This window comes from Vidua chalybeata, chromosome 1 (genome assembly GCF_026979565.1).
Source record: "Vidua chalybeata isolate OUT-0048 chromosome 1, bVidCha1 merged haplotype, whole genome shotgun sequence".
In the NCBI taxonomy this organism is placed as follows: domain Eukaryota; kingdom Metazoa; phylum Chordata; class Aves; order Passeriformes; family Viduidae; genus Vidua; species Vidua chalybeata.
In genome coordinates, this window is record NC_071530.1 from 123,048,720 (window position 1) to 123,120,808 (window position 72,089).

Sequence of the window (72,089 nt, forward strand, 5' to 3'; positions counted from 1 at the left end):
GTGCCACTACTTGAAACACGGTGATGCTTTTAACGCAGACATTTTCCATGGCCTTAACTGCTCACAGGTCTGTACCAAACCAAAGTAGCCACTGTGAATACCTAGCAAGTACTGTTCATAAACAATTTTATAATGTTTGACCTGAAGAGTGACCTGAAGATTAATGGATATGTTGTATCAGTTTTAATGGGTCTCTTCTCCCTTGGATACCCACATGTGACTCCCATTAGTCTTAATGGGAGTTATATGTGTGCCTAGAGGTTAGACAAGATCTCTAAAGGTGCTGTTATGTTCTCTTGTATTAACGATCTCATAATTGCTGAGGTGCTGCACCTTTGCATTGAAAGCAAACTAATTAAATTGGTCTAGTACAAGTTGGTATACTAGCATACCTGGCACGTATGTTTGTTTTCCTGTGGGCCCCTCAGCACACGGAGGTAGAAGCCAAATCACATGTGGAATTTAAATTTTACGTGTGATTTGACTTCCTTTGTTATTGTTTTTTTTTTTTTTGTAATCCAAAGTGAATTGATGAGTTTGATTGCTAAGAAAGATGATTGTGTGAATACAGAGGAAGAAGCTGAATGTGGTTTTATCATGAAAGCATGTATTGAGAAAAGGGACTGAATTTATTCTTATTTTGATGTTCCAAATCATGCACTTTGAAAAAAGACAGATAGGTCTAGAGGATTAACATGAAGCTTGATGTTGAATTTTAATTATGGCTTTGTTACTCATTTCTTCCAAGAGCCTTTAGACAAAGCACTTCACCTTTCTTTGATTTCTAGGTATGTAAAATATCTGCTTGCTTCTTAGTGTTGCAGACATAAATTAATATCTGTTCTGTGCTTTGAAATTTTAAGATTGGTATGTTTTAACTGTATTCTGCTGGCATAATCATTGAAGTACAGAAGGAGGGAAAAAAATCATAGTAACCACTTAATACAACCAGGCAGAAGCTCTGGTGATGATGCAGATCTCTTGAGAGGAGTGATCCTGTTCCATAGTTTATGATGCATAAAACAAAGTATGAAAAATTTTTGGTATTTTATACATATAATCTATCTTTTGGGCCAGGTTTTTCAGTGAAAGTGATTGTACATAGGCAAATTGATATTGTGTAGATATTTGTCATTTTTATCAAACAAAATAATGATTAGAATTTGATGGTCAGTGTGGAAGTTTATGCATCCTATTCTGTGACTGTCTTGGTACATTTGAAAATCAGCCATGATGCAGTTTTCTTTGAAAATACAAATTTGGGGAAAGAATGAATCTTCATATTTCCATCCTGGAAAAGAATTGTTTATGTGCTAAACTTCACTTTTAAAATTGGCTTATTGTTTTCTTTTTTCAGATTAAGGTATTATATAAACTCAATTTCACAATTCAGTTTTACTATTTGAGAAGTAACAGACCCTGGAGTCTGTTTTGGGGTTTTTTGGTTTTGATTTTTTGTGAAGTTTTTTTTGATAATATAATTATTTTTATTTTTGACTTTATGTGTTTCTTAGTTTCTAGTAGAAAGTAAAAAACATCTACTGAGACTGTGTAGTAATGTCTTTAGCTCTGTAATTTAAAATGCCTGGAAAAATCTTGTGAATGGTTTTGTAAATATATTTCCTTACATTTGACTCCAGTGTATAAAATATATGGATCAAAATTTTCTTCCTCATGTAAATTGCAAACATTAATTTCCTTGGAGTTTTTTAGTAATTTGTGATTAGTTCTCCAGTACTCTTTAAAGAAGAAATAGTTAATCTTACTAGTGTTATATTTTAGGCTATGTAAGATATTTTTAAAGAAAGTTGAAAGTTAAAACAAACGTTAGCTAATTTCAGTTTTATATGCATGCTTATCCATAAAAAAGAATAAACAGGTCTATTTTGTAACCATGAGAAACTGAACATCCAAGGTTTTATGTATGTTGCTATTTACTTAGGATGCTTTGACCTAAATTCTGTTCTGATGACATACTGTAAACTTCCAGAAATAGGAGGTGTGTCCTATGTATTTTTACAATATCAAAAACTTGCGCTCTTATGAAGAAAGCTTCTTTTGAGGAAACATAGACTCCAAGCTTTGCTAGTATCTAAGATCAATTTTCTAGCAGAATAAGCAACAGCACCAAAAAAAAAAAGTTTTGGTTTGTAGGTTTTTTGCTGTTTGGTTGGTTTTTTTTTTGGTTTTTTTTTTTCCAGAATTACTATGCATATACTATTTTTGTCAATATAATGGTTAACTGAAAGTGAGTAATTTACTCTGTCCCTCATATTTTAAGGGTGATCAAATACTGGAGCAGGTTTCTCAGATAGGTTATAGAGTCTCCATCCAGTTAAAACTCAACTGGACACAGCTGTTAACAACCTGCTTTGAGTCAGGAGCTGGACAAGACCTCAGCCATTCCATGATTCTATAAATTGTGTAGTTGACTTCTTGACACTTTTTAATTGTAGACTAGCTTTCAAGTACCAGTTCAGATATTTCAAATGATAATTGAGATAGGGATAAAAACTATAGTCTTGAATTAAAAAGCACATAAACTCGAGCAGTTAACATAACATTACTGGTCTCATGAAATGTGACACTAACACTTGAATATATACAATGTGCTGTGCACAGTTTTTTCAAAATGGAAAGACAGTACACGGTACCAGTATGCAAGCTACCTATTTTTTTAGCCTCCTAAATGCTACCTAAGTAAATACTGCTGTATTAATTGGGTTAATTATACATGATTACTTTTTATGTGTAAACTCTTGATTGCCTTAGGAGCTGCTTTTGTATTAAGCATTCACAGTTCTGACGTGAATGAAATAATAAGACCTTATAAGAGTTTTTGTGTTAAATTTTAAATGAATCATGGAAATATTTCCTTTACTGGAAAGTTAACCTGTTGAAGCTAAGAACAAAAGTAAAGTATTAGGAGTTTTTGAATTATGGACTGATTTTGAAAACTACTATTGAGTAGTTCTGTATATATTTTAGTTCTGTATCTGATATACTGAGGGTTACTGTAGCCAGCTGTTTTACCTCAGTTCTTTAAAAAGGTAGGTGGGCTGATAAACTAAAGTATGAGCTTGTATTTTATGCTTTAACTAAGAGTTGTAAGCTTTAGTGTTCTGAAAATGTAGATGGTTTAGGCATTGGCACCCTTGATTTTTGACTGTAGGGGTTACTGAAACAGTGCAAGTGGAAAACAGATTTCTGATACCATCTCAGTAGCAATCCATCTGAACTTGCCACAAGTGTAAAAGTGATTGGTGATATCAGCTCAATAGAAATTTGTTTGCACTTGCCCACAGGGCTCTTGAAGATTTTAGAACCTTGTCATTAGGTAGTATTCCATACAGTTGTTGTGAATACCAAGTATATTGAAAGTTACTGATTATGGCTATGGAAAAGGTCTGATATATTGCATATGCCCAAATAATTTTTAGGATGCTAATAAATCACTCTAGATTAATGATTCTTGTATGAAATTAAAAAACAAATCCAAAAATATAACTCAAAAATCTATTGTTGCTTTTGGTAACTTGTACTTTTTACTACCTTTACTTTCGTACTTCAGAGATTGGAGAAATGGGCTGGTTACATTTATTAGCGGTCTTTGGAAAGATTGATTTGATATGCTTTCTCAGGCTTATGTTGAACCTAGGTAGGAAAATGAGTAACTTAGTAGAAAAATGGTAGATGTAAGGGTGTGCATGAGAATAAGTTAAAAGGCATCAGAGCTTGTCTTATTATTTTGTATTTTTTATACAATAAAATTTAAATTTCACTGTGCTTTTTATTTTTGTTCATTTTTCCCATGGGAAAGGAACAGAGTTCAACTCTGCATTCTTTTGTGAGTGAATAGTGTGTCCCATTCAGTTCATTCTACAGCTAATGTCACAGAAAAATGCTGAAGAACTTGAGAGCTTTTTAACTCCATTTTCATAAAACACATAGCTGAGATAAAGGGACTAATCTTATTCTGAGTGAAGGTAAGTAATGGATAAACAGGATTATTTCTTGGGTTTTGTGGGGTCCATAGTAAAAATAATTTCATCACTCTTTTCAAATTATTTATTTTCAAATTATTATTTAAACTTTTCAAATAACTTCTCAAATTATTATTTAAAATTAGAGATTATCACCAAACAATTCTTTGGAACATATTAGAAGAAAAATTTAAATTTACTATTCATGTACTTATATATTCAAAATCATCTATGTTCTGCAGATGTCTAAAAGCAGAAGCAGAACTAGATTTTAGAGAAAACCTGCATTATATTCTGATATCAACAGCAACTTAGATCACTTTGGTATCGCATAAGTAAACTGTTTTAGAGCCTCTGCCAATTTAAAAATCAAATTGATGCTAGATTTGTATAGAACAACACATTTGACTGACAGAAAAGCCTGTTATAGATGGATGTGATGTTCTATCCTTGTATAACAAGGGTTTTGACTGACAGTTTAACAATAGTACACTTTCCACCCCATATATTCTAAATGATTATTATTACAATACAAAACATTTTTGCTCTTGCTGTATATAGATAACATGTACACTTTTTGTGTAATAACATTCAAGAAGAGAGGGTTTCTTTTATGTCTTAAAGATGATGACAATTAATGAAGGCTCGATCTGACACTTATAACCAATGTCAAGGCTTGCTATTGTGGTGCATGGTAATGTAAAAACTATCAGGGTACTTAGCTCCTGGTGAAGGATCAGCATAACTCTTGACACATGCTATATGGTGGATGAAATAAATCTCCTTGGAGAGCAATAGAAATATTTCTTGAACTGAAGACTACCCTTTCTGTTTTATAATCCCTCTTTTCAGCTTTGCAATTCTTTGCATCACTGTAAAATGCAGTTTTAATCTATAAAGTAACTGTGTAAAATGGTACCTAATAATGCAACAAATATGCTTTCTGTGCTTTGCAGTCAACATTTCTCTGAAATTATATTTAAGATTCTTCTTCAGAACAATAGCTAGAGATAAGAAAGGTATATTTTCTTATTTTTTCTTATTTGGATCTCATTCATTTTGGGGAGACTATCCTTTAATATTTATCTTTTTCATTTTAAAATATTCATTTTGAATTCTTGGCATCTTTTTGCAGCACTTTACACTGGTGTCTCCTACTTCGTGTCAGTTTTCACAAGAGCAGGGGCAGTACCATGTGTCTGCATTGTATTTGATAATAATAAAAGATTATTGAAGTCTAAACTTCTCTGTAAACTTCAGTTTAGTGTTGCATGCAACTAAGGAAGATGGTATACTCTTTTATGAACCTCCCAACAATGAAAAATAGAGAAAGAATTGAATGGAAAAAAATGGGGTCACATTGATCAAAACACATCTACTTCTTATCTTTTTGATTATCTCGATAAGGAAAACATGATAAATACAAATATTGCTTTTACAATATAGATTTCTTATTTAAATTGGCTTACTGTTAAAGATATTTTTAAAAGGACTTTGTATTTGGTAAAGGAATTAAATAGATTATTTGTTTCACCTCATTATGTGTGATCAGTGGAATCTTGGAATCTCACATTTATTCAACAAGGTCTTATTCTTCTGTAGAAGGACAAATTCAGTGTATGTTTTATCGAGCAATAGAATTATTTATTGGCTTGGGACAGTGATGATGATATTTCCTGCAAAGCACTAAAAAGATCTTTAAAGAATATTTGTCCCATTACTGGTGGTGCCATTTCAAGTCTTTGTCAGTTTTAGATGTAATACCAGTACTTCTCTAGCAGTGACTTATGACTTGAAGAAAAGGATAAAAGTAATTTGGGATATAATATTATCCAGTTAGAAAACAATCCCTCAGAAAAATTGTAGTTTTATCAATATAAACTGCTAATTTTTAAAGTGAAGCCAACCAAAAAAAAATACATGATGTGAAATTATATTGGTCTTCACATAGCTCATTATGATAACACAGACATCTGCTATTTAATTTGAGAGAGCACTAATGATAATCATCTATACAGGGGCCAACTTGTAGAGGTTGTTAAAGGCCATGCTTTGTTGACCACTGGTGATTTTTGAGTTTGCAAACTCAGTCTGAGTTCCAGTTTCTGAGCAGGATGTGTTACATTGGTACAGAATTGTCCTCTACGTCCTCTCAGCTGGCAACATCTGTTTAACACAGCTTTTCTTTCCCTGATGTCATACCCACCTTACATTGTGTCCTGATTTTGCTCATTGTCCTTCATGAGTAAATACAGGTCTAAAACTGTCTTATCTTAGTTTCTTCCCCTTCTGATGATTTTTTTCCCTCTGACCTTTTGTATCATTGTTCCAATAGCAGTTGTCTGTCTAATCTACCTAATTGTCTTTGGTCTTCCTTGCCTCTTTTATGCTTGTCTCTTCTATGAACTCTCAGTATTCAATTAGTGAAGGAACAAAAGGCACAGAAGGAAATGTTCCCTTGCTGTCTCTTCTTGTCTTTGGCATTGTAACAGCCTGGAACAGAGGCAACTATAAAAGGCTAGATTAGCTCCTTCATCTCCAGCTTGGAGAGTACTCAGTAGGAATTTTTTTTAAGATACTTTTGCTTTTGGAAGGAACTTTTTGCTGAGCATATGCAAAACATAATTTATAAAGATTCACAGCTTGTCCAAAGGTGGGAGAATTTTTGCAGGGTTTGTGAACGCACGGTATTGAGATAGGGCATTATGGGATTAACTATTTTAAACTTCTCTGTTAAATTGTGATGAGGTTTACTGTTTTAAGCAAAACACTTCCTCACTTTTGATAAGGACAAAGCATTTTCTTTCTGCTTTATTTTTAAGTAAATGAAACATTTTTCTTGCTGTTCATTTGTGTAATTCTTTCCTTTCTTTAACAAAAAGGAAAAGTGTAATCTCACATGAGCGTAGAAACATGCCAAAAAGCAAGGAATTTATTATTTGGGGAGCTGAAGTATTAGGTTTTAGAATAAGTTAAAGTCTGATGTCTTTAACCATTTACTGTGCAATGAACACCACTTACAAATGTGTCTAAGAGAAACATACACATTCGTCATGTTACCTTATTTTTCTAATTAAAAGGAAAAAAAAATTAATCTCCTTAGCAGAGACATTTCCTCTCAGAATAAAGACCTGATTCTGGAGTCTCATAGATATTTAATTTGCAAGATAGCATAATGAAAATATGTTAATAGCTTTTTCAACAAGTTAATAGCTTTCAAGTTCATACTAATTAGTTTGTTAAAATGTTCTATTCGTAAAATACTTTCTTTTTTCCCCCAGTAAAAGGTAAGAATATAACATAGTCTTATAAGGAGTATCTTGCCAATATTAAGGGTCAAATCAGTTAGAAAAAAAAATCATTAGGAAAAAATAATTGCAAATGACTCTTGAAGGAAGATGCCATAATTGTCATCAAAGATAACTTTCTGACATTTTTACAGTGAAATCTTCGAGAGTGTAGGAGTGGATCTTGCAGAGTTAAGTAAGCATTCTTGGGAACAAAGATGTGAAAGTAGACTTCTCATGGTGTCATGCCTAGTCCCAGGTGTCCTGCATTCCTGACTACTTACACAGGCAGCTGCAGGAAAGGTGAGTGGTACCCCATTGTCTACCCATCCTTGGTGGCCAGAGCACCATCAAATTAAAGCATACATCTTCACATTGACAAGATAACACATACCTCTCCTTTTGCATATTATTTCTCTATTGTTAGAGTAGCGTAATACTTTGTTCAATCAAAAATAATGAATTAATTTTCTTTTACCTTTCTTTTTTTTCTTTAGGGGGCAGGGAATGAGTATTGTATGTCTCCTCTATCCTGACACTGTAAAATCCAGCTTTTTGCTACCTTCCTCTTTCTTTGGTATCTTTTAGTAGTACCCTTAGATCTCCCTAGAGCTTTCTAAATCAGTACTGCTTGTATCCTTATATATTCACTCTGAAATACTTTGAATCCTTCTGCATTTGTTTACATCTTTCACATATTTTTTTGAAACTTCTGCTTGTTTTTTTTAAACTTCTGCTTGTAGTACCCTCAGCTTCCTTTTGCTTCTGTTGACTGGGCAAAAGGCATCATGTGCTCGTACTTATTCCAAAGAATGCATGTGCTGAATGAGCTGCTGGTTGTTGTCAAAGTGAATAACATCTAGTCTCCCTGTTCTACCGTCAGTCAGGGAATTAATAGAGATTATTCTCACTTTTCTATCCCCTGGTCCTTCCCATTTACTGACTACCACAACGGCTGTAATATCTTTGTGAACTCACATTCTCAAATTTAGTAGAACTAAGTCACTGTATTAAAATTTAAGGTATTACAGTCATAATACAGTCTGGAATTGGGGAATTTTACTTGAGGTAATTTACTGTGAGCAAACATAAAAAACCAGCCTGAAGGGATGCCCTCCTTGATTTGTTACTTCTTAACAGAGAGGGTCTCATGAGCCAAGTAGAGATTGGTGGCCATTTAGCCAGAGTGACCATGCAGTCAAGTTTAAAATCTCTGTTGATGGTAGAAAAAATGCCAACAAAACTTCAACCCTGGACATGAGGAGCTGAAGTCCATCTTAAGGGCACAGGAATAGGCAATTCCAAAATGTCAGAAGTCACGCAGACAAAGCAGGAGGCCAGGTTGGCTAAGCAGGGATCTTCCTTTGGAGATAAGGTAGAAAAGGAAGGCATATACCCTGTGGAAGCAAGGTCAGGTGACATGGGAAGAATACAGAGATGTTGATTGCCACTCTAGGGAGAAAATTTGTGTGGCCAAAGTTCAATTGGAGTTGAAGCTGGTCAGAAATGTGGGGGACATTTTTTAAAACAGTTTTTTAAAATACATTAATGGCAAAAGTTAGTACAGAAATTACATGGCACATTAGATGATGAGGGTGGTTACCCCACAAACAGGGATATAGACAAGATGGAGATGTTTATTGCTTTATTTTCCTCTGTCTTCAGCACCAGTGATGGACTAAAAGGGTCCCAGTACCCTAAGCTGGAGGACCACGAGTGTGAGAAGGATAAACTCCAAGTTGACCCTGAAATTGTAAGGGATCTGCTGTTCTAGCTGGATTCCTGTAAATCTATAGGGCATGATGGGATTTATCTGCCAATAGCTAAAGAGCTGGCTGATGTCATCATGAAGCCTCTCTTGATTTTTGAATGGTCTTAGGAATCTGGAGAGGTCCCAGTTGACTGGAAGCTGGTCAACATTGTCCCAGTTTTCTAAAAGAGCATGAAGAATGACTCTGGAAACTACAGGCCTCTTACCCTGGATACTCACTTCAGTGCCTGGTAAGGTTATGCATTTTTTCTGGCTGGTATTGCACAACACCTGAAAGACAGACAGTGCAGTCATTGGTCACAGCCAGCACAGGTTCATGAGAGGAAAGTTCTTCTTTTCCAACCTGATTTCCTTTTATGACAAGGTAACCCACCCAGCTGAACAAGGGAAGCCAATTGATGTAATCTTTTGGATTTAAGTAAAGCTTTTGATACCATCTGTCACAGGATCCTTCTGGATGAAATGTCCAGCCCACAGCTGGATAAACACATTGTGGGATGGGTGAGCAGCTGGCTCATGAGTCAGGCACACAAAGGGTTATAGTGAATGGGATGACATCAGACTGACGTGTCACTGGTGGGGTTCTGCAGGGCTCCATCCCCAGCCCTGTGCTCTTCCAAGTGTGTTTATAAATGTTTCGGGCACAGGACTGGAAGAGATGCTGAGCAAATTCACAGATGATACAAAACTGGGAGGAACTGTTGACTTCCCTGAAGCCAGGGAGGCCCTGCAGAGAGACCTTGACAAATCACAGGACTGGGCAATCACCAACCATATGAAGTTCAACAAGGGAAAGTGCTGGATTCTGCACATGGGATAGAGCAGCCCTGGATGGATGTGCAGGCTGGGGAATGAGATGCTGGAGAGCAGTGCTGTGGAAAGAGAATCTGGTGGTCCTGGTCAATGGCAAGTTGAATCTGAGCCAGCAGTGCCCTGGCAGCCAGGAGGGCCAACTGTGTCTTGGGGGGGCATCAAGGACAACAACACCAACTGGGCAAGGGAGGGGATTGTCCCACTCTGCTCTGCACTGGGGCAGCCTCACTTCGAGTCCAGTGTGCAGTTTCGGGAACCACAATATAAAAAAAGACATTAAGCTATTATAGAGAGTGTCCAAAGAGGGGCAATAAAAATAAAGTGCCTTGAGGGGAAGCCAGATGAGAAGCAGCATTTGAGGTCTTGTCTTTCTTATGTTTTTAATTAGTGGTTCTTCTTTCTTATGGAACAGCTGTTACAATTCCTAGTTATGCAATTAACTGTCCTCATTTGGAAAAAGAAAAAGTTTAAGACTTATATTTGGTTCAGAGTTTCTAGGAATATGAGGTTCTGGTCAACATGTGAATTTTCTTGTTAAAATTGAAGCTTTTTGTTCATTCAGACTTCTTTCAAATTGCCTACTTTATTGTGACTAATGTAACTCTTCAGAAAAACTGCTCTGTCTGAACAGAGTGCCTCATTTTTACATTGCTTATAATTGGTTAGGTCACTTTGCTTTTATATTTTTATCCTGATAGTATTTTTGGTTTGTTCCAGAAAATTATTATATGGTTCCATACCTTTTGGAGCATATTTTTTTCCTGTTGGTCATTATAAGGTTTCAGCAATTTTTTTCAGTCATTTTGTCTTTAAGCTTAACTCTGTGTAGTTATTAGTTTCATGTGGAATCTGGTTTTGTCAAACACAGTACTGTTTTAGCTCACTTGTAGGAAATTTTTGAAATTCAACGTGGTATAGGACCTCCAGTTTTAAAATATTGATATAAAATTATTCATTATATACTTGAAAATATGTTGGTGCTTTGCAAAGGAGATAAAATCCTGTTCACATAGGGAAAAAAGAATGGAGCTCTAGAAAATGATAAATATTGTATTCTCACTGTGAGTTAGAAAAATAATTTGACTCCTTGCAGTCTTGGTGGCAGTCATGAGTTTATGGAAGGAGTTGAATGAGGCAAAGAAGTTTGTACAGCAAACAGGGTTAGAATTGTACAAGGAGCTAAAATTTGTCTTGGTAACCATCCAAAAGCTATACCCTAACGGAAACCACGTTGTTAGTGTGTTACAGAACCTTTAACCTGTAGTTCAGTCTAAACTTTTATTAAAAGTATGAAACCTTGCCCTTTTCCTCAGCTGTTCCTTGGAGCTACATTTTAAATATTTTCATTCTGTTTAGTTGGGTTTTTTTTCAGGACATATTAACTTACATAGTCATGCTTATTATGACAATTAGGAAGAAAGGAGTGATGAAATAATGTTGAAAGATTAGGAATGAATGAGAATATTAAATCATGGTAAATGCCAAAATTTTGAATGACATTTTAAATTATTTTTTTCTTTTGTTTTCAGTTTGTTTGTGAGTCAGAATATTTCAGGTCTGTATAAATGACTTAAATGATCAAAATACAATTTTGCTTCAAACAGCTGAATATTTTGCAAGAATACTATGATGAAATTGCTCAGTCCAATGATTTTTTTTGAAACTAGACTAGATAACTAATGTTAGATCATTTTTCCAGCTTTATGGTTGTTTTTATTCTGTCTTTCTGCTTCTGTGTTCGATATGTATGTTTGCCCATAAATTCCTCCATAAGCTTAGGTTTACTGTTTCTCAAAAATATTTGCTAAATTGGATTAATATTATCACCATGACTGAGATAAATTAGATTGCTAATTTGTCTAAAGAAGTTTATGAAGAGAGTTAAGTAAAACTTACAGCAATGTAGAGGAGGTTTCTGGGGGTAGGGTCTTTCATCTGGTAGAAAGCTAAAGAGTTTGATGCATGTTAGGTGAAGTTAGGCAGATTTAGGTAAGAATTTTATACTCGGGGTACTTAACCAGTGGAACAAATGGTTTAGGAATATGATAGGCTCTTTAGAGTCTGAAGTCCTTTAAATAGGAATTGGAAGTCATTCAGTGCAATAAACTGTTCCTTTAGCGGGATTTTATAGATTTAATTTGGAATCATATAATTATGTTGTCTGCATTATTCAGGAGGTCAGCATAGATGGTCATGATGTTTATCATAGCCTTAGGTTCTCTAAATCTACAATTTGACCTCTTACCTATGTGAGAAAGAGCAAAATAATTATCAGGGCAAGTAAAGAAACAGCACAGTAGACCTGAACATGAATGATACTGTGTCAGAAGACCTGTCATTCATTTCTTAGATAGCTGCTCAGAATGATATCCCATAGGTATGGCACTCAGCTAATGGGATGAAGATACTGAAAATAGGACCTGTGAGGGGATTTTAAAAGCATATCTGCAACTTGCAGTGCAAGCCTATTCACAGTATTCTACTAATGAAGTTATTAGGAGTGAAACTACTGCTTCTATATATTATTTTAATATGGCATGTAAATATATTAGCTGATGATGTAGTGTTAATTTGGTTGTCTCTAATGTGAACACTGTGTTGCATGGCCTTACTGTGCCCTTGGAGTTGCAGTTGACTTTCTTGGAAGGATTTTATTTTTTAGGAATTTCTCCTTTTCCTGCAAGGAAGAAACTTCAATTAAATAAATGTATCATGCATTTTATTTTATTTTGGAGCAACTATAGCATTTTCTAGAGAGCTCTTGCTTTTAACTAGAGTTTGTTAGTTTAGTTTGATAATGGATTTTGTGCATTTATATTGTCTCTGACAGACAAATTCATTTTTACTGACAGTCAAGTCAATAAAAAAAGAGTAACCAGTTAATATGCTAACATGCTAATATGACTCTGCCTCTCATATTTTGACTTGTATGCAGTTGGTAGGTATACTACCAGTATAGTTCATTATATCTGGTTTATCTTTTTAGAGGTAAAAGGTTTGTAAGAATGGAAGGTGAGAATGTGAGGTGACCACTCCAGCATCTTTAGCTCCTTTAGTATGTCTTTATTCAATAAGAAGAAAGAGCTGAGCTGCAGGTGGAAAGATGCTTGCTTCATCCTTCATTTACAGTCTGAGCATGTCTGCTTTTATCAGGGCGTTTGCATGGTGTAGTGAATCCTTTCCCTTGTTTCCTGCAAATAAGCATACAAAAATGACCACCTTACTGAAAGATGGGTAACCTGGTCTGTAAGTTCATAGTGCGTCAACAAGAATGTAGGATGGGAGTGTGGAGTAAGGGAAAAGAAGCTGGTGCTAAGGTGTCATTGAAAAGTGTTTCATTGTTATCCTCCCCCATTCTTCTATGCTGGGAAAGAGAGAAATGCTCCTGTCCTCTTTGAGAGTTTCTTTATTATCCTGCAATGGAAGTCAGTCTCAGTAGAGATGAGAAACAGCGATCTGAACCCTGGAAGAAGAAGCAGCTGTAAGTTGCGAGAAGCAGCAGTGGTGTATAAACAACCACTTCCTCCTCTTTGGGAGACAGCAAGAGTTGATAGCCAGGTCTTGCAGCTTCTCAACAATGTTTACACATGCATAAAGCAAAATGTGAATATGGAATAATAGATGTTTTTAGGAAAGTCTTTAAAAAAAAAACAATTGGAAAAAATTCTTGACTTGCATTTGCATAAGGGTACCAATGCTTACCACTACCTCATTTAATTACATATTGTAATGTGGCTTCCTCAAATCAAATATTCAAAATTAAGAGCTAAAAACACAAGAATCTATAAAACTAACCAAAATACCATAAACGGGCAAATTGTTCTTCATCTGAAGCAATTTTCATTGTGCTTATAAATTACTAGATAGAGTATGCCATACAAGTGCCATATCATTTGTTAGAGTTTTCTTTAGCTCTAGCTGTGTGTTGTGTAAATTTTAGCTGAACTGACAAGTAGTGTATCACTCCTGGGCATGTCTGATGTTTCTACCCTGAGACCATTTTCTAGAATTATAGGAGGTAGCTTTGCCAGCTATCCTGGTGGAGTGATGGATTTACAAATGCAATACCCCGCATAAGCAAACAGCTTGTCCATTTCAGCCCTGAAGGCTAAAAAAACTTAAAATGTAAAAAATGTTGAAAAAAATTACAAATTGAAACCTTCTTTTAGGTCCCTTCATTTAAAGGACAAGTAGCCTAAAAACTTGTATGTAAAAAATTAAATCAAACTTTAAATGCATTTAAAATTTGCCACTTATATAAATAGCATATATATATTCATAATCTATGTATCTATTATTTCTGTGATTTATACATGTAATTCAGTATAAATAAATGAGATACCATAATAGATTGTGTTCCTTTCTGTGAAGCAAAATTAAGAGTGGAAAATAAGATACTATACAAAATGGTATTTTTATTCTTTAGTGTTGAAACAAGACATGGCTACTTTATTTATTTTAATGTTTGGTTTTAACATGGCAACATTTGTTGTTCTTCCTATTATGTTAAAAATAAAATAATTTTCATCCTGTGCATACAAAGCTGCAAAATTTCTGTTGCATGTTGCTGTATGTTATGAGTAGTAATTTTTTTTGTTTGTTTTCTGCATCTTTTGTGCAATCATGGCAATCATGATTGCCACATTGCATGGTGCTTCTTGCGGAATGTATCCTGGAGCACATAATTAACATCATGCAGTAATTTGGAATAAGTGCTGTTACAAATCTAGATAACATCCCAGTTATTTTGCTTTCTTTTAACCTTCACAGGTGGTAAATAGAAAAGGTAAATTAAATAGTTAATTTGGAGTATTCATTTTTATTCCATTTTAGTCTATTCTGTATTTTTATAGCAATTTGGTTTAGTAAACTTTTTTTTTTTTTGGTGTAGATTATAATAGCTTTTCTTCCTGTATTGCTTTTCTTTTAAGACAATCACAAGATTTATTTTAAGAGTTCTAGTGTTTCTCTATTTCAAACAAGGTGCTACACATAACCTGATTGTGTACCTCTTTTGTAAATTTTTTAATATGAACTTGAGATTTTTTTCAGTATTTTTTCACTTGTCACACATCTCATGTTTTTGATACATTTTTTAAAATGGTGGTTTTAAGCTTCCAAAGGGAAGTAAAAAATATTTTCCATCCATTTTGCTTAGATATAAATAATAAATATGTAATTAAATTTAATATTTTAGCTTTGTAGTTAAATATGCAACACTGTTTAGAAAACATAGGTTTTTGATTTTGCTTTACAAAGCAAAAGAAGAGTATGTAACATTAATTTATAATAGCAATAGAAAAAAAAGTGTCTTGAGATGAGAGAGTAAGTTTAGATTAGATATTAGGAAGAAATTCTCTGCTGTGTGGGTGGTGAGGTCAAGACCAGGCTGGATGGGGCTTGCAGGAACCTGGTCAAGTGGAAGGTGTCATTGCCCATGGCAGGGGATTTGGAGCTACATTATCTTGAAGGTCCCTTCCAACTGTCAGAGAGTGAAATGTTTTGATTTATGGCTTAAATATTTTTATGAGGCTTTTGCCTATTATAGCAAAACTGTGTAACAAAGCTGCCCCGTGGAAGTGCAACCCAAATGGGCCTCCTGACTGAAACCCTGAACTGTGAATCAAACTGCCTAAGGCTATTCAAGATAAGAAAAAGGGGACACTATTGTTCAGTTCTGGAAAGTAATGGATAGGGCTGGGAGAGCACTGGAAGAGCCAAGCTCAGCAGCTTCAGCATGGAAACCATAGCTCCAGACTTATCCATTGCCAGGTTTGCAGAGAATCTCCCCCCAGCCCAGGGTGAAAGACGAGAGTTTTTGGGTGTGTGAAGTAGCCTCTGATGAGAGGCAGTGAACACCCATCCTCCCTTACACAAACTGGCTCAGCTGCAGGGCCCCCCAGTGTGGGAAAGGCACATCTACAGGACATTAACATGAATGGCAGGTGAGGGCGTGTCATGGTCTATTCAAGGCCTCCAAAAAGGTACTTCAGACCTTGCATCAGAGCACTGCACATGATGCAAAATGATGCAATTGACTTGAAGTCCTGTAAGAGACGGTGTCAAATTTGCACCTTCTCAGGGGAGGTACTTGGGCATTACCACCTGGCCCAAATGAATATTAATCCATTGGATTCTGTATTTTTTGGTGGGGAACCAACACCACCAAGAAGATCAGGTGGTGGAGATCAACAAAATATTATTGGGACTCATTGAGTGCTGGTATGTTTCTAGTTAATCTGTCCTCCTGTCCTGTCTCCCAGCCCTCCATATTCTTTCTCCTTTTCTCCCTTTCTCCCTACAAATCTTTATGGGTCTATGTATGGATATTTTTATTCTGGAATAAACATGGCCATGGATAAACTTCTAGTGATATAAATTCATAATTACATTATATAAACAATTTCAGGTACCTGCGCCATGTGCAAACTCCCATATGCTGTGTCAAGAAGGAATTCAAGTTGGCTGTGCTAATGAATTCATTCTCCCTGTGTGAATATAAAAAGAAGCAAAGTCAAAAACAATGTAAAAAGCATGTTAACATTGCTATAAAAAGTAAAAACCATCAAATATTTTTTAATTTTATGTGCTTTACAAAGAAACAATGACGTTATTACTCGATTGTACAGTACTTAATTGAATATTTTGAAAACTTTTCATAGTAAAGCTTTCATATTTAGAAAACTGAAACCATTGAAATCTAGATATTTAATCTGTTATTAAATAAAATGTAGTTCAGAACAAATAAAATTCTAACTTTAAGGTGTTCTACATATGGCTTGTTCCTTATGATAAACAACAAAACAGAGCTATCATGGGACTAACAAGGACCTTAAAAATTTAAAGCCCTACCTCTAGTAAAAAGCAAGGTGTGACTGCTGGTTATCTCAGTGCTGTAAACCTTCCTCTCTGTGTTGAGAGATAGAAATATGAGTCTTTCTCACACTTCGCAAACTCATGCTCAGAAACGCATTCATTTGTAAATGTGAAACCTGGTGTATTTCTCCATTATGGAAACAGAATAGCCATCCCTGATCAAAGAACGCTTTTTCTGAGTTTTCCCAATTTAAGTAATACTGCAGATTATGGAGTTATAGAAAAGAACTTTGGGGATAAAGTCTGTAATAATGAATGTCCTCCCTCTTCCTGCTGCTGGTTGCAGTATGTAAATAAGATTTGTAAATACAGTCAAGATTGAGTGATAAGAATAAGCCAGAGGTAGATACGGCTTAAATTATTATTGTAGCTGACAGAAACTGTCATCAATGTAGAGCTTGAGACAATGGGGTTAAGATTTTACAGAACTATTTTTCATCAGTTTCTGAGATCCACAGTAGTTTGCAACAGGATTTAACAGTACAGATTTCACAAATCCAAGTCATACTAAAAATGCAGAACACTGAGGTGAGCTGCAAACCATTTACCAGCTGTTCGTATTCCCCTAATGGTACCCTGTTACATTGTATGCACTAACACAGCTTGAGAACTGCTGGTGTGAGTGAAATTGCATGGTTGGGCCTCAGAATTATATTTTATTCCTTGTTGTTGATCTTGCTATGGACATTTTCATTCCTAAGTAGCATCTGCTCTGCTAGTCTTAAATGATAAGTAAAGAAAGTGGGAGCTTTGGAATCAAACCATTTGGCACTGTAGTTATGTGGGGATTGCTTAATGTGTGGATTGAGGACATGAGACAATTGCAGAGTAATAGACATTACAGATGGAAAGAGACCTGTTAGGTCATCCAGTCTGTCTCCTTACAAATTCAAGACTATTCCCTACAGAACATTTTCCAACATTTTGTTCAGTTTGGTTTTAAGTATCCTAAATGATGGAGATTCCACTACTTCCCCTGGGATGCTTTTTACTGCTTTGCCGGTCTTATTGCCAGTGTTTCATGATACTCAGACATAGTCTTTTCTCTACTTTTTAAAAATTATAATTATTATTGATACTCCTTTTAAAATTAATTTCAAATGTTTTAATAATTATAAAATCAGTCATATAAATATTATGTGTAATTGTTAGTATCCCAGTGGCTGTCTGTGATGTCACTTAATACTCTGTAGTGAAATTTTATTTTTAATTTTCAAATATTTTTCTTTACATGTCAATATTGCTGAGTCTCTAATCACTTCCATTGGCCTTCTCAGTACACTTATTTACTTACACTTACTTAATCAGAGTGTGTGTGTAAACACACCTTCCAAGTGAACTTCTGTGATTTCCTGGTGGCCAAATGAAATGTTAGGAAATATTTTGGGTGCATTGGTATGGACCTAAGCTTAGGTTTTCTATATTATTTCAAGGATTTGCAGTGACAGTGCAACAGAGGGAAGAAGGAGTAGGTCGTGTGTGTACATTGGTGGTATTCCTCTGTATAGCAATGTGGAAGTAACTCCTGAATGCAGAAATTACTTGTTGCTGAATAGCTTCAGATATAATCTTTACAATTATAACATTAGATGTAGATTGTCATTGTTACAGACACTTACAAACTGATTTTGTGGCATTAATTTGGGGGCTGATAGCTCTTTTCCCACACTTTTTTTTGTAATGCCAGTGTAAAGCATGATAACTCTTGATGGAGAGTTGCTGTGTTTTGTTTTCAAACTTTGTACAGACATTAATTCCCACATGTGTTCATTATCTGGGGAGGTGATTAATTCATTAGGCTCCATTAGCAGTTTGATCTGTTGCTTTTAGATACTGCTGACCTATCACTGATATTAAGAACTGTAAGATGCTTTGGTGTGAGGCATCACTGGGGAGTAGTGGTCAGGTGAAATTGAGACTTACCAAGCCTTTTAGTACAAGTCACAAGAATGTATTTTCTTTCTGTTGAAACTAGAAAATCCTGGCATTTAACTTCTAAAAATAAAAAAGACTGGAGGAATGAAGAATCCATCTCCATCATCACGTTTTAGATTCTGTTCTTGCAAAACTGTTTTCCAGTGTCTGCGCTGAAAGGAAGGTGTTCCTTTGTAAGCTACTTATTTATTCACACAGTTTGGTATTAGTTTCTCATGTTTCTTTCTGTTTGAAAATATGTTTTGATTTTGCCTTAGTCAAGTTTGAGTTCCATATGATGAATTCATATTTGAATGCAGTACAGCTGCTCCAGTGATGCTTTCTTATCTACTTTGTCTTCCAAAAACCATCATCCTGATTTTCTTGTTGATCACATTTATTTCTAAATAAAATTCTGGACCAAGCCTTCATGTTGTCCCTTTAGATTTCTGTTGTGGCCATGAGTGACTTGATTTTACTTAGCTGTCTGATCTCAAATCCATGCAAAAACTGCAAGTTATAATGTGTTATTTGAAGCAGACCCACTTTCTGGTGTATTATATGTGCCAGAAATACAAAATAGAATATGTAAAAAGAAATTAAAAGTCTAGGTCATGTGACTCTTGTTTGAAAGATAATAAAACCAAAGCAAACCCAAGAAACCTCGTGAAAAAAAAAAATCCCCAAAAAAACCCCCAAAAAACCCAAAAACCCCAAACCAAAACAAACAAAAAAAAAAAAAAAAAAAAAAAAAAAAACCAGAAAACCCAAACACAACAAAACTAGCCCAACAAACAAACAAACAAAAAACCAACCCACCACCAAGAAACCAAGCACCCTTAAAATTCTAAGGTAAAATTTACAGAGGTGTGAATTGACTTGCCACCAACAGTTTCTATGAACAACTGGGACATGAGTAAAAGGGCCAGAGTGACACATTTTGTGAGAGCTGCCCTCAAATATATGTCCTAAGTTGGGAAAAAAGTTTTCAAAAAAATGAGAAAACTGAGCTTTTCACTCTTGTGACTAGTGACAGGACTCAGGGAAAGAGCATGAAGTTGAGGGAGGCTTAGGTTAGGTATCAGGAAGAGGTTTTTCATCCAGAGGGTGATTGAACACTGGAAGAGGCTCCCTAGAGAAGTGGTCACAGTTTCAAGCCTGACAGAATTCAAGAAGTGTTTGGACAATGCTCTCAGGCACATGGTGTGACCCTTGTATAGGGCCAGAGATTGGACTCAATAATTGATCCTTTGGGTCCCTTACAACCCTGCATATTATATAATTCTAAGTATGATGCATTACATTCTTATACTACAAGCTTTAAAAGAGTCTTTCAAGATGCATTGGTCATTGCTGTCGATACTGCTCTGAGCTATGGTTACAGTTTTTCTTTGCAATTTTGTCCTTTCCTGCTCAGATTCTCTAGTTCTCACATCCACTCTGTGCTCCTTCCAAGTGAACTGCAAGCTGCCAGATTCAAATGTCAGGCATTTGCCGCAAGACCTCTCTGTCTGTCAGTTCTTATTTAATGGGGCAGAATTACTAGCTGTAATCATCCTTTTAGTCCTTAATTATGCTCAAGTGCAATTCTGTCTCAATGTTCCATGTCATGATGGACCTGATTTGTGGTCCTGCATGAACTATGATCCTTCTTTATGGTGGTCTTGTGCTTTATCTAAGGATTGAGCTGGTTCCATCTCTTTCCAATTTAACACAGTCATGTAAGTGTAGAATAGTAATGTCCAGTGCAAAATATTTGTGTCACGTGTGTGGATTCTTTTTCTTCATCTGCAGACACAGGTCTGCTGTAAACAGCAGGACTATTTTCTATAACAATAAGAAAAGAGATTTCTGGGTGTAATTTCATAGTTAGCTCAAAATATTGCTTGCTGTCCTTCCCATCTATACGGTAATACAAAGCACCTTCTTTTCAGGCTAAAGGTCCAGGAAAATGAAAATCAATATTGTTCATGTGGGCACAAGGTGGCTGCTACAGCACAAGGACTTTCTGAAACCACTTCTAGAACATGAGCATTGTGGGTTTTTTTAAGGCAGCTCATCTTTGATTAGTTTAATCTGCCATGTGCATATTTTCAGTGTGCCCTCTCCTACAGAGTTTATCCTTTTTTATTTTGAGAAAAGCACACAACCACCCAACTAGCTATTAATTGCAGCAGGAGCCTCTGAATTCATATTACTGTTCACTTTGCTTAATATTCTGTTGCAGGTTACATTCAGCCATGTCCCCACAGTTCTTCTGTGCCCCATTTAGACATAAGATGAAAACACTAATTACAAATTATGTGTAATTGCAAGGCAAGTAAAACCAAGCATTATATGTGGTTTTGGTACCCCTCAAATATATTGAGATTTGGGAAATTCATATGTGTTTACTTTCCATAGCATAATCTGAAGTCTTGGGCCCATGGAACTAACATCCCTGACTATGCACATCAGCAAATACAAGGCATTTAGATGCTGTGGTTGTTGGGGATCTTAGAGGGATTCCTGTGCTTGATTAAAAAAAAGTAATCCATTTCTATGGAAATCACAGTCTCCATTCTTGGCATCAGGCACCTAAAATCTGTAGGCAGAAGACCTACTCATTGTTACACATGCCAAAATACTGCCCCACATACTGGTGTCCTTCCTCCCCACCTTGGCTAATATATCCAGCACCCTTTGGATATTGTCTTTTTACTTTATCTGAATTAAGGGCCAGAGGGAGAGAAAAGCTTCAAAATCTTTCCTGAAGTATATATATATATAATTTATTTATTTATTTACCTTTTCAGTCTAATGAGAAAGTGTTAAAGCTCTATATGAAAAAGTGTGAAATAACCTGGTGTCCTGATTGCAACTTACAGTCCCTACCCTGGAGACTGAAATGTACTTGAGCTTGGTCGCTAAACTCCATTCTCATAACATATGTTTAGTAGAAAAATTCTCAGGTACGTGGTGGTGCTATTTACATAATTTAGATTTTTGATCTCCTGTTAAAAATTGGTTATTAAGAACAGAAAATGTGTCAAAAAGAGTGATTTTGTATATATTTCCACTGAATTATCACCTTTCACATCTAACTGCCAAAATAATTTTTTTACTAGGGAGAACTTTCTCAACACATCTTTTTTATAACTGTGCTGTTCACATCATTCATTGGTAATTTTAGTAAATCTTGGTATCTTTTACCAAGGGTGGAACTTTATAGAGCTAGTTCTCAGCAGATGAACATGAAAATGAAACTAGATTTTTTTATGTTTACAAAGTCTGCTAGTATTTTCAATAATGATAACTCAGGATACATAAGCACTTGTGGCTTAAAAACTGATTGATATACAATGTTTTGACAGATTTTCTTTATTGTTGCTACAGTTGTTGATGGCTGATGGTTGCTCTAAAGGTTAAAAGAGTTATTTTAGCATGGTTTGGTGAAGAAATCTGTAGGGTTTCAATGAGTTTCAACTTCTGCTGGGTTGCGGTCTTTTGTAGTTTTTTGTTGTTGTTTTGTTTGGTTTTGTGGGTTGGTTTTTTTTTGTTTGGTTTTTTTTTTTTTTTTTTTTTTTTTTTTTTTTTTTTTTTTGTGTGTGTGTGTAGGATTTTTGGCTTGTTTTTTTTTTTGTTTTGGTTTTTGGTTTGTTTGGCTTTTTCCCTCCATAAAATATATTCCTTTTAAGTGTGCATTTATACTGAGAGATGAAAAGCAGAAGAAATAATTTAACCTTTTACTGTTTAATGCATAAATCTCTATAATTTTCTTCAATGAGGTTTACTGGATTTGAGAAGTATTTAGTGAATATTGAACACCTACAATATATGTCCTTTTGACCAATGGTGAACTGTAATTGTTCTTTCTTAGTTAAAGCACTTCCACATTGGAAAGATGATGCTTACACAGTGTTTTAGATGTTAATTGTTTCTTACTGATATATTTTTACAAGCAAAAGCAGAAATTTTGATGATTATAGATACAAAAGGAAATTGAAACTGAAGATATCTTCTTTGAGTTGCTCTGGGCAGCTATCAAGAAAATTACCACACAAAGTGGTATCTTACTGTAGCCTTGGAGCATGCTAGTTTTGCCATGAGCAGCATTTTCAGGGGTTTTCAACATAAACACAGACAGATTAAAGTGCACCCACACTTCCTTAGTATCTGGGAAAGGCAGTATTCTTTCAAGAGAGCTTGACTGAAGTGATAGAAATTGCATAGGACTGAGAAATTGTAGTGCTAATTTGCTTAGCTCTTTAGCAGTACTGAAGTAATCCTCTCCCATCCCCCAGGTCAGCAGGAAAGGAGATCTCTTCTTAGCAATGACAATAAATTATTGGTGTGGGTTACTACCTAGTAACCACAGTAATAGTGGTCATGGATCAGTCTTCTGTTCTAAAGCTGACGCACAATATAAACCCAGTATGTGATTCTTGGTCAGAAGTACTCAAAAAAGTCAAAAGGAAAGGCAAATGCTCCACCTGTGTCATGGTGCTTCACCTTCAGAACTGATTTGCATCCAACATGTCCACACAGTTGCATTGCTTTGTATTTTGTCTTCAGTTATCTCCTATGAAACACAATAGGAATGGCTATTTGGAGGAGTGATGGAAAGGGTTAACTGCTGCCACCAGCATTATTCATCTACCTTGCATCAGCTTCTGAAACTTGGTATGTTGTCAAGATGCCAGCCAAACAACTAGCTGTGAGATGAATGAATTACTTTGAGGAAGGCAGTCTACTCTTACCTACTTTTTTGTTTACTCCTCAATTATGGAAAGGATTAGATATTTACTATGTACATGGAATACAGTTGAAATTTACAAATCAAATATTGTCTGGACTAAGTGAATTTCTTGTGCATTTGCAGATAGCCTGTTGCATGTGTATTTTGTAGAAATGCAAGCAGTGGGATTCAAACCTGGAGGAAGTTAGTATGTTAGCAACTTGCCACTTATATCTTGTTCTAGAATAATATTATTACTCTTCAGTATACTCAACAACATTCAATAGAAATTTTTTTTCTGCCCATGACTGTTCTTGGAGGCTTCTTCTTCTTGTTCCCATTGACTCACTTGAGTGGGAGTGTTTGACTGTCTCTAGCAGTCTGTCTATAATTTCATGGGAATCCTGAACTTGTTCTCTTTGGGCCAAAAATTCACAAAGAATGTCCAGCTTCTCAGCCTCATTATGTAATAACATAGCTTGGCTTTGAAACTTTTACTTACTCCTCTTAGTTGCTAGCACAGTGTTAAAACCTATGTTATATTTTCTGAAACTGCCTCCAGTACAGTGAAATCCTCAAAGAAAAGTTAAAAAAAGCTACAACAAACAAGAACCTCAGCAATCATACAGAATTAATCTTTATAGATAAAAATTCCCGACTCTATGCATGCCCCTGCCTTTTTTCAAATGTGATGATCTACTTTCCAGATGAGCCATTTTGCATGTGCACATGAGCTGTTGCTTAGTTCAAAGTCCTCTGAGCAGGTTATGGCCTGCTTAACCCTTGGCTCTTCCTGATCCTATATGAACTTGCTGCAAGTTGGATTTCAGCTGGATTTTTAAAAATGCTTTCTGGAAAATAATATACGTCTCATATCCAGGGCAGTGTGATAGAGAAGGGGGTTCATGTCAACAGGTTCTGTGAATAATCTGTTAATCTGTATAACATGTCCTGACCTAATATGGGGAATTCAAATGTCTAAATCAAAGGTAAGCAAAATTAGATTCAGACACTTACTGAATATATAAATATTTTCAGAAATGTCACAGAAGAAGAGGTTTGGGAAATAGGACACTGCACTCCCATACTCTGGGGTTTTTTTTTTGTTTTTATTTTTGGGTTTTTTTGTGGTTTTTTTTTTTTTTTTTTTTTCTTCTTTTTTTTGTTGTTTTTTCTTTTTTTCTTTTTTTTTTCTTTTGAATCTTATCTCTTCAATCTGTACATTAGTATTTTGTTGCAACAAAACTGGAATTAAAAAAAAATAATTAGGTAAGTTTGAGGGAATTCTCCTTTCCTAGAAACTTCAAGATTTGCTGTCATAGTAGGTATGCATTCACTGTTTTTGAAGCCATAATGAACAACTTTTATAAAAAAGGGGTACCTGAGAAATGGACAAAGATTATCACTAAATATGGAAACAGATGCTCCCTTGCAAAATGCATGTTGTCCTCCTAGAGATTTATTACCTTGGGTTCATTACACCCTCCTCCACTGAGTTAGCAGAAATGAATGAAATAGGTTCACATAAAGTAGTATCAGTAATATTAACTATCTGCCATTTCTTCCAAGTTTTTTTTCCTTTCGTATCTGAATGCCCTAAAATTAAACAGAATTTATTTGAATTTTGCTGATTATTGAGACAATTATTTTCTTGCAATTTCAAACTTTTTTCCTAGTGTATTTTCTTCAGATTTCTTTTTATTTGGAATCCAGTATAAATATACTAGGAAGAGAAAAAATGACCTCTTATTATCTAGAAGAGATAGTAAAATGAGGGCAAAATGGGCCAAACCTTGCTCCTAGATTTCAATTGAAAGGATCCTTCCTCTGTATCTTTCCCTTTTCCTGGATTGTGGCACAACAGACATATGTGAGATTTACAATTCCAAATAAGTTTTAGATGATTCAGATGTGAAAATATGAAGTGGAGAGAACAGAAAGGAATAGAAAGTAGCTAAAGATTTAGAAAAAGAAGGCAGTGTGTAATGCTGAAAGATTAACTCTCAGACTGTAAATACATCAGTACGGATTGTTCTTCAATAAATTTTGGTTTTAATAATGTGGTATATTATTTTTTTATAAAGGTGGTGGTGGTGGTTCCTAAAATTTTATTTTCTAATAAGATATACTGGCAAAAGTGCCAAGAAAAGAAAAAGCCATTTTTGGTTAAATATTATATGGTTAGCAGAACAAATTACTTAGATTGTCCATGAACTTAGCTGGGCCTAAACTCTTCAGGTAAAATAAAAATAGTTAAGAAGTAATAATAATAATTATAAAAAGCCTTAAGTCTGGGCTCCAATATCAAGAAACATTGAAATTTTATAAGATAATTTAATTAATCATATGATAGCTGTAGTGTACTATATAGAGAGATTTTTCAGAAGTGTTACAAATGATGTCAGTAAAATTGAAATGTACTCCAAGGAGAAAAGATAGTTTATCACATACAAAGCAAAACCTCCAAACTCTGACTTGAACTCAGCTGAATTTTACTAGCTCTTATAAGTAAGTATTAATTATTGTTCATATCTTGACAATACAAAAAATGCAAAGCTGCAATATTAACTGAAAGACTGCAAGGTGCATTATTTTACATGAGTTTAAGTTTGTGGGTTAAAAATAAACATAGAACTACTTGAAAATTCATGCCCAACTAGTTAAATAAAGGAGGTGTTATAACAGAAAAGTTCGGGGACCCCATTTTGGAATGTGTCTATGTAAACTTAATGGTGACATTTCTTTGTTTTTAGGCCTACATATTTTCCTTTTATATTTATTTTTATGGAATTATATGAAACTGTACATTATTCATTACTGCAATTGCTCTTGCATTGGTTTTTGTGTAAAAATTCCATTCAGACCAACTCTCTATTTCCTGTAGTATGAGTGCTGTCTTGTAGGTAACGTTATATTTTTTAAATGCTTGATAAATTCAAGCAGAAGAAATCATTGATATGTGTCTGTACCACATTCTTATACACATATCAAGTAGAAATAAATGAGGTGAAATAACCCCAAATCCTACTAAGAGAAATGTTATTGCTTGATAAAGTCCTTGGGAATTGCAATAGGTACAAATAAGCCCTCCAGTCTTGGAAATGATCAATGGCAGGTAGGCAGTCTCCTTTTTGTTATATTTCTTCTATTGTTCTGGAATGGACAATTACCATGTCAAAGGACTTAACCAACTGCTTTAAAATGTCATTAATTTTCTTAAATGAAATGTATCACAGGAAATAGCTCCAGTGCTTAATTTCAGAAGCTTGGATAATATACTGTGGTCCTATCTTGGGACAAGCAGTCCTCTAACATTTTGTTTGCCCTTGAGATTTAGAAGGAATCATATCTATAGTATTCATAATAAGTAGCAATTTAACCAAGTTCAAATTAGATGTGAACAAATGGATTAACAAGCACCTCATTAAAATTTTAATTTCCATTCCATTTATCACTTTTAATAGAATCAACTCTGTTTCGGGGTGGGGGAGGATTAATTTCCAAGTATAATGTTAATTTCACTTGTTTTTATCAATAGCTTGAATTTTTTCCTATAAAATTTACTTTGTGTAGTTTCAAAATATGTGACCTGCACATGTAACTAATAAATTTTAAAAGGATAAGGAAAATCTTGATTGATTTAGTGGATATTTTTTTTTAAGTACTGAACTTTACAGGACTACTATGTATTTTCCACTAAGTGGTAATATGTGCTTACTTTTAGTGATTTTAAGAAGAATAAATGAATTTAAAATAAGTTCATTTGGGGAGTCATCTAAATCATTTCACTGAAAACATCAGTGTAAATATTTCAGAAGTAAATTGTGTCTTTTAAATTTAACATTCAGATTCCACCTTCAAAGCAATATTTTAAAGTATTTTGAATTCCTTGGATAACATATCTAATGAATGTGCAGAATTTTCATAATTTAATGTTTTCATTCAAATAAAACTATTCTGGAACTCTAATGTGAATATATCTATTAGTGAAGAATGATTTTATACAAAAAAGCATTGCTTAAACTCATGATGTATTAGCAGTTGTTTTCAAGGGAAAAATAAACCAAATTATAGGAATGTAAGAATTTTATCTTTTGCAGGTTCATGTGTTCTTTGAAGTCCCTGTATTCTATTGTGGTTTGTTCTGGATGTCAGCTGCCACTTCTTAAGTTACAGAAAGCTTTTTCACAGCCATGTTTTTACTGCCAATATTTTCTTCATTTTTTTTTTTTCATTTTGCACTGATCTGTACTATATAGATCATTGAGAGAAATAGGATAATTGTTTAGTGCCCTCTTTCTGTGTAGCACCAATATGAATGCCAATTTCTTAAGTCTCTATCAAATAAAATAGAGATATCTAAATCACTTAAAATCTTTACACAGCATGTGGGAAAGCAAGTAGATTTCAATATCATGGCAGTTTTGAAAGAGAAGAGAAAGGTTGGAATAGTATTTTAGGCACTTGTGAGATTCTTCCAGCATGTAGTTTGGGCAAGAGAGAAAATCATAAAATGAACAAATGTCTGAAAAAGATTTCAAAGCATAGAAGTATGTTGTTTAAGATGGAGAAATTTGGGTGTCATTATAAGTTGAGGCTAAACTTAGTATTTGTTGGGTGGGTTTTTAAGTGCTTTTTGCATTTGTGCTGGTTTATTTGTTTGTTTGTTTTTTTTCCTAAATAAATATATTTAATTGTAGCTTCTCTGTAATTAAGTAATCAATTTTAGACAGCATTTTTGCTGAATTGATTTCAGCTATGGTGCAGAAATCTAAATCTAAGTAAATACCAGAGCATTCATTAGATCTAAAACCCCATAAAGTAAAAAAATAAAAACCATCACCCCCTAGGAATTAATTTAAAATAAAGCAAATAATTCCAAGAGTAGCAACCTACCACAGTGAAACATGAATAGTCTTTCTCACTGTTTTTCAGGTAAAGTAGTTCTGCATGTTCTTCCCTGTTAAGGAAAACTACCTTAACAGTTTACAAAAGCTATAATTCAGGAAAATGTTCTGATTTCACATCTGAAACATAAAGAAATATTAAAAATAAAGAAACCTCGAATGAGTGCATACATATTGGCTTGTGGTAGTGTTTCTTGGTTGCTGCTGAGGGTGGCTGACTGCTTCTTTCAGTAGGAACCGTATGAGTAGGTTAACAAGGAGAAATGGTTGTCTGGATGTAAGCAATGCATCAGGTCAAATTAAATGTGTTGTGTGACCTTTGTTGTTTAACTTCTTCAGCAGCCCGATTTTCCGTTCTGCAAGATTCCTTTATGTGTTTGGACATCCCTTTGTCAAAAAAGTAAGTAGAATCCTTTTCTTCCTCCAGTCTACTTTCTAGTTTTGAGAGTTTTGTTCTGTAACAAGTTTATGTTCTTTAATGTGTAATTAGATCTCTGGTATTAAGATGTCTAATTTGATGTACTTTGATTTCACCCTAGGTCTACAAATTCATTTCTATCATACAGATTCAGAGCTAACTTGTAATAGCTGCCATTGTAAGCAGCTATTGTAAATGTCATGGTTTAACTCCAGTGGAAAACTAAGCACCATGCAGGCACTCGTTCACCTTCCCCCACTCTGCTCTTCAGGGGATGGTGGAGAGAATAGGAAAAGTAGAAAAAAAGTGAGAAAATTCAAGAGTTGAGATAATGACATTTTAATAGGTAAAGCAAAAGTTGTGTACACAAGCAAACCTAGGTAAAGAATCCATTTCCCACTTCCCATGGGCGAGCAGATGTTCAGCCATCTCTAAGAAGGCTGGGCTCCATCACATGTAATGGTTCCTTGGGAAAACAAACACCATAACTCCGAGCTTCTCCTCTTTTCCTTCTTTTCTCCTATCTTTAAATTTTGACCATGATGCCATATGATATGGAATATCCCTGTGGTCACTCGGGGTCAGGTGTCTCAGCTGTGTCTACTCCTAAATCCTTGTGCACCCCAGGCTTATTTGCTGGTGGGGTGAGGTAAGAAGCAGAAGAGACCTTGGTTCTGTGTAAGAACTGTGCAGAAATAGTTAAGACATACCTGAATTACCAATAGTTTCCAGCACAAATCCAAAACCAATCCCTTAATATCTACTATGAAGAAAATTAACTCTACCCCAGCCAAAACCCATTCAGTAAATCATGCCTTGCTTTACTATTTTATTAAGTAGTGTTTTGACAGGTTCTAATCAAACTTTTCTTTCTAACTTCTTGGAGACAAAAGAATATGTCAAAGAACTAAAGGGTACTTTAAGTTATTAAGGTAAATTAATTCTCGCAATTGCTATGAAGATAGAAGATTGAAGTACAGGCTAAGGTTAATAAAGATAATTTAGACATTTTATTTATATATATACACCTTCTGTTTCTGTCAGGATTTACATTTCCCAGAATGCCTGTTCAGTATGGATTTCAACTAGTGGCCTGAATGTAACCAAAGACGAGGAACATACCTGGAAAAGTACAACTCTTTGCTCCTTTTCCAGAAGGTACAATTTCTCCTGTAAATTTAAGTCACAGTTTATGGAAAAGATGTCTTGACAAAAAAAAAAAAACAAAAAACAAACAAACAAACAAACAAAAACCAACCAAAAGATAAACACCAAAACCAGAGAAAAACAGAAAAAGAAGTCTGTTAACCTCATTTGTCTGGGTATTTTCAAAGACACAGCCTTGTCTTTCTGCCATTAAAAAATCACATGAAAAAACCCAATCTTTTAAGGAAATGTCTGTATTTTACAAAAAGGCAGATGAAGTGAATAGGTATTTCTCTTCTGAGTATTCTGTTCTGTGAAGTACTAATACACAACAAGATGATGAAATATTGTCATCAAAGGCAAGTTTCCAACACTGACAGATATTTAACATCTTTGTGATTGAAAGACTCAGAGCACTTTTCTTTTTGTATCTTTTTAACATCTTAATCAAAATGTCTAAGGTACACAGCTGAATGCTTACAAAAGCCTAACTAGTCTCTGGGGCCCTATGATGGCTTGCACATTTGTGATGTTATTTGACGGATTATACATTAGGCCATTTCAAGCATTGTTCAAGTTAGTAGACAATGCAAAACCATAGTGCAAAGTGGTTTTCAGTAAAAAATCTGGTGGAAAAAGATTTCTTCCCACTTAAGTGAATGAACAGCAATAATATTTACATAGAAATGCTCTTCTGATGCCTGTTATGACTTAAATCTTTAGATCTTGAGGCTGATCATGTAGATCAGTTCCAAACTTAGATATTATCATAGACTCTTATACTGGTTCAGGTCAGAAAGGACTTCAAGAGGCCAACTCCCTCCTCAAAGCAGGATAGGTTGTAAGTAAGACTTTATGCAGTCTGGGACTGCAAATTTCTAAGGATGGAATCTGCATAACCTATCTGGGCAACCTACTCCAGTGTTTGACTGGCCTATAGGTTGAAATTTCCCAACATCCAGTCACAACATTTCTTTCTTCAATTTAAATATTCTTTGTGTGTCACAGGGTATGTGCTCTGTCCCCTGATCATCTTGGTAGCCCTCCACTGGCATATTCCAGTTTATCAATGGCTTTCTTGTAGAGGAGGAGGCAGCAAAATAGGATGTGCTATTCTAGATGCCAGCTAGCAAGTACTGGGATAAAGTGCTGAAGGGATATATTCAACTACTTTGGTCTACTGGCTCCACATAGCCTTGGGTGTTGTTGGCTGCCTTTGCTGCCAGTATACAGTGCAGGCTTATTTCAGTTCACTGTTTGCTAAGACAGGTCTTTTCCATAAGAGCTGCTCCCCAGACACTCCACTCATAGCTTGTAGTGGCACAAGGAGTTTTTTCCCAGCTGCAGGACTTAGCCTTTGCCCCCACAGTTTGTGTTTGACCATTATCTTGTCCACATCACTCTGACTAGCAGCTCCACCATTGAGCATATCTATGCAACTCTTTCCAGTTTGGTGTCATCTGCTGACTCAATGAGAGCATACTCTCTGTCCTCTTCTAGGTCATTGTTGGGATTGTGAGAGAGGAGAGTTCTCAATACCTTTACTTGTTGTCCCATCCCATTTGTTGCTGGCCTCCAGGTAAAGTTTATCACATGAACCCCCTGAGCTTGACTATCCAATCAAAAAATTTTTTTTAATTTGTGTAGCAGTCCATAAATCCAGACTAATATCTTGCATTGGGTATAGTAATGTAGTAGAGATAGTGTTTAAAGCTTGATTGTTGATAGTGGATCCCAGACACAGTTAAAATATCTTGGAATGAAGAACAACATTGATGCCTTTCATGATTTTTCTATTGTCTAGGAGATAGTCCATATCCTGATGGGCAAATTCACCATTTTTATACAAACAAATGTTTGTGGATCAAATTTTTTATCATTTGTAGAGAAGCTGTTAAGAAGTGGTGCATCACTACTAGGAGCAATTTGATAGTTTATGATCTTTTCATAGAGATCATAAACTTGATATAATTAAGTGTGAAAGCCTTAATTTCATCCAAAATGTTTTTAAAAGTTATAATCTGATACTCATGTGTACTGAGTTTGGAACAACCCATAGCAGAATAGAAGAAATTCTGAAATAAAAATGGATGCAAGAATAAGGAAGTGATTTTCTTCTGCAAAGCTGAAAAGTCTGTGGACTGAGTGAACTGAGATGGTCTTTGGGTGCTGTTGTTTATTCTTCCATTTTTGTTTTTAAAACAAAAGCAGTACTCTTGACTTGCATTTAACTAAATCAAGATATTTTATTTCATGCATATAATGCATGTGCTTTACTAAACATTTTTTTGAAGAATAGGCTTATATTTCTTTTCTCATCAGAAAATAACAGCTTGCTGAAAATTATTTTTTTTTCTTTTAATGTGGTAGGATCTCAGTTAAGATAAATGCATCATTTTAACTTGACATTTTACAGTACTCCATTTAGATATACTAACAAAGAATTCTTAGCCTCTGTTTATGCCAAAATGGCTGTATGTTTTCATTCTGATTGGTATACAATGTGGTTTTACCAGTCTTACTTCTTTCTAAGTAGCAAAACTCAACTGTAGAACTCTTTGTACTGTGTTTATGTAGAAAGTCTATTTTTAGTCTTGTGCAGGTACTTAAAAAGACAAGCAAGCCTATAAGGTTATTTACTTTCAGTAAGATTTCTTTTAGTTGTTTTGTACAGGTATTTTCAAAAACTTGCCTCTTTTTTGTTAGAACTCATAATTTTACTGTCTGAATTCCATGTGAAGAATAAACTATATGTGGAGATTGCTGAGGGTTTTAAGCTTGTGTATACATATGCAATAGAAATTTCTGAGTAAGACCATCTGAAATTCATTTGTGATACTCACATATTTGTGATGCTCACATAAAGATATCCTGAGAGTCCAAGGTTAGGTTGTGAGACCTAACCTGAAATCCTGTGTTCAGGTCTGCAGTTGCTAGCATAAGAAAGACACAGACCTTCTTGAGCAGTTCCAGAGGAGGACCATGAAGGTGATAGGAGACTGCAACATTTTCCCAGGACAGGCTGAGAGAGTTAAGCTTGTTTAGGACATAGAAGAGAAGGATCTGGATAGACCTTAAGTCAGCCTTCCAGTTCCTATGGTAATCTTACAGGATAGATGGAATGGGACACTTGATCAAGGAGTGTAGTGATAGGACAAGTGTAATGGCTTTACACTGAAAAAGGATAGGTCTTGATGAGATATAATAAAGAAATTATATTCTTTGGTGGTTGTGTGGAACTGGTTGCTCAGAGGAGCTGTGGATGCCTCATCCCTGGAAGTATCCAAGGCCAGATTGGGTGGTGCTTTGAGCAACCTGGTCTAGTGCAAGATGGTCCTGCCCATGGCAAAGGAGTTGGAACTAGGTGATCTTTAAGGTCCCCTTCCACGCAAAGCACTTGGTGATCATTAGTTGTTTTTTTTTTTAACATACATTTATATAGTATTATAATTCTATATTGTAGTGCAGGGTTGATGTTGCATCCTGGGGTTCGGGTTTAGATTAAGGGTTTTTAATTTATGTTAGATAGCCAAGTTCTGTAATCCCGTGCACCCCCCATGTTTTCCCCTCCCCGCGGTAGTTCGCTCCTCTCCGCGTACTATTTGAGCTTATTCCAGTCACTCCTGGAGACACTCCCTGTCCTGTCCAGAGAGTTCCCGGCCAGTCACCCTGATCCCGCAACCCCACTAGCCCAGGGACCCGAGAACCGCCCCAGCCCCGCCTCGGTTGGTCGCTGTGGGCGACATCACCGCCATGACAGCCACCTCTATTGGATGGGAGGCTGTGAATCCCCTCGTCCCACCCCCCATAAAATCCTATACCGCTGGAACTCCGGCACCATTTCTCCCATGCGAGTGCTGGGGGCGGTCGCATCTTTCCACTGAACCGCGCCACATGACCAATAAACCGTTCCTGCCAAGCATGGAATAAATGGACAAATTCCTTACTTCCTTACTGGATCCCTAGCGCACGGTAACAGAGGCTGGCCAGCCCATGCATCCGAGACACGGAGTCGTGTCTGGAAACCCGTGGCAGAAAACCCCGGCAGCACGTGGAAGCTACGCCACAGCTGGGCTCCCAAGAGCTGTGTGTGGCCGGGGAGAAACAAAGCCAACGCTGCAGGTTGATACTACCAGAGAAGGCATTTTGAAGGAGCTAGAATTTCAAGTGTGCCACTGTCTTATTTCCTGTCTTTCAAGTGTCAGAGAAAAAGCAGGTGGTTCTTTAGATCATCTGACTGAAAGATGGAGGAAAGTTATGATCTGTAGCTCAGCCTGGATTAGATGAATCATGGACTGACTAGCAGAGCTGTTCAGAGAATGTGGTGGACATAAATACAACTCACGTCATGCTACAATGGCCTGATGCAAAACAGCTATTTTTTGAGGTATTCCTTACTCATATTTATTGTCCTGTATTTGTTAAACTCAAAATAAATTTTTTCAATTCTATTTTTGAGCATCTTTCAAGTGGTTACCTTGATGTTTTCATGGTAGAAGAGAGCAGTAGCCTTTGATTTGTTATTGTTGAAACCACTGACATGTTGAAAAACAGGTACTGTCTCTGTACACCTTCCAACATCACTGATTCTTGCTACAGGCTTTGAGCCTGTGAGAGTGGCTTCTGTGATTACCTCTCCTGCAGTTTCCAAGGCTGAATATGTTGACAAAAAAAACCTTCAAGAGATTTGGTCTTAAATCCAATTGTACAAGTTTGTGGTTTTCTTTTCTCTTGGGTTTCTTTTCTGCCTGTGGTCTTTCTCAGTCTTCTTAGCACTTTTGCTTTTTATTGCCCTACAACTCTTGGCAGCCAAGGTGGTAGAGAAGTACTGATAATGATAGATGGGACCTTTGACAGTAGAAGTTTTTTAAAGCATGTGGAAAAATGTTAAAATAGGAGTGAAGAACTTCAAAAGGGGATTTAATAACTTCTTATGGGGAAAATTTAGTATTTAGTTGTTTGGAGTTGCTCTGCTTCTGTAAAATCAGTCATGTTTATATTGTTTAAATCATATGAGAAATGAATAAGGAAATAAACATGATTCTTTGTATATTAATGTAGTTTAAACAAGGGGAAACTTAAGTTTAATTACTTATTCTTTTTAACAGGTTTCGTAATTCTTTCTCCAACTGATCTACACTTTGTCCACTGTACCAGGACAAATTTTCCTGGTTGGCATGACTCTTCTGGTTAAAGCTGGGCCAGTAATCAGAATACAGTTGAAAACCTGTTGGATGAAGCACTGAAAGAAGTATAACAACAGGCGGGAAAAGTCAAATCCATTATAAGAAGCTTAATTCCTACTTTTGTTTAATCTAAAATATGTAATATTAAAAATGAATTTTAAAAGAAAAGAGAAAAAACCCCATGTTTCATGCATTTATTGAATTAGGCATTGGAAAAAAAATGTTATTGAATGATGATACTGTTGACTGACCTGCAGGATAGAAGCATGATGAAGTATATAGAAATAATCAATGTATGTAGTAAAATGTATGGCAAATGTTTTAGAACAGAAAAATTATTTTACTCCTTATTCTATTACTTGTGTTTGTTCATTACTTGAGTACCTGTGAGAACAATTGGACTGTAAGAGAGTTAAAAACAATCATCATTTACTATTACAAATATTTAAACTTCATGGAAGAGCTCATTAAAATGATAACTATTGTGTGAAATTTGATTTTGTGTTACTAATTCGGTCTATTTTTTTTTCCTTTACAAAGTAGTCTTTTAGTGTCTAGTGTAGCAGCCTGTGACTTAATCATTAGATTTATACTTCCTGTCCTTAGAGTGTTGAAAGGTCAGTAGAATCAAAAAACATTGCCTTTGGCCATCCATTATGAGTCACAGACCTATTCTCCTTTGTTGAAAGCAACTATCAGACTGTCTAAGAGGTATTCCTTTCAAAGTTGCAATGCTTAGTTTGTTTGCCTCATAATCAGTTGGAGTAAAATCTCCCAAACATTTGGAACTTCTAAGCAATTTGCTTAGAAACAGCAAATGATCTGACTGACCTTAGCTGCCTATGTTGCCAACCCTTTGAAGAAAAGCTGGTTTTAAGACAGATGTCAGAATAACATGAATAAAAACCGTGTATTTAACTATAACTTTAAAGAAAGAATGTTGATATTTTAAATGACTTGCAATATCAGTCACTAAACACTATTCATAATTTTAATCCCTTACTGGAAATGCAATTCACTAGTAAGGTATTTTCTAGACAGTTCTTTCCTGAAATAAAGAAGATAGTAAGAAAAGTTGCAAGAAGGATTTGTTAAGAGTTTATTAAAGACTTGATGGAACACTGCTGCAAGTGGTCATTATGTTACTAAATCAGTTTTAATATCCATGCTGCATATGCTCTGAAGTATATTTGAATGCTGCTTCTAAGCATGGCCTCTGAAGAACATTCTGCCAAAGAGCAGAGTTTGAAGTTGTTATCTTGGAATACGTGGCTTGTATGCCAATTACCCCAGTGCCTAAGACCAACATTGAATGTACTAACTTAAGTACATTGACCTTGCACTCCAACCTTCTGGGCACTTCTGGTTTACAGTCTTAACAGTCCAGGGACGATATAACACTTAAAGCAAGGACATGCCAGCTCTGCAGGGGAGTGTCATCCGCATCAATAAATGGTGAAAGAGTGCTGTAGATCATGTTTTGCATATTTCCTAAATTATTAGTTAAAAGGATGCACTAATGTAAGAATTATTGAGTTTTTATTTAGTTTGAAACTTAGTAGAAAGAATGTACACCTACTCTAGGTTTTGTGTTAGAATTTAGGGAAAGGATTAATTTGATATTAATGAGTTTATTTCCACGAAGTGCTGAATATTTTTTGATTGTGCCATCAAAGGTTGAAGCTTTGTAAGAAACATAAAGAACCTGAAGATACAGCTTTCAGTTTTTGGCAAACACAGTAGCTGTAGAAGCCACTTGTCACTGATACAGATTAGATGCTGTTAAATGTGTGTGCTGCTTCTAGAAAAAGCAGACTTAAGAACCAGCAAGATAATTTAATGGAATAAAAATGCAGATTTATACTGAAAAGCTTTTTCTTCTAGAGTGAAGTTCTAATCTGTAAATTAAATATTTCTTGCACCCAGTGGATTTAAACATCTGCTAATGGTATTGTGCGTTACAATTTCTACATTTAAAAATATTTTAAGGGCTTCATGAAAATGGAGACTTCTTCCAGTTTCTTAAAGAAAACCACAACAAAAGAAAAAAATTCCCTCTGCATTTTATAAAAACTGAGTGACGTGATATATATACATGTTAGGTAGCTCTGTAATCATGCATTCACTGAATGTGTTCTGGTATAGAGAAATGCATATGAAAAGTATTCTGAAGCCATTGTATACTAGGACAGGAGAAAAATAACTTAGGCAGATTGAGGGCTTATCCTTTACCTTCTTGATTGTTGTGCATCACATAGATATGATTCTTCTTTAATAGAATAGAATTCTGCTATAATAACAAATGTAATTGCTATGATTTTAATTGATATCTTAGATGGTATTGTAAGATACAGAATTGATAATGATAGTGACAGGGACCTTGGAAAAATTCAAATAGAATATGGATTGGGAATGTAAGGATAGTAGAATATTAATATTCTTATAGCTTGAGTTGTCAATTGTATTTTAAAAGTTTGAAATATAAAGTTTCTACAGTAAAGTGAAAGTATTCTGGCAGATGCTGCTTCCTTCTCTTTATATTGCGAAACAGCCATGGCAGGGCTGGCTTCTACCACTAGCCCAGTTTTTTCATGTGAAATATCCCAGACCACAAAGAAAGTTGTTCTTGAATTTTCCCCTGTAGAGAAATACTCCTGGATCCATTTTGCTACAACTGGAAACCTCATTTCCTTCTTCTCATGTCCTGTAATATTTTCTGAAAGTATCCATAGACATTGTCTGGTTTGCTTAAACCTGAATTTAATAGCACAGAGTTGAAGGACTCTGTTGTGAACAATTTCAGTACTGACAATAAGAATTGAGTTTACAGCTATAAATCAAGTCTATGAAAAAAAAGGGAGCTTTATGAAAGGTATTCAGAGTATTAAATGGAAGGAATATCATGAAATAAAATTAGTATGCTTATGCAAATGATCTAGCTATGACTTCATAATTTGTAATAGTATTCAGTTAGGCAGTGTTTACACTTGTTAATGACTTCCTTTATGAGTGATAATTGATCTTACTCATTAACATATTAAATCCTTGATCATATGTCATTAGTTGGGAATGTAATAAATGGTCTGTTTGATTTTTGGTGTAATGAACTAATTAGACTAATTAAAATCAATATGTGTGCCAATATTAGACTTTGAATCCAAATGCTGCTGTCTGCTGGCTAAAAATCAGCAACTCAGTAAAAAAGTGGCCTAATGCTGATTTATAAGCACTTGATGAACGTGAGGTAGAATAAATTGCTTGTAGTGGTAGAAACAGCATTAGTGAAATACAAAGTACTAAGTACATTGTTAGATGAGGAGTAAGGGCATACTTACATCTGTAGTTACATGGCACCTTTAAACCTTCCTGATTAGATCATTCTTCAGAAATTCTTCAGTTTAAATATTGTAAAGTGCATTAATCTATATTTATAAATGTAATATTCCATGCATGTGTCTGGAAGTACATGCAATTTATTTCTCTCCATGAGCCTGTGTGGTTTTTTATGTTAGTGCATTTTGTAAATTTTACATTTTGTACTGCACTTTTATTTTTATAGTATTCTGTGAATATACCAAATAGGTCACACTTTCAAATCCAGTAATGTACTGTTATTAAAATGTGTTATTCAACCATGGTATCCATTCAGTTTTATGTTTATGAGGAATTGTGTATAAGCCCTAAGGGAGACAGGAGCACATCCTGTAATTCTGTAATGACCTTTTGGAGAAGAAGAAAATGGCTACTGGTAAGGGAATATTATTACAGAATTGAGGATCTTGTAGCTGCAAAGCAGAAAAAATAGTGGAAATCCTTTTGGTTCAAAGAAAAAAGTAGAAAAAAAGTGAGATAATGGGGAGAAGTATGCCACATTCTTATTTTTGACAAAAATACTGCTCAGAGAAAAATGTTTGCATGTTTAAGTTTAAAATATAAATTAATGTATTTTTTAACATACATACTTTAAAAAAGTCTGCTTAGATTCCTCTTAGATTCTTTGTAAAGCATGTGATATTTGCAAAATATAGTAACTCTATTAATGACAAGTGTTATCCATATCAAAGTATTATTTTGCCAGCCTTACACTATTTATTTTGCAGTAATGATGTTTATTTTGTCACTAAGAAAGGACTTCTTGCTTTCATATTTAGTTGTTGTTTGGGTTTTTGTTTGTGTGGTTTTTAAATTATTATTGTTTTTGTTTGTGTGGTTTTTAAATTATTATTATTTTTGTTTGGGTTTTTTTTACTTGGACTATATTTTGCTGGGATACAGACACACAAATAGTGGGTTCCCTGTCCTTTCCTCTCCCCTCTTCCCCCACAGACTTCCATCCATGCACAGTGTGATGTTGAAGAGAATACAAGATGCAAGAGAATTTAGTACTTTGTTCCTCACACCTTGAGGATATTTTAGATCACAAAGTTAAGAGAACCCTGACAAGTAAAGCAAAATAAATCATAAAAACCCAATATCTAAATAAATCATACTAATGGTCAGTACAAAAAAATTTAAATGTAAATAAGTAAATATGAGGAAATAGAGCTCAGAGTCTTATGTCTCCCAGGCCTAAACTTAATCCATGAGATCATGCAGCTTTTGAGAAAGTACCTCCTCCACTTAAGTCACTGAAAATGTGGGTGTTCAGACACTCTAAAATTCAGGCTTTGTAGGAATAATCCCTTAATCATCTGACCTAATTTTGATGATGAATATTTTAAAATAGTGGTGACTTATTAATAAGGATTTCAGAAAGGCATGATTTGAAATAGGTGTCAACTCTAATTTAAACAAGTACTTGAAGAAAATCTAGAGGATTAATGTAGACTTAAATTGATAGTAGCCATTGAAATTTCATTTTTTCCTTGAGCTTGTAGACAGAAGAATTCGTGTTCAGAATATGTACTCATGTACTGTACAGTGAGAATAAAATCTGTTAAAATAGTTTACCTTTTTAATGGTCCTTTAAGTGGTTTATCTGAGATACTTAAAGCCTGTGTTTTTCACTAGATAATTACTAATTGTCAGTTTTAGTAAAATCAGTAATTGTTAATAGAAAATTTTTAACTGAATATCATTGCCTACAGTGTTTAAAAATTTTAGTCTTTAGATGAGATCTGAACAGAAGCTTGAAAATTATGTATAGTAATCTAAATGTGATAGAGGACGTATTGATCGGAAACTTCATTATGGCAAGGACTATGTGTAGTAGTCAGATACTGTGAACATACATTGCAACAACAGACTAGGCTTGGGAGAGTGTATACAGCTTGAATCCCAGAGAACATACTTTGTTTTGTGCTTGAAGCAGTATACCCTGCAAACATAAATGAGATCCTTTATGTCTGAGATGCATTCACTATGCATATTATCAGCCCTCTGATCCAAAGCACATAACCAATGTCCTTGATTCATATAAAAGTGTTGAATGCCCTTAGGAGCTGTGTGGGTTTGAAACATCTGACAGTTGTTTGTGAGATGGCACAAGTTCAAGTACCTTTCTTAGCAGCAAGGGAGGGGGAAGACACTTCTACTAGGTTTTTCAAATCAATTTTTTGTCCTTCATTTACCAAAGTTGAGAAATCAACTAGTTTAAAATGGGGTGGCTCTCTCCATTAGTGTGGTAAGTGCTCCACTATGTCTTTCTTCTTGCATGAGAGAAACAGAATAAAAAGAAATCTCATGTACATTTTTTTGTTGAATCTTGGCCCAACAGAAGGCATCAGTAACCCTTGACTTTAGTTTTACTAGACTGTCTGTTAGCCAAAATGTATGTATGCTTCCACATATTCCTCTTTAGGTAAGGTTTAATGTCTAATTTTGAACTTTGAGTTTTCCTTAAAGTAATTCTGTAGAAAAGAAGCTACTGACTTTGATGTTATCTTCTTTGTTTTTTGGTTTTAGTTTTTTTAATACATTTCCCCCCCCCAAGATATAAAAAAAAGAAAAAAATTCTGAGAGGTTTTTTTGAAACAAACAGTTTTACTTAAATTCCTTCTTTCATATAACACTATTTCTCTCCACCTATGAAATCTTATTTCATTGGCTTAAATCTTGAACTTTCTGTGAGGATGCTTATATAGTTACAATAGTTTCAGCCTTATTTTTTATTTCATATACCTGGTATGCTTTGTTCTTGTGGAATACCTTCCTTCCTGGGTAAATAAGGGATTTCAAGATAAAGATAAGAAAGGATGAGAAAAAGGGGTAAGAGCTGTATCAAAATGAGTCAGTGCTACTCCCTCCTTGCTTACAGAAGCTAGGTGAGAAATTACTGATCAACAGCAACAAGTGTTTTAGAGAGTGAGTTTCTGTGCCTCTGAATAACTCAACCCCATCTGAGAGCTCTTATGCAAGACAAACCATGACTGGAGGCATGATAGCTTGCAGATAGACCCTGAATTTTAGGAAGAGCCTTTGGATCCTGTGACTAGATGTTTGTCCATCTAACCTAAGAAATTGACAAGGGATTCTAGTGTTTCCTGTTCATGGGATGTAAAAAGTATTGTATTTGGAAACATATTTTTATTAAAAAGAAATTTGCAGCCTGACCCTTTAATCAGCATCATCTGTCCATGTCATTCTTATGTGTATGAAGCAGTGAAAAATCTTCACTGTTTATTATGTTGTCTCAGGTGTACTCAAATTAATCTGCTATCAAAGGAAGTCTTAGAAGTACTTCAAAACATTTATTTGATTCTATAACACTTAATTTGTAACAAGAACCAACCAACTGAATCTAGTCTGCTCTTATGCCACCTTTGTACAGACCTTCTAAAATTCCTCAGATTTTTTTTTTATAGTCTGAAATGTGGAGTTAGTTAGAATTTGTATTGGTCTTTTAATTCAGACTAGACAAAAAAAGACAACTTCCTTATAGCATATAAAATATTGTTTGCTGGTGCTGAAGAAATGAACACCCCAAGTGAATAAGAACAAACACTTTTCACACTCATGGCCGAATTGTGCTTTGCTCAGGAAACAGCTTAGTCTTGCACTGGCAGTGTTGATGTCATCATGCTGTGGAGCAGGCTCCCATCATGTGTGTCATGAGGAGCAATCCATGATTGTACCCTACTACTGTAGCACAGTGAGCTTGCCTTGTCCCCACTCCTGCCTATTCCATGCATGCACGCATGATAACGTAACAGCTTCCAATGTAGCTACACCCCCTGCACACCCATGGGAACCCTCCAGTGCTTTTAGCAACAAGGGCTCTATGCTCTTTCTCCTACTTCTGGTGCTTCTGCACCACAGCAAATAGTGTCAGAGACACTATGGGAATATCTTACTCAGATGAATGGTTTCAGGCAAAAGCAGTTTAAAGGAGGCATTGTGCCCTTAAGGAGCCACAGCTTCTGTGTACCTTTAGTTCATGGTCCTTTGCCTCAGCTTCCTCTGAGTTTTGAAGCCATGAATTAGGTGACTGTACATGTGGAGGGGGGATTTACGGTAACGCAAATCCTACTTGGTGAAGTATGAAGTGCTACCTTTCTGGAATAACTGTAGCTGGTAGCCCTTGCCTCCTTCAAAGTCTTCTGCTGAAATCCATTGCAAATACTTCGGCACAGCCTCACAAAAATGGTGGTGCTTGTTTCTGTGGAACATGGCAGTACCAGAGTCTTCCCAGTCAGCTAGCTATTGATTTGAGATGAATCCATGACAGGTGTCTGGTTAAAGATCCGCAGTGTCATGCTGCAGACCAGGTGTCTGGTTAAAGATCCGCAGTGCCATGCTGCAAACCTGCCACTGCTCTCTCTTCACTGGTTGTGTTCTCAAAGTCATCCTTGAAGGCACAGGGGGCGATATACATCATTCATAGTTCTGTATGATGCCTGTCACATGGCCTTAGGTGATTTTTAGGAATTGATTTTATGTATTTGTCAGTGTGTGTTGTGGCTGCTGCTGCAGACTTTACTGAGTGCCGCTTGCCTGGAGAGAACAGCCCAGGGGACCTATCTCACAGACTTTCAGCTTGGCCCTGCACGACTGCAGGGTTGTGTTGGGCTGGCAGTCTTGCAGAGAGCCCAGGCTTGAGGGCAGCAAGTCACTGAGTGGGTGCCCACACCAAGCTCATGTGAGAGTCACTGCTCCTTTACTAGCAAAGTCTGTGATGGGAAGCTGCCAAAGAACATTCTGGACCTTTTGCAGTATGCACAGCTACTCTTGTCTAGCAGACATGTTATCTGCATCAGTAGTAATACAGGAATGAATATATATATATATATATATATATGTATATGTCACCTGCACCATACGGGCCTTTGTGACCAGAGTGGCAGCTACCTGCAAGCACCACACACACCATGTCAGCAAGGAGTCCTCATAAATCCTTCCTACATCCAGACAAATAGAAACAAGAATGGTTTTCCTAAGCTCTCTTATATTCTCAAAAGATACAATATACCCCTCAAAATAGTACTTGAAGCCTCCAACAAACATCTTTCCTCAGCATATCAAGCACGGGCAATAACTCAGTAAAGCTCCCTGACCTGAGAAAGGGAAGTGGGTCAGGAGTCTTGTATCCAGTTACATTCTTTGGCAAGGCTGAGGTGCTCTGGGCTGATAGTTATCCTCAGATTTAAATGTTTCTATGGTCATTGAAGACAACTGTGTCTGTTGTTCTTTTAAATTCCTTTGGGTAGTTTATCCCTGACAGTTATGAATTGTTTATAAAACTAGAACTCATATCTGGCAAGATTCTGGTCTAAGTGTTCATATCAAGCTCTGCCTACTGCAATGTGCAGTCTCAACCCTCTGAAACTGTAGCATATATAGGTTTTCAAGCACAGAAGATGACCAATTATGCTCTAAGCAAACTATGATTTTGCTGCACTTAGCAAATCAATATGTGATCATTTCTTTCAACTATTATTATATTTTATATTCATGTAATATAAAACACAATATATTATAATATAAAAATAGAAAAAACAATATATTTTATTTAGATAAATTACTTTATTATATTCATATTATATTAAAGCATAATATATTTTCAATATTATTCTTTTCAATGAACATTTCTAGTAAAAACATTTCTTTCTAGTGCACAACAGGAGTGCAATGAACCATTAGCAGTCTGATGAAGTAAATATTAGTAATATTTATTTCTTAAGATATTCCCTTGTAAAGTTAGTATTTTAACTACCTACATGTGGGAAAAGACCCCTAATCTATATCAAAGCCAAACTAATATTAAAATACACATGTAATTAATTTATTAACAGCACATAAACTGCGAGTATATATGAAACCAAACAAGTCTAAGTCAAATGCATAATAATTTAACACTAGAGGTCTATGCTAAATATAAATTTCACACATTCCCATGTGCCTGTCTCATGGAGAGATGAGGCAGATTCAAAACCAATATATTTGAGAGTGAATGTATATAGTAATATATGAAAAATGTTTTCAGAAAAAACAAACAAAGAAACAGGCAGATCTCACTAGGTTTAACACATATTTGTTATTTATTAATTTGGAAATTGTCTTCAATTTGTTCTAACCATATGTATCTTTTCAGAAACTTATTTCTCAAAATTTCCTAAGAAAGCCAAAGTATTTATTGCAAACTTTCAAATTCACAGAGTAATTTTCACAGATACTACAATAATCTTCTTAACAAATTGTAAACCAAATATATTCTCAATACGTTTGTTAAAGTATGTGATACTTTTCTTTTTTATTTAGGCCCCCGTGATAGTCTTTGTTACATAAGAATATAATCTTATCTTTTTCCCTAACAGTTAATTAAGACAGTACGCAAGAAAAAAAAACCAAAAAAACTCTAATATTTCTTGTAAAACATTGGATTTATACTTTGATTGCCAAAAGTTGCATAATAGGATCTTTTAAAGGAATACTAAAGAAACTATTAATTCCATCTTTATGCAGCTATGAAGAACATAGAGAATTTTTCACACTGCAGAAATGTGTCTGCCTTCCCACTACAATTTTCAAATATAAAAAATCTGAAAACCAAAGCATATTTTCTAAAATCAAAGAGGAATTTATACAAACAAAGCATAGTTACCAGAATAAGGATCTTGATTCACACCAGAAAATCTTCTGGACTCCTTCCTTCACACATATCAGCTTAAGCTGGTTATGGAGAATATTGGGTGCCTAGACAGTGAGAGGATTAGGCCACCTTCTGACTTGTAGCACTGTATTTTTGTTTCTTGATGTCTCATAATGTTAAAAAAATTCAATCTAATTGACATAAGAAAAATAAAGTATGAAAATTTCTCATGCTACTAAGATTTTGCAGTTTTTTACAAACTAGACTTTCATACTCCAGTGTACAAATATCTGGAGTAATTCTTTTAACACAATGTATCATCATACAATTTTGTTTAAAATAAAGCCTGAATTGACAAAATATAATTTCTGAAGAAATCATATAGATATATTTTTCTCCCATTCTTTTTACAGTTGTATAGAATTACCTTGGAAAGCAGTTTTACATTTATTCACTTCTGGTATCATTTTTAATTTGCATCTTGCTGCTTGATGCCTCCACTTGATGGGTACAGTATGACAACAGGTAATAGATACAATAACAGTAAAACAGTGATCATTACTGCTGGGACTAGAAACACCCATCATTGCTTTTTTTTTTTTGCTTTCCTCAGCTGGAAAGTTTTGACATCTGCTGGTTTGGGACATAGCTGAACAGCTGTCAGCAGTGGGGTAGCTGCTTTCAGCAGCAGTTGGCGCGATGGCAGGGTGCCAGCTTGTACCATCTGTGCGCCTGACATTTCATTCTAATTAACAGTAGGGTTAATTGTTCTGGCAGGCTCAAATGTAGTGTCTAACATTACCCAAGGGAAACATGTACAAGTGCAGGAGTGGCAGGGAGCTGGGGACAGCGTTGCTAACAAACCTATTGAGGGAGAATGGTTAACAACTACTGATGATTTTACTAGCTGGCCACATGCAATAAGGCTGAGGTATTTTTTTATTCTGATGAATTATGCCAAGCCTGTAATGATGTAGAAGAAATCAAGCTTTGAAAGGCTGAGACTGCTGCCTTGGGGCAATTGAGAGGGAACAATTTGCATGTTATTACTGCATATTCATACCTAATTGTGTTAGGCTTTGCTAATAGAGCAGAATGACAGTATGAAAAATCGAGCAACTGCTTTATAGCCAACAAAGCTAGTGTTTTTTCCCTACACTATGAGTGCTGAATGATCATTTAGACATTTAGTTGTTCAATATGACAAGTCTACCATTTGTTAGCTTGACATATAGTAATTTATAAAGGAGTATTCTAATTTTACTTTTAGTTTATTCTCATTTTATACAGTATTCATGGTAGCAATTTGAATGGGGATATTCATAGCTATTGTGAGTAGTTGTGATTCAAATAAAACTATTTTGTATGAAGTATTTCTATTGTTTTATGATTTATTAATTTTAATGTTTAAATAGCTTTTTCAGATGTTAATATAAAATAAATGGAAAGTTGATGAGAAATCTCTATTATGATCATGTTGCTACATACTGATTTAGTTAATCTTTTTACTTTCCCATTTAGACCCCCATTAAGCATGTTTGGGCTGTGGGCTGGTTTAAGAAGCTGTCAAGTAATACCATTCCAGATATGGTATTATAGAGATTCTAAATCCAAAACTTGCGATATACTCAATTAAGGCTCAGTTACAATCCAGGATGAAGGCATAAAAATCTCAAAGCATCAAATAGAACGCATTTTTTGTCACATATATTTATGCAAAGGTACAGGAAAATTTCTCTTCAGGAAAAATGTATCTCAGTTTCATTGTAAGTTTTTAGTGGCTGACTTTTCCAAATGTATAGAATGTCGGTTTTTATTCCCTTTTCATACTGTTCCATAGACATGACTAACACGCTAGAAAACATTGTTACAGATTACAATACATGCATTAAAATGCAACCCATCTCTGAAAATTTTGTAATTAACTAGCCTAATTTTTAAAAATACCGAAGAGGTTGCTAGTGATATCACACTATGACATAAAACTCCTGAAGGAAGGCCATAAATAAGATTTTCAATATATCTTTGGTAGTTTTGGAATCTAAGTTACTTGAACATTTAGCAGGTCTGAATTGCACAGTAAAAAGATGGCAAATTTGGTTTTGGTTAATCTCAGAAACAGTAGGTGGGATTTTCAAGGCTTGGACACAAGAGAGGGAATTAGAACAAACTGAGGAGGAGATATAGTTATTTGCATGCTTTACTGTAAAAGAAGTTTTTAATATGCTGGGTGAAACTTGCAGTTTAAAATTTTTTATATTATTTGGGAATTGTTTATATGAATGTAATGCTTTCTTCACAGAAGAAAATTGTACTATGGGTATTTTGGTTTTGTATGTAGTCAGCAGAAACATTTGTACTTTATCCACTGTTTATATCCAAATTATTCCAAATATATAATGATATTATTCTAATAATATATTTTTATGACTAATACAGATACGTTTTATGCAAGGTATTTAAATACTGCAATTTGTGCAATTGGATGTAATCTTCTAATAGTTCACCACATAACTGAAGTGCATGCAATATGGCTACATTCTAAACCTGTGGTCATTGGTCAGTTTTTTTTTTTTAAATTACAAGTGGAACCTTACTGCCAAACTTCCAGTTGGTTCTTTGGTTGGTTGGTTTTATTGGTTTTACTTGTTTTGGTTGTTTTGTTGATTTTTTCTTTTTCTGAGGAGATTATGATTCATGAAGGCTGGTGTTGAGCCTATGATGTTGCAACTGCAGCAAGGAACAACGTGGATGCTACAAGTAGGAATGCCCTTACCAAAGTCTCACGGGTAAAAGATACCTCACTAAGAAGATTTATAATTTTTACATTTTAAATAAATCAAATGAACTTAATGGTTTATTTCCTGTCAAAACCAAAAAGACTCCTCTGGTTATATTTACCTGGATATTACAAAGAATGTCACTGAATATATATAACATCTTTAGCAAATCAACATTCTGAAAATGCCTAGAGCTAATGTAATTTATTATGCATGGAAGAAGATGCTAAATATATTGGCCTTCAGCAGAAAATAATAAAATGGTTTGATTAGGTTTAATTTAATTATTGTTGTAAGTGAAAATCCTCTATTCCTGCCTTCTCTGCCCTTCAAAGAATTCTTCATGGAAGAAAAGCAGTAAAAATCCACTCACCCTCTTGCAAAACAGTATTTTAGTCAATGCCATTATGAGGCCTTTTCCACTTGTTTTCTTTTTTGAACTGTAGCACCTGAGCTTCAATTCTTTGCCATCTGTACTCTCAGTATATATCTAATCTGATGCCTTCCAGACTTCCTGCTGAAAAACAAAGTAGAAAATTCACCAAGACTTTACAAGACTGAAAAGTTAAATTAACAAAATGTGATTAAGATTAAGGTTAATGTTGTTATTTCAGGATTTACCACAGAAGACTATTTCACACTTAGGTTAGTCTTGATTTGTTCTCTGTATTTGATTCTTCCTTATTCCTTCCTGGAGGTAGGTGTACTTTCCATTATACATTTCCTATATCCAAATCTCATAATCATACAAGTTTTTTGTTATCACTTTCTCTACAAAGCAAATATTTCTAGTCAACACTATTACATTACGATTACTTCTTTTTCTCAATCTCTTAATATCATATACTGCAGTTTTAAGTTAATAGGGAATCTGTGTGCTCCATCTAAACAGGTTCTTGTAGGACTAATTATTTTTATTTTTGGTAAGTTCTGCTTTTCACAGCATATAAGTTAATGCATAATGTATTTTTTTCTTTAATCAGACCTATATACTATTTTCTCTCATAAAGAAAATCCATGCCAGAATGTAAGTCACTTTTTGGCAGGCACCATATTAAAAAGTTCTTTAAATATCTATATTTTTATATGTGTGCATGCGTTATCACTTCACAGTTACAGAAAATATGTGAGGTCTTATAAATTTCAGATTTTTGGGGGGTTTTTACAGACTGTTCTAAGTTTGTATGAAAATTGGAAAGAAGTCTATTTTCCAAGGAATCTTACATCAAGAGGACTGTGAAATCTTAGTAGCCAGTATTTAGATATAGTTGAATCTTTGTTTCTACATGGCTTCCACTGGAAATTTCATCCACCCTATTTTCAGTGTATATCCATATGCATTTCTATTCATATACAGTTCATTTATGTGTAAGGAATTCTGAAGAATTCAGAAGAATTCTTCAGAAACAGGCAGAAGAAACAGGCAGAAGAAATACAATTCATGAAAGCATTGGTTACGTATAATTTTCATGACCTATCCTTAACTTTTCTGTCTTTTGCCTTTTCTTTCTCTTTCTTACATGCTGCCTTCTAGAAAGTATATTTCATGCTATGTTGATTTTTGGATATTTTTATGCTTATTTCTAGATGCTAATTGTCTTTGGAAGCTTTTGGACTATGAAAAAAAGTGAACAAGTTCACCAATTATCCAGCCCACAGCTGGATAAACACATCATGGGATGTGTTTATCAACTGGCTGGTTTAACAACTGGCTCAGGCACAAAGGGATATAGTGAATGGAATGATATCAGTGTCCCTGGTGGGGTTCTGCAGGGCTCCATCCTCAGCCTTATGCTCTTCAACATCTTCATAAATGATTCAGACACAGGACTGGAAGAGATGCTGAGCAAATTCACAGATGATACAAATCTGAGAGGAACTGTTGGCTTCCCTGAAGCCAGGGAGGCCCTGCAGAGAGACCTTGACAAATCACAGGACTGGGCAATCACCAACCATATGAAGTTCAACAAGGGAAAGTGCTGGATTCTGCACATGGGATGGAGCAGCCCTGGATGGATGTGCAGGCTGGGGAATGAGATGCTGGAGAGCAGTGCTGTGGAAAGAGAATCTGGTGGTCCTGGTCAATGGCAAGTTGAATGTGAGCCAGCAGTGCCCTGGCAGCCAGGAGGGCCAAGCATGTCCTGGCAGGCATCAGGCACAGCATGGCCAGCTGGGCAAGGAAGGGGATTGTCCCACTCTGCTCTGCACTGGGGCAGCCTCACCTCGAGTGCTGTGTGCAGTTTTGGGCAACACAATCCAAGATATTAAGCCATCAGAGAGCATCCAAAGGAGGGTCAAAAGGGTGGTGAGGTGCCTTGAGGGAAAGCCAAATGAGAAGCAGCTGAGGTCACTTGGTCTATTCAGCCTGGTGAAGAGGAAACTGAGGGGAGACCTCATTGCAAATGACAACTTTCTTGTGAGGAGAAAAGGAAGGACAGACACTGATTTCTTCTTTGTGGTGACCAGGGATAGGAGATGAAGGAATGGTCTGAAGCTATGTCAGAGGTGGTTTAGGCATGATATTAGAAAAAGATTTTTCATGCAGAGGGTGGTTGGGCACTGGAAGAGGCTCCCCAGGGAAGTGGTCACAGCACCAAGCTTGACAGAGTTCCAGAAATATTTGGACAGCTCTCAGGTACATGGGCATGTTCTGTGCCGGGCTAGGAGTTTGGGTTGATATTCTTGTGGGTCTCTTCCAATTCAGAATAATCTGTCATTCTGTGATTTTGTGATTCTGTGGTTCTGTGAAGTTGTCTTTATACTTGTCTTGATTGACAAGACCTTTTTGCTTTGAGATTTTTTTTCTGTTCTGATTAGTGGTGGGTATAAAAAAAATGCCTTTAAGGTGCTGCTGGGCATGACCACGGAGACAGGACACAACAAATACTATTATTGATAATTTTTCTATCTCTCATTTTTCACCATGCATGAGTACAGCTAGAGAATTTCACTCCTACACATCAACAATACTGCAGTATGGAAAACCCCTTTTCTTTGTAGGTGAGTTTGGTACAGTTTGAGGGATGTGAGTGTTTGAGCATTCATCTTTAATTTCCATCTAGATTTTTTTTTAAGATTTTTTAGAAAAAACAAGGAAGAATAGAAACAAGTAGAAGCAATCACATGGTGTCAGTCTTGGGCAGAGCCATGAACTGGAGTTGATGATCCTGATAGGTTCCTTCCAATTCAGTATATGCTATGATTCTGTGATTCTACGCCTCAAGAAACAGTAAAAATTCGGTTTGGCTGAAGCTTACTGAAACAGAGTTATATTGATTTTGGCTACTTCTGTTCAGTTTTTAGTTGATCTGAACAGGATTTTTGTTATTCAATGTCAATAATGTTATTCTGCTCTAGTTGCAAGGTTATTAATTTTGAATAATATTTCCCACACTAGAGAAATTTGAACTTTATTATCTACAAGTTGCAAGAATATTTATTATTATCTTGATGACAACTATATGCTTTTGTTAATATTCATAGTAAGTGTTCATACTGCAAGGAACATGAGACTAAATGTAACTTAAATCCTGTTGCTAAACTGAAAGGTTTTTGAAATTGTAATATCCTAGAATTAGAGTATTTGGGCTGCCCTGTCAATGATTTTGACTAAGAGGCTAGCTCCATTTTCTTAATTCTCTCTATTCCAGTCTATCAAATATTTATACATATTGTTAGGATCCTCCTGAGCTTTCTCCCTGATGATATCAGGGACTGGGTAGTTTCCAGGTAGTCAGTGCCTTCAACCTCTCCTCACAGCATCAATGCCCCAGTCCCTTGTTCTTCCTTGTGACTCTTTGCTGGACTCTGTCCAGTATGTCCATGCCTGTCCTGTACAGGGGATCTGAATTTCCTGTGCTAAGTGTAGACCGATGCTATTTCCCTCTTATTACATGCATAGCAATCCCTACATCAGCTAAAAAAATATATTGGAAATTTAGAGTTTGCTTCAAAGGCCCCAGCATGGGGTTCAGTCTTGAGAATTTCCAGGGGTTTTCTCACAATCTTGGGTTCAAGTAGTTAGGATTAGTTAAATTAATCCATAAAACAACACAGGTAAGATGGGATAATGTACACCTGAATAAGAATGATTAATGAAACAAATTGTCAGGAGTTGGCCTGCCTATCTTTTATAGATTGTAGCTTTACTGCAGCTATTCCACCTAAAGATATATATGAATTTACAATGACATTTTTTCCTGTTCTTTTTGCTGTCTAGGATTGCCAGCAATTTGCTGGCTAGAATCTGGTGTAGGGTGTTTGAAAATAAGAAAAAGTGAAGTTTACAAATAAAAACAAGAATTTCCTTTGGAGTGTCTCAGGACATTGTGAAAAACAATGAAATAAACTGTTGTCTTTGGCAGAGGTTGATGCTGGAATGATATAAAAAGTAGTGTTCCTCAATGCAGAGATTTGGAATCTGTACTTGAGTGAAAATTTCAACATGGAACAAAGTTATATATTCACAGGTTAAGATTTGATCCTATTAAAAATTCTTTCTTTTTTGTTGGAGAGCTGCAAGTAATGTTTTACTTACCTTTTTTAAGTCCCAAAAGACTGAAAGTTTTTCATTGTACCAGTATTAAATGGGTGACAGTTTTATATGTAAGAGCTTAAAATTTGCATAAATAGCACAAATAGAGTATGGAGAATGAGATAGAAAATTAAAGAATTATGGCTCATCTGGATTCATAATAAGGTTATATGTATTCTTTCACTGCTAGATAGAGGGTATCTCTTCCTGCCTTTTTTGGCCTTATTGTTACATCTACTGTGTTGTGGTATCACTCTGGTTCTTCAATTAAAAAAAATTGATATATTAATATGCATTTTTTCCAAAGTTCCTCTAAATGCACACATCATTCACAAAGAACTTCTGCAAATGAAGAGTTCTGGTCTCCTTCTGACAAAAAATGCCCACATCTGGAATAAATCTAACTTAAATCAAGAAATAAGAACAGTTCTTTGCTTCTCACATATCTCTTTGCATGTCATAGCTAAGCCAAAATTTGACTCTGCCCACGGTTTCACTTTTTCCTAATTGTCAAACAATAATTTGCTGTGTTTGTTTGGACACTGAATATTTTCTAAAGAACTTGGGAAAGTTTAAGACTGTATTTTAATGTCTGCATGCATATAAAAGATAAGATTCTTAAATATTGATAAAACGAATAATTTAGGGCAATTTCACTTCCCTTTTCTATTCACACAGAGCACCAAATATTAATATTTTTCTTGTTTTGAGTATTGGTAACCAGTCATGAATTTGTTATTCTGTTTCACACATGTATATATATATATATATATATATTTTAACATAAATAGCCATAATATGGCATTTCTTGCATTGCTGTAACACAATTTACATCTGTTTAAAGAGATTTTGGCTAGACTACATTTAATATTAAAAGGATATATCTGTCTTTTTTTTCTTCTTTTTATTCCTATATCTCTTTATAATTGATTAATGTTCATTTGGATGAATAATTTATAACTCATATAGCTTCTGGCTTATTAATTGTTTAATTTCAGAGGAAGTAACTGAGTACTAAGGAGAAGCAAGCTGTCATTCAAAGGGACACATTAAATTTAAATACTCCATTGATGCATACAGTAGAAGTGGTCAAAGTATTTAATATGTGCTTCTTACATCTAGTACTATACTTGTAAAGAATGATAGTGAAGATTAAAGGGTAATAAGATTTTTTTTTTAGATAGATGAGGCATTTGATAGCATATAATTTGGCAAATTTTATGATCCTGTGTTGTTTTTGTTTTTCTTTATATGCCTTTTTTTTACACTTCTACTTTTCTCTCCAAGGCCAAACTGAAAGAGGAGCAAATTGAATAAACCGTGCTCAGAGTTAATAACAAATAAGACTGAATATGTAAATTATTACACTATGAAATTCAGCTTAAGTTGTAGATAAGCCTTTTTGCCTTTGCAATTGAAATTAATCTCAAGATATGTTTAGATTAAAGGATCAGGATCTGAATCAACATTGATTTTTCATATGGATATGTGGTAGTCCTACTTCACTTGAGAGCCTGACACCTGCTAGACAGGACTTAATATTCATTTTAGGTAGATCAAGAAAAGAAGTAACTCAAGTTCTTTAGCATGTTGGATTTGGATGAAACATTTTTGGAATATTTTATTTCAGGAAAAGCTAATATCAACAACTTTCCACTATTTTTGTGTTATTTTACACATGCATAGTTAACTTCACCTTATACATTTACAGTGTGCTTTTTATATAAGGCTAATTAATTAAAGACAGAATCTATTAAGGAATCTTGTATCTTAGCTTTCTGTTGTACTTATTTTCCTGTTCTTTAAAAGAACTCAATTATTTATCTTTATTAGTGATAGGAAGGGAGTAAAAATAAAAGTCAAATAGCCAGCAGTTGAATTTCTTTGTTTTGATCTTGACATTTGAAAACTAGAAAGTTATTCCATATCATGGAAAAGAGATAATGATATATTTCTGTCTGTCAAAGCCAAAAAAAAGTTGTTAATGAGTTGCATATATCCCTTTCTTTTCTTTACTAAGAATTGATAGCATATTCTGTAAATAGATTAAATAATCCCAAAATAATTTGCATTTTCACCATTTTCAAAACCGTATGCCTTACACTGAAGAGCACGAAGAAAAGACATTGGGAAACACATATTCACCGCTATACAAAATTGATAGAAAAAGTAAAATACCTTGCATGTCTGTTATCTTTACCAGTCTCCTATCCTTGTGAGCACTGCAGGAATCTCTCTTTTACAACAAAGAAAACATATTGAGAAGACAAATACTTTTATGTCAGTCATGGTCTCAAACAGCAGGAGGTCTCCATGTGATATGACACCTGAAGGCCCTTTGAGTTCTGAGTCTATTACTAGACACCTGTTCAACTTCTTTTCCAGAAGCATCAGGTGTATACAATGGCTGGACTAGCAGGCATGATTGGTTTTCTGCAATCATCTTTCACAGCTCTGGCTATGAAGAAGAGGAGCCAATTCTCAATAAACCCTTGCAGAGCAAGGTTCCCATAGGTCCTAGCAGCATCTCTAACAGGAGAACTCCAGGGTGCCGGCTCATTACCATACCATCCAATCTCACAGTGCTAACTTTTCCCCTCAAACCTTTCTATTAGTTGGCAGTGCCAACTAATTCTCCAATTATCAGGTGTTCTATAAAACAAGTAATATCAGGAGGACATCTTTTGAAGATCTGACAGTCTGCAGTCCAAATGTTGGATTCTTTAACCCTTCAATTCACAATGAGAACACCCTGGATCATTGACACTTACAGTCCATAATAGATCATTCTCAAACTGAAGACAGAGTTGACTGAGACCTCCACTATTGTGATTTCTGGAACTCTACTAACTATAACACTACTTGTGTTTTCTGAGGTAGGATAAATTCAAAGTCGATGAATCTCTCAATATTTTTTTTAGGAAACTCAAATCTTTATGACAGAATCTGTATCTAAGATGTGCCTCACAAATGGTTATGTCTAGCAGAAACTGCAGAAAAAAGAGAGGTAATATAAATATGAACTGAATGTATTTTTAAAGGGAAATGAAGAAGTTTTTTTAACATATACCCTCATACCTTAACTAATATTAAGTAGTCTGAAGTGGAGAAATATCAGAAGGTATTGAATTCAGGTATCATACATGAGGAGAAGAAATCTCAGTGGAAATAAAAAAATGCAATTTCATGATCAGAATTTCTGTCTATTTTTGTAGCTTTCAAGTGCCTTGCAGTGTTAAGTGAAATAATATTGTTTCCTCCTCCAAAAATGTTCTCTTCTTTCTATACATAGAAAGAAGTGTTAGCATATATGTAATTTTAACCTTTTCATACATGTTTTCTCAGTTACATGTTTTGTATTCTTTCTCTCAGGTGCCAACATATTCATGTACAAATAAACAGTGGTTTACCTCAGAACAGTTGGTAAAGGGAGTTCCAGAAAAATAAGAAGGAATCAATTGATATAATTGTTTGAAGGGAGGTTAAATTAATTTAACCTAAATTTATTTAGGTTAAATTATCAAGATTTAAGTATAAGAGAGTAGTCCAAGAAAAATGGATAATTTCACTGAAATATGGCTATTCCCTTTAGCAGTCCCCTAAATTCTCAAAGTAGAAACAGACAAGAACACAGAGGGTTTACTGGGAAAGGAAAAGTCTTGTGTTGAGAAGGAAGGACCAAAATAAATAGTCCAAGAAAGAAACAAGAAGAGCTAGTAATGTACCTGGAAAACACTATGGTGGCTAATACAATTTCTATATCTTTTGTTCTTACAGAGATACCAAAGTTCATTATTATAATTGGTACGTTGTGATGCTACTTAGGAGAAAAATTATGCCAAAATTTAAATTTAAATTTTAAATTTAAATGTAAGTCTCTGTTCAGTTGAACCAATGCAGTGCACAAATGCAAAAAAAAAAAAAAAAAAAAAATCTGCAGTTACCTTTTAAGCATACTGCATCAGTACAAGCTGGTTTTAAACTGTTTTACAAAACTAGCTCCTTAAGAAAGGGTGGCAGGTAAAGGGTGGAAAAAAGTGTGAGTCCTCCTGGATATGTCTTCTGTTGTGAACAAGCAGTGTTGGGTACAATTGCCCAGCTGTCCTTAGAGCTCTGAGGTTAACTAACAGCTTCTTGTAGTTAGATCCCTACTGTTTCCAAGTTAATTGGTCCTCCCTGCCACATTTGTACAGAAATCATGCTTCCCTGGAAAGTCAGTTCAAACTACCTGACATTAGACAGCATTTTCACAGGGGAAAACCAGGCATTTTGTTAAAGATCAAGAGACTATAACCTTAGAGAAGTGGGCCCTAAAAGTATAATCTTGGACATTTCCTGCCTGTTTGTGTTTCCTTGCTATGATATGAAAGAAACAATAATTCTCTTAAGAAGGGAAATGCAATTTGTGATGGCAGTTTTGCACCTGGCTCTAAGTCAAAGTGTTAGATAATAGACAGTTTACATGGATATCTGGAGTCTGTCACAGTGTGGGGTAGTGAAGGGGTTTCATACAGTACAATAGATTAGATTTGTCAGTTAGTGTACCAGTAAAATGGACAGGAGATCCCTACTTGGTGTTAACTCAGGCACAGTTCTTTGTCAGTTCAGGATCCAAGTTGTATGGTCAGTAGAGCTTAGATGAAGCACAGAGACATCTGTAAAAATGTGAAAAATTTCAAATCTAGCCTGTTTTTTCAACCATAGCTGAATATTCAGATTGTTTTCTTTTTATTAAAGCAAAAAAAAAAAAATCTTTAATCTAGTGAGCACGTACAGCCCTGATATCTACGCTTCTCATTATAGAATCTGTATTTTTTTAAATTCAACATTTTATATCTAAAATACTTTATTTGTTTGTTTCCCACCAGGAAAGTTGACACTCTTCTACCCTTCTCTTTTAGGACCATACTAGTTATGATGTACAAGTCTTTCCTTTAGTTTTTCACTTTGATAATTATGGCTGTAAAGAAACTTTTTCCTTTTTTCCTCTTTAAACCATGCCATTTCACAGTTATTGCTATATTATCACTGCTTTAACAGTTGTTTTTAAATTCTGTGGGAAATCTGTGCAATAATGAGAAAATATAGATTTTCACAAAAGGTACCTAGAAGAACTTGGTATAATAGATATACTTTTCCTGTTTAAGAAATATGAAAAATGTAGCTTGAATTACTGGATAGTCAAAGAAAAACACAGAAAGGGACCAACAGAAGAATGAGGGATTGCAGCCTCCCTTTTTGTGATGTCTCATTGTGCCAATCTTGATGTAGTTTGCAATTTCATGCTCAAGATTTGTAGTTAACATTGGAACTTTTCTCAGGAAATTCAAACAATGTTCACAATGGTGCAGAAGAGAAATAAGATAAAATTACTCTGAATGAAATCCATTCTCTTTTTTTTTTTTCCTGACTTAAACAGGAAGTAGCCCTTTTCCTGGGTTCATTTGAGAAGGTGCTTCCTCTCTCCCCACCTCAAAATTAAGTTTATTTGAGATGTTTTCCTAAAATGATATGAGACTTGTGCCACTGCTCAGATATTGTATGGTATACCAGCACTGTATAAAATGATGGAAGATCAGATTTATTCCTTTATTGCACTTGAAAAAGGAAATCAGAACCTTGACTTTCTACCACTGGTGACTGAAGGCCAAAGAGGCACTAGAAGCATTTTGTATATTTTCTAAATGCTCTTTTACATTTTTTTGAGGATTCCCACTGCTTAGATGAACACTACTGCTTAGATGAACCCTTTTCCTTAAGTCCACATTCAACCATCTCTCCAAAATGATTAACTTTGCCCTAAGTAAGACATTAAATATTGTGTAGAAAGTAGTAAAGATAGAAGAGTCACAATTCTAACTCAAACTGTTTTCAGGTTTCTGACTAGCAGCTGCCAATCTCATCACTAGGACATTAATCCAGCTGGATGGGATATCAGTCTACTATATTAGACCTTTTATACCTTTACAAATAGATCGCCTGGTAGCAGATAAGGATTCTTAAGTTCAAAATAAACTGGTTTCTGTGGTCTTATAAAAGCACTAAAGAAGAATTTTCTAGGATCTTAGATCCTTTCACTCTTTCCTTGGAAAGTTTATTCCACATCCCTTTTTTATTCAATTATTAGATGTAGTTAAATTATTAGACTTATTTCAGAACTCAGCAGTCAAATGATTTCTCAATTTGTCAATGCATTTTCAGTTGTCAGTTATTTACTTTAATTTTTAATAGATCACTGATTACTATTATTTTTCACTGTGTGCAGGAATGGGTACAAATGAGAAACTAAAAAATCAGGATTATCCTATTTTTTTTTAAATTAAAGTTATGAAAACCCTAAGATTATTTTTGCTCTATAAAAAGCATGGTATTTTTTGTTAGCTTTGTTTCATTGGTTTATAGAGCTTTTTAAAAAAAGAATGTATAAATGGTGGTATCAAAGTATTTTTGCTCCTATTTTTGAAAGATGTATCCACTTATCTATTGCATACACACATAATTTTGTGTGTTTGTTGTTCTGACTTGCCTGACAGATGCAAAAGAAGACGACAAAAAAACCTAGTAAGAACTTCATGCAAATAGAGCTACAGCTAGTGCTATATTATAGTCATATAAAGAAGTATGCCATTTTATAAAAGAAAACTTAGACAACATGTAGTTCCTTTGAGTGTATCTTTTGAAAAGATAATTTTAAATTATTTTTAATACCTATTTCTTTTCTGCTGTTAGGTTCTAGTTTGAGTAGCTCTCCAAAGAAAGCATCAGGCTTGTTTTTTCAATTTTTGTGTCAAGATTACAAAGAATGTAAATAATAAAGTGAAATAATAGCTGAAGTAGTCTGGCCACCTCCTATTTTTTTTTTCTTATTATTTTGTGCATTATCTCACCTTGATATATTAATACAATTAAAGTAAGAATGTCAGCTTCTGCTTTAGGCTTAATTTGGCCTTTATAAACTAGCTTGACTTTTGAAATTTGTCAGTACGATTAAAAACTAGGTATAATTTTTAAAACAATATTAATTTTTTTTTTTCTCTAGGCTGCTGTTTTCCTTTTTTTGCTGAAGGTAATGTAAGAGGGATGTTGTTTGGTGCTTGTTTAGAATGCATTTATGAAAAAGAATTGCTTTTTATTCTTAGAGCAAACTTCCTTATAAGCAACTGAAAAATATCAAGAATTTAAAAGAAATGGAGTGTATGCTTAGGTCTGTTGCATACAGTTCCATCCATGCTCACAGATTACAGAGGTAGTTTAATCATCCATAAGAAATTACCAGCGTCTCTGTTCGTGAAGCATGACATTTCAATTGCACAGCCAATAAAAGAATTACATGAAGAGGGCTGAAATGATTTACTGTATGGAAAGCCACAGGACCAAGGTTACCATGGTGAACTACCTTTCAGTGTGTACAAGGTCAAGTGAGAGTGACCTGTCAGTGGACAACCTTCAGTGCAAACACAGTAATATATTGCACCAACAGTGGTTTGTTGATCAGCTTCTTAAATAATTACAAACATTTTAATATTTGATATTTTTTCATTGCTGAATGTTTTACATGTGGACAATAAGGAATAAAGAAATATTCACTTTATGCTTTGGGAATAGCAGTTAAACAGCATTAGATGAAGATCTGTGTTTAGCAAATTTTTATGAATCGTAATTGTATGCAGTAATATTTCTTTGGGTATCTTCAGAGGTTAAAAAAAGCTTACCAAGGGTTTTCAGATATTTAATCTAGTCTGTATGAGATGCTAGTTGATGCCTTTCATATTTTCTGACACTGCAATATTGTATATTGCAGAATTTTTCTTTCAGTTCTGATCGGGCTGGAGATAGGAAAGCAGGAAGGATTGCAAATGTCTGTGTACAAATATTGTCAAAGAAAATATACAATTATAATTAAAATGCTCAGGAAAAACATCTGAAAAGGAGGGAGTTCATCTAATGGTTCTCTGAAAAATATTTTGTTGATGCATAAAATGAGAACTATACTAATAAATGTCTCTTGCATTACATATGCTGTAAGAAAATGAAACCCTTTGGGTTATGAATCTTGGATTTAAAGAGGCAGTCATCAAATATTTAAGATGAAAATGCAGTAACACATGCTAGCTGTCATGTGTAAGTTTGGTGAATGTTATGACAAGGTTTTTAAAACATTCATACTCAGAGTATTTTTATAAAAATGTTCATTAATTCAAACAGACATTCATATCTGGCAACCTGCATTACAATCGAGATTTCTAGATGCATGAGAATCTTGGTAAAGCCAAGAAAACATGGGTGAAATATATAGCAATCATGTTTAAATTATACATTATAAGGCATACCTATCGGTATGTTGTCATATTATGCATTAAATTTAGTGCATAAATCAGGTTGTTATAATTCTGATGTCACCAAAAGGCACAAAATATGACAAACAGGACTAGGCATGTAGATATTATCGTACTCAATAATTCAATGAGCATTTGTTTTATGTAAATAAACTCCTGTTAATAAAAATTACCCTCATTTATTTTACCACTTCCAAGCGATAATTAAAAAAATGTCCACTTTCTTGAAAACCATTATAAAATGTGAATAATGCATTTGTTTAATATCTTTATAAACAAGATCTTACCATCAGATTAGTTCTAGAAATAAAAGTGTTATTGATTTCTGTAATAATTTCATAATACTGTTACATTGCAGTGCTGAAACTGCTAATCTTGTTTTGTGGAGAACTCTATGCATTTAAAGCAGTGCTTGAACTCTCACATACAGCATATAAACAATATTAATTTTATACAGGCTGCTATTGTTGAATCTGCAGAAAAAGTACCTTTCAAAATAAGGAGAATGGAAGAGGGAGATTTTTTTAAACTTCAGCTTTTAATATAATGTACACAACTATCTGTTAAAAAATTTTGTAATACATGGGTTTTTTTCAGTAAATTCAAGCATATTGGGTGGTAATATGCCAAAATGTTAAAATTATTTCAGTCTTCTTGATTTGCATTTGATATATGTGCCAATCTGAGAATAGTTTAGAGTTGCAATCTTACCTGACGTATTATGATTATGAGGCATCTATAATAGAGGGTACTATATATCACCTGACTTTTCATCTACTTTCCCATAAAAAAAAAGAAAAAGAAAAAAAGGAAAAAAATTAAAATAATTTAAAAAAAGACAGGAGACTTATTATTGGCTGCCTTTAATTCCAGAATATAATGATTAATTAAATTTTTTTATCTTTTTTTTTTTTATCTTTTTCTCTCCTTATAATAATTAGTAGGTGCAGACTTCCTTAAGACACAAGGATCTTACCAGAACAGCAAAACACAGAAGTGAATATATGTTTGGAAAAATGTTCAAGTCAAGATCTACCTCATTCTAAGGAGATTAAAACAGACTTGAAAACATTTCTCTAAGGGCTCTTAATCAAGTTAGTGAGCCAAATCATGGCAAATCTGTGGACATATTGATGAGACAGAGCACACAGGGAAGGCAAAATTCTTGAACCTAACCTGCTTCCACCCTTCATCACTAGATCCAGCAATCCTGTTCCTGATGCCTCTTGGCAGGAAATAAAGGACTTTTTATCTTCTGATCTTTATGAAAAGTAGCTAAATAAGTACTTTAAGGTACCAGGCTTAGCTGAAGTTGAGTATGCTGCTGTGAATGGTTGTCCCAGCTGAGCATCATGTCAGAGCACTTCTATTCAGCTGATTGTTAGTGAGTGGCAGGCTGCTAGAGCCACTTCTTAGCTCTGTAAAGTGGCAGAAATCAAAGAAGGCCTTGTTGCTGTGCACAGAGAAACAGCAAATTATCCCAAAGTGCATTTTCCAGCTGCCTTGGAATGTTATGGGAGCAAATATTGAAAACTGTGGGGTGTGTACTCACCAGTACTCTTCCATTCACTTGCAGGACACTTGACTCAAAATTTCCATACTTTATAAAGGAGAGACAGTTAGACTGCCAGCTGTATCCTGGCCAGTAAAATATTATTTGAATTCATGGTGAATTTGATTCAGATGTCAGATTTCCAACTGAAGAACTGAATATGGTAAAATATATTTATATGTATTAAATTAACAAAATTTTAGTATATCCTGTTAAAGAGATTTTGCCTTTTGATTCCACTCTCCTTCACTGTAAAATACACAAAGGTCAGATGAACTATAATGATAAAAGAACAACAAAGTCCCTGAATACTCTTGTTTTCCTTTTTATACAACAGAACTCTAAATAATCAATTTAGGTATCTATATTAAACTGAAAAAATTGTGATACTCAGTAGATAACATTTAACTGGGATGTTTTTTTTTTGGGCCACTGAATCATTTGGAAGAATATATGAAGATATTCTTCTTCCCCTGTCTATTGGAAGGGAATGTTCACTTTGCATGAATAATTACTGGCAGCAGTGTAATGCAGAACAGATTGCTACCTATAGATTCCTTTTTTACATTTGAAAGCAATCCAAAATGCAACTGATAATATTCAGAACTATGCCTGTTTTTATAAAAGAATTTCTCAGCCATTAAATATTTGTGAGGCCATTAAAATACACATTAGTGTCCTATTCCATAAGGGAATTCTGGGCATATTTTTCTGGAAGGACTGCTGTTTTTAAAACTTATCTTCCTTTTCTAGAATTTCTAGGATTTGGGTCCCCTTTCAAGAGTATGAAAAGAATACAACTTTAATTTTGTTTTTAGTATTTCTTACAATTTGCTTCACAATTTGACAGTCAATGTAGTAGAATCTGTGATTTTTTAATTTGACAAAATATCTTTCTGTGGATTTGTTTTGTCCTGTGAATACTTTTATCATGGTTTTGGCTGAGGTATAGTTAATTTTCTTTGTAGTAACTAGTGTGGGCCTGTGTTTTGGATTTGTGCTGGAAACAGTCTGAATAATGCAGACATATTTCATTATTCCTGAGCAGTTCTTGCACAGTGTCAAGGTCTTTTCTGTTTCGTACCCCACCCCACCAGTGAACACGCGGGGGCTGTGTAAGGAGCTGGGAGGGGACACATGACCAAAGGGGGATCCCACACCATATGACATCATCATGCTTAGTGAATAAACCTGAGGGAAGAAGAAGAAGAAGGAAGAGGGGAAATCTTTTTGATAATATATTTACATTTAATACTTAAGTGGATACAAACCTTATGTGCTGGTGGAAAAAGAAACAAAACATGGAATAGGCAGTGCCAACCTTTGTTCAGCAGGAGACAGTATAAGCATGAATCAAAGGACTAAATATAAAAACCATAAGTTTACAAAATCAGAATTCTAAACTGGACCTAAATCCTTGTTTTTTCTCCTTGCAGTTGTATAAGTAGAATTCATACCCGTGTGGAGAGAGAAAGGGAAGAGAAAGAAGGATCATTGTACACTAAGAATCTTATGCAACCTATTACAAGTGCTACAAGTATAGCAGATCTGAGCCTTTGGAGCTATATGCAGCATTGAACATGGGAAAAAGATTGTTACAACTATTTAATAGTGATATATTTAAATTAAAATGACATACGAATATTCTAAACATTTTAATGATCTAATGAGTAAAACTTTTGGGAAGTGTTAATTTTCCAGAGGCATTTTCTCTGCCATAATCATTCTGTCTTTTTGTGATCTATGTTTTTCTATGATTGCAGTTTTTTACTGCAGATCTGCTGAATTGGCACTGCTAGTTCATATAGCAATAATACTGCATACAGCTTCCCAAGATTTGGCAAAGTCTACTGAATAAGTATTTTTGAAGAAATGTGTATACACTTTATAAAGTATATTTAGTGGACAGATGTTGCATTCTATAGCAGTGTCTAATACTTACCATCACAGTCTTTAATTGTGAATGTTGTTGTCATTTCCATTATGAAGAAGATACTTTATTAAAAAAAATACCCTGAAACAACAAGAATGGTCCAGAGGGAGTTTCTCATTTTGAATTCTTTTCCTTGGAAAACTGCAGGTGCACGATCCTAATTTGACAATACTGCATTATGGATTAGCTAGTGAAGGCTATTGTACAGTGATCTCTGCAGCCATCTCATTGACCTCCTTGAAGTCCAAGCATATAATCTCTGTGACACCAGCACTGCTGCCAAGCTCATATTTAAGTGGTGCAGCTAACCAAGTCTTTGAAAGGATTGTTTTTAAAAATACTGAGAGACATGGACATTCAATTATGCAAAAAGTTATTTTATAAATAGGATTTGTGGTTCCTAAGGCTATAAAGATAATAATAAAATTGCACTGATTAATTTTGGGCACTGTATAAGCAAACACTTATTTTATATATTAACAAATTAATAGCTTATTCGTATACACTGATGACCTATATGTGAAGTATTAACTTGATACAGTTTAAAATGCCTGAGAGATTAAAAATTACTAAAAGGTTAAGCTTCTGAAATATTTTTAATAAAAATTGACTATAACTAAAAAATTAACTAAAAAAAGATTGACTATAACTAAAATAAGAAAAATCTGCACAATAAGTTGTTGGATTACATGAACTAGTTTTATCTAGTTGTATGTTTTGGGGGTGGAAGGTTACTTAAGTTGAGAAGAAAAAATTCTAGAACAGTATTTAAATCTAAATATAAACTCAAGGTCTATTTCATCACAGATTTTGCATTTTCAAAGAAGCTCATGTGCATAGAGTTTTGCTGGCACAGATATTGTAGATGGATGAAGAAGTCTGTATTTTTCCAACTCTCTGTTAGCACAACTCAGACATATGACATTGTAGCAGAAATATCATGCAAAGGACTTCTAATTAAGTTCCTGGCTACAGGAGCTGAATCAAGTAAGGGAAAAGCTATACACAAGTTACTTATTCCACTTAGAGAGTTCTGGCAACTGACTTTGCTAAGACAGTGTTTCTCTCTTTAAAAGAAAAAAAGAAAAGAAGACATAGTTTGGAGAAGCAAATTTCAGATGGAAGGAGTTTGAAACCATGAATTTAGAAAGATAAGTAGATTGTAAAATAACAGAGGAGAAGATGCTTGTCTGACCAATGTGGATGTAAAGACATGAGTTTGGAGTAGAAGGAGAAAGGAAGAAAACTGTAGCCTAAAGAAAATGGAGCTTTAACAGACCCTTGAATGGCTGCAATATATTATATCCCTGCTCAAATACCTTTTCTACTGTCACTCTCTATCTATTTTGTATCCCTTCTTTGTCCAACTTTTCCACACCCTCTTACCATGAATGTCAGTTTTCCTTAGGTGTATCTTTTACCTTCTAAATTACATCCTAATCTCTGTGTTTACATATCTGTCTTTTAAGTGTGTGAATGCTAGTTCTTTTTCTAGCCTTGTCTTCCACCTCTTGTTTTTATTAAAACTTACTTTGCAACCTAGGTAACCTTGCTTTTCATCACATTATTTCTACACCTAATGCTTTGGTTGCCCTTAATGCTCACCTTTGTATAGAAATTCACAGCTCTCCCTGTATGCGTTCATAAAAAGAGGAAAAACAGTTGGTGAAAAGTTCATCAAAAGCAAACATTGAAATTCCTGGGTGTAGTAGAATTGAAATTGTAAAGGCTTTATTTATTTATTTATTTATTTATTTGTTTGTTTATTATTCATTCCATTTCATTGTGGCATTTTTCCATGTTTTTTAACTTGCCTGCTACAGAAAAAACAAATTGTTTTATACAAAATTACAAAATTCCTCATGTTTGTGTCTTACTCCTTTGACCTCTGCTTTTTTATCGCAGAATCACAAAATTGGAAGGTTTTATGATGTTAATATTGCTATTGATAATTTATGGTTATTTATTCATTTCACATCTTTTCCTGGTTTGTGAACAGAGGGTTTTGAGGTTTTTGAAGATTAGCATTAAACAGTAGTGGATCAGGATTCATTTTTTGTGGACAGGTCCAGTTACAGATATTGAATCCAATATGTAAACTAGGTCCTCTTTCATATCATATCAGTTGAGCTTCTTTGTATTTTGGGATTCATTCCAAAATACAAAGTATTACCAGCAACATTCAGAAGATGCAAATGTATAGATGAACAATAGAGGTTAATATAGAATACATCTCATTTATTATAGATCTTTTTTTTTGATAGTTGTTTCAACCTGTACATATGTACATTCAAGAATCTGTAGATTTTGGAAAGAACACCTGGACATACAGCTTATCTTTTGAATCCCCGTTCCTTTCTTAAAAATTTTTACTTGAATTACCTTGCTGGCTCTGTGTTCAGAGCAGTTCAGATATGATTACCCACAGTGACACGCTTGCTGCATTGCCATACACAGAGTGACTTTCAGCCTAAGAAACATTTGTAAGACTTCTACCACCCAAATCAAAATGATCAATTGTTTTATACTCGTCCAGTTTTCAGCTTCATTTCTTTCTTAAGTCAGCTGAGGGATATTTCTGCATTACCAGAAGATGCCATTTCAGTTTGCATCTTAAACTACACTTTGTCCCCAGATGATATTGTAAAATGAATTGCATTCAGGCAGAGGCTTCTCAAGCACAACTGCTTCATTTAACAGCAGCATATAAGCATTCAACTCCCAATCCCTGGAGTTCTCCCTTTGCTAACCGTTATAGCATCAGACTTAAAATGGCAAGGTGTTTTGGAGAATGCAGTTTTTCTGAGCCAATTAACTTATATTGTGAACTATGCACTTTTTTCTGTTTTAAATACAACAACTAAGAAACCTAAAGAAATCAGAAAAAGTATTTTGTTGACTTCTCAGATAAGAATAAAAAAATAAATTCAGGATTTGTCTGAGACTGGGTAATTTCCAATAGAGCAGGAATTTCTGTATTCAAGAATTTGCTAACAAGTATAATCATACTTAGTCTTTCAAATGCTAAAATGGGAATAGAAAAATCCATATTGGTGCAAACTTCTGTGAAATTCTACTATTATAAAAATCTTTATGGGAGGACTAAGAACTGATATATTGTGCACTACATTTTAAAATTGTGGCGTATAAACTCCTTATTTTATCTGAGTGCTTTCAAGGAATTCATAGATACTATTGCACAAGAGCTCTCTCATTTAGGGAAATCTTGTCAGGAGTTTATTCATAAGGAAGAAAGATTAATTACGTGTTCAAGTAAACCAAGCTCCGTGATAGAAGTGAATTCTCCTTCTCTGCCTTAAGAGAGCCATTGTTTTCCCCTGGAATTGGCTGGATTTCCAATGAGGTTGTACCCACATGATTTTGTACGCTCCTCATTTTGTTCTGTTTTCTGTAAACTCGTTTTTTCTTTCATTCTCTGTCCTGAGAAGACTCAAGGAAGAACTTAACTGTGTTAACTGTAGTAAACTACACTAGTAATGGATTAGAGTTTTACTCTATTTGTTTTGATATAGTAGAAAATAGCTCGTAATGAAGTGAAGACTGATTAAAATAAGACATTCATTGACTCAAGTAATCAGCCTCCCTGAAAAACTGAAAACAGATGACAGTAGTGAATTTTAAAAATACCAATAATTCTCTACATTAGTAATTTTACTGTAATTTCACTGTTGTCTGGTGTTGGACATTATCTGCTTTATGAGGGTGTATCAAGAAAGAATGCAGTCACAGATACTTCATAAATTTTCACTCAGTCTTTGAATTTGGTTTTGTTACTCATGCAGTGGGATTTGCTTGGATGGCTGATTATCTTTAAGTTTTTCCTATTTTATAGGTGTTACAAAACCAGAAAAAAATCTATCAGGGTCATAGATGGGCTTTTGTGTTCTGACAATTTGCATTTTTAAATTCTAACAAAAAAAAAAAAAAGTTTGTTTTTTTTTTTAGGGGAATCCTAGTATCTAATGATGAACAAAGTAATTTCTGTGCTTCTCTTTAGGGCTTAGCTTTGCCACCTGTTTTGTTCACTCTTGTGCAAGAAAGTGAAGTGCCTCAGTATGTTGCCATACACCAGGCTATACTATTTCCTTGTTGATTGCATGTGATATCAGTTCAGTGCATCATTTCCAACTTACAGAGACAAGCATCAAGTGCAGTCATCTAAAGCACATTTTAGGCTAGATAAATATGTATAAATGTATATTTATATATAAATATAGAGCTACTTTGAAATTTAGCCAATAAAATGTTTTCATCCTCAGGTAAAACAATGGTCTTTTCATTCACAGGATGGCAAAACATCTGCTTTGCCCCTCAGGCAAAAAGATTCAGGAGTACATCAAATTCTTTTTTGTTCTGCAGGTTTTTTTTTCCTGTTTTAGCTCTAGGTGTCCTTCAATCACTAATGGATCCATTCCTATGTTTCTAAATCTTTGGAATATTTACATCTATACACCTGAAAAAAATCTTATTCAGTGACCATATTTTGGTATAACAGGAGAAGCAATTTAGCTAACTATTTTGAATATAAGAGAACTAAAATGTTGTATCTTCCAGTATCATGGTCCAGATGTTAAAACTAACACAAATTCTATCTCTTGTGACTAAAAGCTAATACAGAATAAAAAAAAAATTAAATACAAACCCAGCAAAGTTAAAAATGAACGGATAAAGAATACAGAAAAAACCTAGACAAAAACCCAAAAAATGTTGAAAACTGCTTTATAACTCTTGCTTTACACAAAATCTATTTTTCACATATTCAGTTGTTTTTAGCAGGACTCAATTGAGGTCTTTCTCTTCAGTCTTCTTTTTATGCTGTTAGTTTTCAAAAATACATTTACAATAATTACTCACAAATCCTGATTTACAAGGGTGTACCTTGATGCTTATCAAAAAAAAGTAGTGAATAAGGAGATTAACAGCATAACATTCTATAGACATGCACCTCTGTAGAAGGCCAAGGCTGTTTTCAAGCATATAGTTGTGAAGTTGAATGATCAAAGTCAAACTATATATCTTTACAGGTCACCGAGTTTGTTGAAGTGACTGGAGGAGAGTCAATAGTCATGAGAGCTTTTTTGCTTGTAGAAAAGTTCCATTCTACCAAGTGTAGTTCCTCAACGGACCTCTTGGCCAAAAACTACAATTAAAGATGCAGCTTCTGTGCAGAATAGATGAGAACAGCGTCTTCTATGCTAGCAAAAATAGAAACAAGTTTCTTGCAGATCTGTGTCCTCTTCTGTCTTTCCTATCCTCTTTAGGTTCCCAGAACTTTGAGTCATTTGCCTAAACTGGTAGGTTCTGCTTTTTCTCTTGTCCTGCAGTTCAGGTATTTCTTGAGGAGTATTTTTAGAGACCCTACTATCCACTGCGATTTAAAATTAGAACAATATATATTAATGATTTTCCTTTAAAAATATTCTTCCTTTACCTATAAAACTTGATTGCTTCTTGTCAGTACAGGTGCTGAAAGGTGAACAAATTCAACAATATGAGGGATGATGCTTGTTGCTTCTGTTTTTCAGAGGTAGAAGCTCTCTTCTAATGCATTTCCTAAATTTATCTCCCTTCATCTGTAGCCAGTAAATTAAGCTTCCAGTTTTCTTTCTTAAGCTTGAGATCTCTGAAATAAGCATTTACCTTTCATATGTTCAAACTCAAGAACATTCTTAGTATTCACAGGTCCACAGGCATCAGGAAATTTCCTGTGCTTTTCATTTTGCAAATTTAGCCGTTTCTATTCAATGGCTGTCCAAACGGATAGTGGCCTGAATTGAGTTGCACTATGTAACTGTTGAAATAAATCCTCCTAATAGAATCAGGCCATAATCCACAAGAAATCTGAAAATATTACTGGCATTGTTCAGAAACTTTTTCTTCATTTCCTGTCATACCACCACTGAATTGTTTTGGGTCGCTGAAGGCAAATACGGTTCTACATTTGGTGATTGCTTTAACTGCTCCAACACTGCTCTGCTATATTGTTGATAAAGCATTTTCTTGGAGTTATTTAAAGTGTGAATGGACATTTAAGTTATCAATAGAAGAAAGAGAAGTTACATAGTGGTAGAGAATAATCTTTGAGATTTTTGAGTCAAAAATTACAAGTTTTGGAGTTACTTTTCTCTTTCAAAACTCTTTGTTATTTCTAGATGTACATTCCATTAGATGAACAAGAATATGAATTCTGATACCTTATCTGGATGCTGGGCATGAGCAATTGTGAGGAAGAAAAGGAAAAGAAGGATGTATACAAGTAGCAAAATGGCAGTGCTAGCCTCATGTTAATGTATATGTGGTCATTTCAAAACTAATTTATTTAAATACTGCTCTTATTGCTGATAAGGCTCAATATTTTTTTGTCTTTTATCTTCAAGAATAATATGTGCCTTTGCATTTTGAGAATTATGTTATGAGAAAGGGTTGTGCATGCTGAATTATGAAGATGCACTTGTTGCACCTGAACAGTCAGCACAAGAATTACAACTGACTACTCTGATTGCCTTCTTTGTTGGAAGGATTAGATACATGGGCCTATGCAATATAACTCAAACACAACTTTTAACATACTTTTCAATTGTATTTTTTATTTATAAGCTGAGATTAATGTGTTGGATGAATGAGTTGGTAGATGGATTGAAAAATGAGCAGGCATTTGGACTCTAAAGATAGTAATTAATGGCTCAGCTTCCAGATGACATCCAGTCAATACTGCTGCCTTTTTTATTCAGTTATTTTCATCAATTATGAAAATATTTCAAGATGATGAGATAGAATGGACACACAGCAAATTTTCACGAGGCAAAATTGAGAAGTTAAATTTAGGTGACACTGGATGGAAAAACATCGAGAAACAGAGGGGCTGGACTAACAGAAACCTAACAAATTTAGAAGGAGAATTGCAAAAGCCCTGCACTTCAGAAAAAAATGGCTAAGTGCCTGTGTAGGGTCTGGTAACTAACTGACTTGGTAGCAGTTCTGCTGAAAGGAGAGGTTATAGTGGCTTGCAAGTTGTGTATGAATAGAATGCTCTCACCACAAATAAGGCAAACTGGGCTACATTGGAAGGAATGTGGATAATATTGTCCCTTCATACCTCACATAAACTTTGTTTACATCCATCTTGCAGTTCAAGAAGGATTTTGGAAAACTGGAAAGAATCCGAAAGAGGGCTAACCAGAGTAGAGTCTTGGTTAACCATCTTCATGGTTAGAGACCTGAAGAACAGGGTCTTCAACTAGAGTTGAATTGGTTAACCCAGTGAAAGAAAGGCTAAAGAGACCCTTAATAACAGTCAGTGCACTTTGAAGGTACACTATGAGGATGAGGTACTGCAAGGTACGCTAACTCTCCTTATTACCAGCCCCTGGTATATTAAAAGGCAAAAGTCAAAAGTTTCAGCTTTGGCATCAGTATGAGAAGACGTACTTCACCAGGAGGGTCATATAGCACTGGAACACTTTATGAAATTGAGTCATGACATCTCCATCCTTGGGTTTTTTTTCAGACTCATCTAGAAAAAGCCAAAGTTGACCCAGTCTAGTACTGGCTGGGGTTCTACTCTGAGTGAGTCCAATTAGGTGACCTATAGACATTTTTAGGATTCTATGCTTTGTTCTACTGAATAATTACATATTTCAGTGGTCCTTGTACTCCATATTGGGTGAAAAAACACAGTCAAGGTCTGTTTATTACATATGTTGACATAATAGTATGGAGATTCAATGATTAATTAAGTGTTTCCTTTTCTTCCCATGACCACTGGAAGATTTACATACTGAGAGAACAAAAGCTTTAATGTCATAATCCCTAAACAGTAGCAAGAAACATGTATTGTTATCTTCATTCCCCAGGACTCCTAACAATGTTTGTATAAATTAAAAACTGT

The 72,089-nt window shown here is 34.8% G+C and overlaps 1 long non-coding RNA gene across 1 annotated transcript; it reads left to right on the forward strand.

The window, feature by feature from the left end:
* Positions 1–9,184: 9,184 nt before the first annotated feature.
* On the forward strand, positions 9,185–31,400 carry LOC128795102 (uncharacterized). The gene is made up of 4 exons (XR_008433397.1): positions 9,185–9,271; positions 28,608–28,668; positions 29,731–29,844; positions 31,333–31,400. It is a non-coding gene; the product is annotated as an uncharacterized LOC128795102 (long non-coding RNA).
* The last annotated feature ends 40,689 nt before the right edge of the window (positions 31,401–72,089 follow it).